This window comes from Cetorhinus maximus, chromosome 13, assembly GCF_964194155.1.
Source record: "Cetorhinus maximus chromosome 13, sCetMax3.hap1.1, whole genome shotgun sequence".
In the NCBI taxonomy this organism is placed as follows: domain Eukaryota; kingdom Metazoa; phylum Chordata; class Chondrichthyes; order Lamniformes; family Cetorhinidae; genus Cetorhinus; species Cetorhinus maximus.
This window is the reverse complement of record NC_135891.1, coordinates 102,716,001-102,788,089: the sequence shown is the minus strand read 5'-3', so window position 1 is coordinate 102,788,089 and position 72,089 is coordinate 102,716,001. Positions and strand designations below refer to the sequence as shown.

Genomic DNA, 72,089 nt, shown 5'->3' with positions numbered 1-72,089 from the left:
GGGGACTGTGAGTGGAGGGTAGGGTTCAGAGGGAGAGGTCTGTGGAATGGATTGATGAACCTTGGGGGGCAAAGCAATGAAATTAGCTGTTGGATAGAATTGTGACTGTTAAAAGGAGCAACGGTAAGCGGGAGGGTGGGAGGGTCCTGAGATGACGGGTGAAGGGGCGATTACGGATGTTGGGGGGACACAAAATAAAATATGGATATTTCGGGTGGGAAGGATGAGGGTGGGCATTTCCACGGTGACTGGGGTGGGCTCTTTGGGGAGGGAGGGGACCTGGGCGGTGACTGTGATGGGCCAAGCATAATGGCGGGGGTGGGCTCAGGGGTAACTGTGGGGAGGTTGACTGAGACATCGGAGGTGAGGGGTGGGTCAACGGTGATGGGGGTGGGTTTGGATGACGGCTGGAGGGTAGAAGCTATTGCAGCAAGTCTCAATGGACACGCGCATCATGGCTGCTGCAAACCTACCCAGTGCCTCAAGTCCAGATATCGAAATGCTGGATGGGAGTTTGGTCATCGGGTGGGCGGAGTTGCAGGTCAGCTCAACTGGGCAAATGAAGGGGAACCCCAGCATGGAGTTCTGAATATGCAAAGCACAAAGGACCAGTGTGCATGGGAGGCTTCTCACACACGGCTCACAAGGACCCTGGCAAAGATCGATGCCTCCCTGCACTCATATGATTCTGGGGGACATAGACCCAGCCTGAGTTGTCCCCTTGAGTATAGGATGTATGCACGGGCTTTAAAACTAGCAGATGCAATAAAAGCACATCACACCTCCTTAAAGTGCAAGTGTACATATATTAACAACTGAACATCAACAATGAATAATGAGAGTGCACCCCTGCTACCATAGCGATATCAGAACTTCTTAATTTTTCATTGCTTGCCACTCCGTCCAGGTGCTCCCCCAACATCCACAGCAGGGGTGGAGGCTGCATGCTAACCACAATGCCCTGTTGTCCACGATGACTTTGGCAGGTGTCCTCTGGATCCTCGAGGTCTGGAGGGCCCTGGCTTACTTTGGGTCTCCTGCTCTGGGGGCAGGTGCAACCTCCGCGGTCCCAGAGGCCAAAGCTGATGGGGTGACAGACAAAGGAGATTCGGAAGGGCTGGCCACCTTCAAAGAGTCCTGAGTGGAGATCCCAGGGGTGTCCTCCTCCCTTTGGGTGCTGGAAGGCCCCGCTCTGACTCTGTGAGGAGAAGGGTCACCTGGATGGAGGTTGAGGTGCCTTGCCCCCCTCTCGTATAGTCACTGCAAAAGCTCACCCGTGGCTACAGTGATGGAGTGCAGGCCTGTGCGCATCCCCAGCAGAAACTGGGCATTCTGCTGGACCAGGTTTTCCATGGCGTCCACCATCCTTTCCATGGGGACCTCAGTGCGAGCAGGCGGACAGACTCCTCTGCCTCACGTGCCACCCTGTTGGGGGCCTCCGACATTTCTCCCTGATCTTCCCCCACCTCTCGCTGCATCTCCAGCATCTTTTCTCGGACTGCTTCCTGACGCTCGTCATTTGGCTCAGATTTCACAGAGGCCTGCTCCCCATCAGTCCTCCGAGTGCCGGTGACCTTGGCTGTGCCTGTCTCCTCCTGCTGCAGACACGTGTCCATGAGGTGACCACCAGGATGTGAGACAATGCCTGAACTACATCTTGTAGCCACCGAGCTGTGTGTCTCTGGGCTGGTGGAGGGTGCAGGCAGCTGCTGTGATGGCTCAATGGGTGTAATATCATCATTGTTGTCATCCTCCTCGCTCCTCTGTGGGCTGGAGCTGGGGCTAGACTGGAGTTTGGGGCCTGGCCTAACCCTCTTCTTGCTGACACCTGTAATAGAAAGAGAAAATGAGTGACTGCATGTCCTGCCTCCAGCATAGCACTGAACATAACCCTTAGGTTTCTGCGTGAAGACATTAAGCATGATTCCTCACCACCTCCACATTCGCGGTCTCAATTCTCCCCAGCCAGCTCAGTCACACTCTTCAAATGGTGTGAAGTGGCAGAGATTGGGCATGCCCCCTCCTGTCTTCTCTCTCTCGTGCCTGTCCTGCGCAAGGAGAAAAGATACTTTGAGAGCAATTGGGATATAAGTGGCATTCACATGCTATCAATCTTCACCATCAACCCACTGGCAAATGTGTGCCATGTGAAAGATGCAGTGCAGCTAATCCACAAGGGTTCTGCGGCAGCACCCTCCAGAGCGGTGAGCTCCTACAGCTAGAAGGACAAGGCCAACAGAGGCATGGCATCAGCAGCGAATGCTGTTGTTCTCTACGCCAACCACCCCCTCCCTGCTAAAATTTGAGCTCTCGGTGTGGCAGGGTCAGAGACCTGCAGTCGCCTCCCTACCTGAAGACTACATGGACTACATGGGACAATGATGCATCACCGCAGCACACTCAGACCCGCTTCTATGCATGGGCAGCGCAGATGGTGGCCTTGCCACCGAGGCCCATGTCAGTTCCTATTCAGTGAGGTGAGTACGGGGAATAGAGGGTTCACTTACCCTGGTGGTGAGGATGCGGTCATTCATCCCTTTCCTGCATTGCAGGGCGGTCCTTCTGTGAGGGGAATCACTCACCACCCTGGTGACTGCCTCCAATACAGGGGTGATAAGACAGGTAGGCCTCCTCCTCCCATCCCTCGGGTAAAGTACGTTCTCCTTTCCTCCACCCCATTCAACAGCGATCCATTGCTGAATCTGGGGTCTGTGCCCCTTGGCCTCCTGGTCCGTTGTAAAGAGCGACATAACAGTAGCTCGGATATGACGGTGGGGTGCACAACATCCTGCCCTGAGAAACGTTGGGAAACCCCTGGGTGCATAATCAATGAGCTCAGCATTGTGCGATTCAGCACGATTTCCCACTGGGTAAACACTTTTGTTTCCCGCCCTGACCACGGAATTCAGGCCCAGAGCGAATGATTCTGCCCTAAGTGTTTATTGACTCTTAGGACTATTTACAAATATACAGTAAAGGGTACAAACTAGGAGCTGTCTCCATGCTTGCTGGTACACATGGCTCTGTCCAACCACTAGGCTGGCCCTGGGTGTGGGTCATGTGCTCTCTTACATCACTGTTTTTTTTTATTCATTCACGGATGTGGACTTAGCTGGCTGGGCCAGCATTTATTGCCCATCCCTAATTGCCCTTGGGAAGGTGGTGGTGAGCTGCCTTCTTGAACCGCTGCAATCCATGTGGTGTAGGTACACCCACAGTGCTGGTAGGGAGGGTGTTCCAGGATTTTGACCCAGCGACAGTGAAGGAACAGCGATAATTTCCAAGTCAGGATAGTGAGTGACTTGGAGGGGAACTTCCAGGTGGTGATGTTCCCATCTATCTGCTGCCCTTGTCATTCTAGATGGCAGTGGTCATGAGTTTGGAAGGTGCTGTTTGAGGACCCTAGGTGAATTCCTGCAGTGCATCTTGTAGATGGTACACACTGTTGCTACTGTGTGTCGGTGACGGAGGGAGTGAATGTTAAGTGGATGTGGTGCCAATCAAGTGGGCTGCTTTGTCCTGGATGGTGTCAAGCTTCTTGAGTATTGTGGGAGCTGCACTCATCCAGGCAAGTGGGGTGTATTCCATCACACTCCTGACTTGTGCCTTATAGATAGTGGACAGGCTTTGGGGAGTCAGGAGGTGAGTTACTCATCACAGGATTCTTAGCCACTGACCTGTCCTTGTAGCCACAGTATTTATATGGCTAGTCCAGTTCGGTTTCTGGTTAATGGTAACCCCCAGGATGTTGATAGTGGGGGATTCAGTGATGGTACTGCTATTGAACATCGAGGGGCAATGGTTGGATTCTCTCTTATTGGAGATGGTCATTGCCTGGCACTTGTATGGCACGAATGTTACTTGCCAATTGTCAGCCCAAGCCTGGATATTGTCCAGGTCTTGCTGCATTTGGACACGGGCTGTTTCAGTATCTGAGGAATCGCGAATGGTGCTGAACATTGTGTTGTCATCAGTGAATATCCCCATTTCTGACTTTATTGATGGAAGGAAGGTCATTGATGAAGCAGCTGAAAATGATTGGGCCCAGGACACTACCCTGAGGAACTCCTGCAGTGATGTCCTGGAGCTGAGATGGGTGAAACCGTACTCAGTTCCATTTTCCCCCCAAATGTCCCTAAAGGCATCAAGGGGTATGGGGTTAAAGCACTTACAACATCTTCAGCCAGAAGTGCCAAGTGGATTATCTTTTTCAGCCTCCTTCAGGGGTCCACAACATCATGATGTCAGTCTTGTTAATCCAAGTGGCATTAAGAAATCATTGAGTGCACCAGACACAGTTTGCATTTCAGCAGGTCCACTCAGCTCCACACCTCATTATTGCCTTGGTCCAAACAGCAACACAAGACCTGAACTTCAGAGTTGAGGTGAAAGTGACTCTCCTCGACATCAAAGCAGCTATTCACTCAGTGTTCCACCAACAGATTTGATGGAAAATGTCCAGTTATAGGCAAACGGCTGCATGTGGGTACAAATATGGGGGTAGGTCCTCAATACTACCTGGATGTAAAACTGGCATTGTGGACTGGCCGCTCCTAACATAGAAGGTTGTTAGAGTATGGATTGAGAAAAAAATATCCAAACTTTCCAAATAAATATAAAAACTCCAACATGTGGATCTAAGGAGTCAACTCTTACAGGCCGGACCAGCCAAACCATCATACTCAGAAAATATGTGAAAACTGTGTCGAGGAGGAAGAGATGGCATCACCAATCTAGTGTGGCCCAGCTTGCAGAGATTTTAGGCGAAATGAGGCTTTTTAATTGCATGCAGCCCAAAAAACTTAAGAAGGTGTTCCCTAGAAAATGCAGTGCAGCAAATCAGGGTGGGTCTGTACCCCCAATTCTATGACAAGTCCAAACAGTGAGCAGAGCTTCACAAAATGTGCCCTCACACCTTTGCCAATTTAATGTTGTGATTGATTTTTCACTCAGATCAAGGTAATGTGAGATGAATAATTTTGTTTTCATCCTTTTAATGGAAAATAAGATAAAATATGCCTGACACAAAGTTAAGCCCTGTGTAATTTCATACCCTCAAATCCAGGCACACAAGGGGATCATAATGAATTTTCTTTGACTCACAGTTGACTGCTAAGACTCTAAGATAATAGAGCTACTAACAGGCTGTTCAGTGTCTCATGGGATTATTTCCTCTACAGCAACTAATAAACAGCACTCAGAAACTAATTCCCTTGGTACAGTAAAGCTTTTTGAGTATCTGTATTAGATGTCGCTATTATATTTTTATAATCCCTGACCTTTCCTTCACATTAAGTCCCGAAACTAGCCTAACAATGTTAATAGGTCCATTTGAAACAAGAAAACAAGTAAATTACATACATTATCCACACTTTGTGAATGGGTTCTGAACTGTGCGTATAATAAATATGGGCTTTCGACTTTCACCATTGAAAAAATGTCACAATGCACATGGAGTGAATTATTGAGGCAATTCTAGGATATATACTTCCAGTGGGTGGGTATTGCTTTGCATCAGGAGAGCATGGTTGGAAAATTTAGGTAAAGATGTTCATTTTGGAGCTTGAGCTGTTGAGGGAAATATATACGACAATGTACACTGTTTCCAGTTCTTACATTCTATGTTGGACACCATTTAGTGGAAGGTAAAATCATTTATATGGACAGCTGTACTCTTTCTCTTCTTTCCAATAAATCAGTTGCAGTCATGTTAAAGTTTCCAGTTTAGGTTACCTTGCTAGATAGAACTGAGCAATGAAAGGTCCACATTTTGTAGATGACTATAGAAGTTTATTTATTTATAAAATCCTCGAATTCTTAGCAAATTTTCAAAATTCTCCATAACTTGTCACACATGGAAAATGACAGAATACTATCAAAAATTGCCTGCAATTGTGTACCATGGAGAAATAACCTGCAGCTTCATGCCCATGACTCTACAGTGGGTTCCCAATCTCAGCCAGGCTGAGCTCAACGTTATCCATGCCCAGCAGGGAGAAAGTGTAATTCAGGGAGTAGGTCAACCCAAGTCGGTAGTGAGCACTTCCTGGTCACTGGAGATCGATTATTGTTAGTATAGGCTCAAGCAGGTCATCAATCCAACTCTCTCAGCTGTAAATTTTGAATGATACAATGGTAGCCAATTTGGGAGAGCAAAACATACGTGTAGGGAGACGAGGGAACATTTACAAAGAGTTATGCAGCAACACTGCCTGCTACTGTTACTATTTGTTCCTTAATTTTATACTCCTGCAGTAAAGACCATCTTAGGCCACTTTCCATGCTGTTTGATCCCGTGGTGTTGGCCTCTACTAAGAAGCACTCTCCATCAATTGCAAGGGTTTGGAAAATATCACTCTATGCTCAGCTTAGTGTTCCTGCTTTCCGAATAGCCATTTCAGTCTATTGCAGTGATGCACTTCTCTATTGTACTGCACCATTTCTAGTGACTTGAGTAAAACCTAGCAAAACTCCCCCACTGAGGGAATCAGGATTGAACAGAAGCCACAAAAAGGATTTAAACTCAGGGCTTCTGAGTGGAGCTTTAGTAATCTGCTGCTGCAGCTTTCAGCACGACTGGACAAATTATTTCTAAGAGAAAATGGCCTTTAAGTGGAGCAATCTATAATTGAAAACTGCCCACACAGCTGAAAATGAGTTCCACAGGATGTGTTATTGTAACATTTGATTAACCCTTTGAATGGTGAATATTTTAGAATGAGCACATTTTTACCTGCAAGATCTGCAAGCAATTGTTTATCTAAACTTTAATGTTAAAAGGCAAAATGACCCAGAGACCCAAATAACTTTAACATAAATTGTACATTTTCCTTCTTTTTAAATTTGCTTTTCTCTTCATGCTGAACCAGGCCACTCACGACCCTGGTTATATTTGACCCCCAAGGTTAGCTTCCTACCACATGTCCGTACTGTCACTAAGACTGTCTTATTATTGCAACACACTCCTGGTTGTCCTCCTAAGCTCTCTAGGTTCTACCAATCACAAACTTGAGGTCATTCAAAACTCTGGTGCCCATGTCCTAACTCGCACCAAGTCCTGCTCATCCACCTCCCTGGTGCTCGCTGATCTCCTTTGGCTCCTGGTCAAGCAATGCCTCGATTTTAAGTTCTCATCCTTATTTTCAAATCGCTCCAGAGCCTGGCTCCTCCATACCTCTGTAATCCTTCTCAGACCTACGATCCCCCTGGGTCTCTGCGCTCTGCTAACTCTAGCCTCTTGAATATTCCTAGGCCTGAAATTTTCGCTCAATGGGCAGGTGGGCACACACCCGACCCGCCTGAGCATGAAATGACGCACGTTGATGTCAGCCGAACGTGCTGATGTCAACGCGCAGTCGCGCGATAGCTTGGTCGGTGGGCGCACGCCAGAGTCGGTATGTGCCCGCCGACCATTAAAAGGCCTGTTAAGGCCATTAAATAATCAATTAACTGAAATTTTTCACTGCCCGTTCAACCTAAAGGTTGGCGGACAGGTGAAAAGGCCAAGTTGCCTTAGCATTTTTTTGGAAACCTCATCCACAGGCGGGATGAGGTTTCCATAGAAACATAGAAAATAGGAGCAGGAGTGGGCCATTCGGCCCTTTGAGCCTGCTCCGCCATTCATTATGATCATGGCTGATCATCCAACTCAATAGGCTGCTTCCACTTTCTCCCCATATCCTTTGATCCCTTTCGCCCCAAGGACTATATCTAACTCTTTCTTGAAAACATACAATGTTTTGGCCTCTACTAATTTCTGTGGTAGCGAATTCCACAGGCTCACCACTCTCTGGATGAAGAAATTTCTCCTCATCTCAGGCCTAAATGGCCTACCCCATATCCTCAGACTGTGAACCCTGGTTCTGGACTCCCCCACCATCGGGAACATCCTTCCTGCATCTATCCTGTCTAGTCCTGTTAGAATTTTATAGGTTTCTATGAGATCCCCCCTTATTCTTCTGAACTCCAGCGAATATAATCCTAACCGACTCAATGTCTCCTCATATGTCAGTCCCACCATCCCAGGAATCAGTCTGGTAAACCTTTGCTGCACTCCCTCTATAGCAAGAACATCCTTCCTCAGATAAGGAGACCAAAACTGCACACAATATTCCAGGTGTGGTCTCACCAAGGCCCTGTACAATTGCAACAAGACATCCCTGTTCCTGTACTCGAATCCTCTGGCTTTGAAGGCCAACATACCATTTGCCTTCTTTACCGTCTACTGTACCTGCATGCTTACCTTCAGCGACTGGTGTACGAGAACACCCAGGTCTCGTTGCACATTCCCCCCTCTCAATATATATCCATTCAGATAATAATCTGCCTTCCTGTTTTTGCTACCAAAGTGGATAAACTCACATTTATCCACACTATACTGCATCTGCCATGCATTTGCCCACTTACTCAGCCTGTCCAAAATTTTGCTCAGCTTGCTTCCAAAAGCAAATAAAAATAAAATAAAAGTTTTAAAATTGACTCAATAACATGTCCCTACTCATGTGACAGAGTCACATCGGTCGGCTTCCCAACCGCCCCCACCTGCCTCCGCCGAGCCCGGCAGCCAAAGGCAAAATTCTGCCCCTAATTTTAGTTGTTCCACCATTGGTGGCCATGCCTTAAGCTGCCTGGGCCCTACACTTCTCTGCCTCTCAACGTCTCTTTAAGGCACTCTTAAAATCCTACCTCTTTGACCATGCATTTGGTCATTTGGCTCCGACAATTTTTTTCATGTGGTTCAGTATTAAATTTTATTCCATAATGCTCCAGTAAAGTGCCTTGGGACTGTTATTATGTAAGTGGCACTATGTACATTCAAGTTATTAGATCAGCTTCTTGTCCAGTTAAAAAGGCAAACAGGAAATGTTTCTCCCAAGCTTTCTCTATTGTTTCACTCGAGTTAATAGCGATGAGCAAGGTTTCTAATTTTGCTTCTCTCTCCAGAATCACAAAATTGAATCAGAATTTTAAAGCACAATCTGTGACATTTGGCCCATCGCTCCTGCGCTGGTTCTGTGAAGAGCTATCCACGTCTCAGTGCCGTTTTTGTTATTTATCCACTTCACGTTTAGGTGGTATTGTGAGCTCTGCTTCCACTTCCTGTTATGGTAAGGCATTCCATGTCCTCAAAACTTCCATGTAAAAAATGTTTTTCCTAAACTCTCCCTTTATTCTTTTAGTGATAATTTTAAATTCATGCTCTCAAATTTTTGAACATTTGGAAATACGGCACTGGATTTGACAGGGTGCCTCCATTCCTGCACCTCCACTGAAAGGAGGGGAGTCTGCCCACGTTCTCAACAGCTACCGTGCAGCAATTTGAAGTTGGGAGCAGCCTTAATTCCTTTAAGGCGGGAATACCACCCTTTGTAGGGAGGAACTCCCACCTTAGAGAGCTGCCAACCAATCGGATAGCCGGCAACTTTATAGACCCAGCAGTGCTAGCCCAGAGCAGTGGGCACTGCTGGAACTACTGGTAGTCTCACCTCACCGAGCAGCCCAAGTAAGTCCGGGTCAGAGATCTCGGCGAGGGAGATGAGGGGAATTAGAGGCCAGGTTCAAGAGGCCAGAGTGGGAGGCTTAAAGGGGGGGCATGGGGTGTGGGTGAGCTGGGGCAGGTCTATCAAGGGAACCCTCAAAGGAGGTTCCCCATCCTCCCTTGCCCGACACCAGGACTCACAGCTAAAGCTGCTGGGCATCCTGCATGGAGTGGGCCTTCCCTTCTCACAGGTAAAGTACTGACAGAGGCCTCGCCCCAACCCCATGTCCTCATAAAATTTCAGAAAAGTTGGGGCGGGTGTGTAGGTGGCAGGAAAGTCACCTGCTGGATTTTGTGTGCCCCCATATCTTCAAATCCGCTGTTGGGACAATGTAGAATCCAGCCCATAGGAACAAGAATAGGCTATTCAGCCCCTTGAGCCTGCTCTGTCATCCAATAAGATCATGGCCAACCTGTATCCTAAATCCATTATCTAACTTGGCTCCTTTGCTTCAATACCCTTGGCCTGCAAAAATCCATCAATCTCAGATTTAAAATGAGTTAGCATCTACAGCTTTTTGTGGGAGAGTTTGTTTGTGTGAAGATGTGCTTCCTAACTTCTCTCCTGAATGACCTAGCTCTGATTTTGAGTGTATGGCCCCTTGTCCTCGGTTCCCCCACCAGTGGAAAAAGTTTCTCTTTGTCTACCTTATCAATTCCTTTCAAAATCCTAAAATCCTCATTCAAATCACCCCTTGATCTATATTGCAGGGAATATATACGTAGATCATGTAATTTTTCCTCATAATTTAATCCATGGAGCTTTAGCATTCTGAGAATCTGCGCTACACTCCTTCCAAGGTGAGATGTTCAGCACCGTACACAGTGCTACAAATGTGGTCTAACCAGGGCTTTCCATAATTGTAGCAAAACCTTCTCCCCTTTATATTCCAGATATCTAGTTATAGGCTCATATTCCATTACCATTTTTGATTATCTTTTTGTACCTGACCACAACAAGTTATTGATCTGTGTACATGTACCCTAAGTCCCTATGGAGCTCCATTGTTCCTCGCTCTTCACTATTTTCAGTGAAATCGCAGATGATCCGAAACTCTGGTTATGTTGACGTTGTCAGCCATTCCCTCTGGCAGAATAGCAAATGCCGTAGAACGATGCCTGTGAATAATACTCGGATCCATCTTTTTTGGTCCAAAATGGATGGCCTCACACTTATCTATGCTGAAATCCATCTGCTGGTTTGGCCTACTCACTTAGTCTACCAACGTCTCTCTGTAATGTTGCTGCCATCTGCACTACTTACCAAACCAACAACCTTTGTGTTATCAGCAAACTTGGATGCATGGCTCTCGATTGTGTTATGTAAGTCATTAATAATTACTGTATAGTGAAAATTTGAGACCCTAGTACAAATCCTAGTGGGTCACTTCCTTCTAATTTGAGTACTTTACCCATTATCCCTCCTCTGTCTCCAACTGCCAAACGACTCTCCTAACCAGGTGTTATGGCGTGGTGGATGATATGTGCCAGGCAGACCAAATCGATGAGGGAAACATGGTCGCACTATCACAATTGCAATTTGTATTTATTACGAGATGTGTGCACTGAATTCAGAAGTAATAAGTCCACCAAGACTTTTAGAGATTTTAAAAATTAAATTAAAATATTTATTAACAAAATAAAAGATTTCAAGCACATACCTAAGACTACAATTACTACTATAATAACTCCTAAAATTCCCAATTAACCTGATCCCCAGTTACACTCCCTTTAAGGCAACAGTCCAAAAATAGATTTTATATTTAAAACAAACTCAGCAAGTTAATACAATACCCTGGACAGTGGAATTCCAAATAGCTTTTCCCCAAGTTCAGCTCCATTATATAGCAGACTTTTACAAAAATGCTGGAGGCTTCATTAAGAATATTTCACACACTCCTATTAGATCTTACATGGCCTTCTGACACATAACATTTCATCCTCCTTTATATTTGTTTCCCTCTTTTTAATATGGAGATTCTATTGTTCCATATGTCTTTTAAACTGTATCTTCCTCATAATATAAAAGCTTTCATGTTACCACTATGGGCAGGTTTTTCTGGTCGGCGAGCGGGGGCGGGGTATGCTCGCCAACGCGTAAAATGACGCAGGGATACGTCAGGCGTGTGTCCTTATGTCACCCCGCGTCATTTAGATTTTCAATTCGGCCTATTAAGGCCATTAAAAAACTAATTAACCTGATTGATAGACCTGCCCGTCCAACCTTAAGGCGGGATGAGGTTTCATGAGGGTATTTAAATTTTTATTAAATATTTAAATAAAAGCTATGGACATGTCCCATATCATGTCACATGAGGGGACATGGCAGGGAAATTTTTTAATCACCTTTATTGAAAGTTTTAAATCAGTGCCGATCTCCCTGAGGCAGCACTTTGCCTCAGGGGTATCTGTGTGCTCTTTCGCGGGAGCTTACTGAATACCTTTTGGAAGATCATATAAACCACATCAGCTCTTCAATAACTTCCCTTGTTCCAAGAAAACAAGCTCCAGTTTCTCTAGTCAATACACATAATTAAAGCCTTCCATATCTGGTAACATTTGTGGGGAAAAGCTATGTCTTTACTCATCCATAATCTAGCTAACAGCAGCTCTGAGTTGCAACATTCAAGATACGGAAAAGCACAGACATGAATCTAGGGTCATCTGATCCATGGTGGAGTATGTTGATGCAACAACTATTTCTGGTGCAGTACTTTGTCATGTACGGTAATTCACTCTCAATTCATGATAAAACAGAGGCAAATTTTGTTATATTTTTGAAATTTGGAGCTGAAATCCTACTACAGTTTGCAACAGTTAATGCAGCAATTTGCAAAATAAGAAAAATTTGGTCATTTCCCTCATTGTGCACAGTTATATTATCAAGAAGACAAGAAATTATAATATTTTTCCTCTGTTAATAACGCTGTCATATTTCTTATGTACTGGAAGACGGGCTGTCGGAGGTGTAAAGACGGTAATTGGATTAAGAGCTAGGGTGACTACAAGTGTCTAAAGCCAACAGTAAGAAGTGATTTTGATATGTTCATGAACCAAGAGGAACTTCAGTCAGGGCTTTACATAAAGCAATAACAGGAGTGTTTTTGAATTGAGTTGTTTTAGTTCAAAGGGGGATATATGCAGGTTGTAAAAGGTGTAAGTAAGGTAAAGCTAGAGTAAGTTTGTTTTTACAAGTCTAAGAGCTAGGGTAATGAAATGAGTTTAATCAATTCTGGGAAGAAAGCATTTCTGAAGAGACTGGTTGAGACAATAGAGAGATCAAAGGGAAGGAATACATTTAAGAACATACTGAAGCCTAGGTGGGGGTAGCTGCTTAGATATCCCAGAAGACAGCGGGATAGCTCATCAGAACTCCCAGAAGGCAGTGTGAACAAGGCCAGACCAGGAGAACCAGGTGCTGTCAGCCTCAGAGGACACCCAAGGAAAAAAGGCAGTATGTGGTAAAATTACTGGAATTCTATAGATTTTGAAATCTATAAGGATAGTTGCTGAAAAGAAAAGGGGACGGTTAGCTCTGATGTTATTAAATTAAGATCTTGTGGAACTGTTTTAAAGTTATGTTTAGCGCGTGAAACCATTCTCGTGTTTAAGTGTAATTGTGCTTTTTTTCCTATTTTCTTTTAATAAACATTTACTCGACTATAAAATCATCACAAGTAGTTGGGGACGTCATTTCCTGATTTCAGAACCTCTCCTCACACTATACAAATTGCAAAACCCGTTTTTGCAGCTGTTTCAAGGTTCCCTCTGATATTTGGGCAGCTCAGCATTTACCGTCAGTCATGTCATAACAATATCTTCATCATATATTATTCCATCACAGAATGAAGCAACTATTTTATTTAATCTCACATATAATACATTATTACAAAAAAAAGTCTGGCCAACAGCTTTAGCTGAGAAACTTCCCATATCCTATCTACATTTTGCAGTGATGCTGATCTTTATTCAGTAAAATGTTTATCATTTCAAATTTAGATGTGCAATATTGGAAATTATTTCTGAGAAGTGCACAAGTTTAATGCTGGCAAGCAAATTAGGATTATTAAAATCTGGTGTTGCATGCAGGTTATCTTAGTGGTGTTGAGGAAAGCCCTACATTTGTTACCTACATTTAAACTAAAAGTAATCCTTTATTATGTTGACCTAATACAAAAGAAAATATCACACATATTATATAACAGATTTAATGTAAATATTCAACAGAGATACATTATAAATTCTTTTGGAATCACATAAATTTTAGTCACTTGATGATGATCCCTAGTGCGTGATTCCTAAATCTTAATTCACATAAACCTATCAGGTTAGTCCAGGAAAATACATCAAACATTGTGATAAAAGGATTAGTCTCAGATAAAGTTCTAGAACAGCCCTATTCCAGATTGTTAGTGTTAGCACTGTAGAGGCTGCTCACCAACTCCATGCATATCTCATTGGGTTGGGGAATGAACCAGTGTTTGGTAAATGACATTTAATTTAGAAAAGTGTATTGTTATACCTGTGGGCAGGTCAAATGCTAAATATATATATATTCTGCAAGGATTGATGGTGAAAGAAATAGATCTGGATGTTATAGTGCATCATTCCCTAAAGGTTCAAGACCTTGTCTCTCCCCATGCAGGTAACTAAACTTCGAAAAGTACTTCATTGGTTGTTCAGCGCTTTGGGGTGTTCTGAGGTTATGAAAGATGCTATATATGTGCAAATATTGCTTCATTTCCATAACTACTCCAAACCTCTTAATATTGTGATGACACTGTTTCCCAGAAGCTTTCCCACTGAAATTTTCCTAGGAATAGATCCAGCACTGATCCCTTCCTTGTTGGACTGGAAACAAACTGATCAAGAACGTTCTCCTATATACTTTTTCAGAAATTCCTCCTCCTTGTATTTTATAGCTTTTTTCCCAGCCAGGCAATGGCAGAAATTTGCCGGGCAATGAGACTATACTTGGCCTTATGGCCGGTACTGCAACTAATCAGATCTGTTCAGGGTCTGATAAATGACATGGGTTGTATAACCCTAATGCCATATCAGAATAAATGGGAAAGATTAGTCATATTAGAATGCTTGTTTTTCCTGGAACAGGTCACTAGCCTGTCACCAGAGGCTGTGGCTCGAGGAGCGCCACTCCACGTCAAGCATGGCTGACCAGGAGAATGTCTCACCATAGGCATACTGAGAGTTTACAGATTGATAATCAACCCCTTGGCCACATTATGAGCACACCTTCAATGGCCATCAAGTCCTGAAGTGGGACTTGAAGTTAGAGCTTCTGGCTCTGAGGCAGGGACATTATCCACTATGCCACAAAACCTCCATGTGGTTATGAGCCTTCTATAATTGCAGTCAGATTTCCTTTTTAATTGATCATAATTTATTTTCATATAGTTCAATGTCATTTTCATAATTTCATTTCCCTACAATTAAAACTAATCTTTGTGGTCAGGGCCAAAACCAGGGAAATCTTTAAGGGAGACTTTCTTTGAGTTGGGGAAGCTAACATTTTTATTTTCACAAAAGATTGGACAGTGGTTAAAGTGTATTCCAGAATACCATAGGCTAACCATGTAGATTATCGGTCAATAGGTGTAGATTCAGAGATCTATTGCACACTGCTGGGAATTTATTTTAAATATTGGTTAAAGGACAGGTAGACAATAATTACAAATGTGTTTCCCACTTTGAACCACCATATATAAGTAAAACCAATTATACTTTTATTACATTATGAGTGTTTGGTTTGGATACCAAAGAAAATGCAAATGAAGCAAAGATGAAGCAAACCAAACCAAACTTCCCTTGTGGAGTTAAAGCCACCTTAAGGTATGTGACTTGCTTGGTCCTTAAGTGATGAGAAGGAAAAGAACGATTGGGAAAAAAAACCAGGGGCTATTACTTTTTCTCTCATTGGCTTCAACCCAAAGTTGGATTTTGTCACAGTGCATTTTTCTCTGTGAATCATAGAATTATACAAAAAAACACAGGGTTTTCATAGTGTCATGTTATCACCTAACACGCAAAAAAGGCGCACGGTTGGCAACCGCGTGGGAACGTTTTTCTGGCCGATACACGATGGGCCGCAATTTTTCTGTTAGAAAGAAGCCATTCGGCCCATTGCGCCTGTGCTGGCTCTTTGACAGCTGTGCAAATTTGTCCCACCCTCCTGCCCATTTCCCTGGAACCCTGCCAATGTTTCCCCTTCAAGTAATTGTCCAGTTTCCTTTTAAGCATCTTCAAAACAGAAGAGGAAAAATAATTTATATCTCAGAAAAACGTCACGAATCGAAAATGTTCACCCTCCTCAACTTAATGCGTGGGAATAAAGTTTTATCCCACTGTGATCTGTGCTTTGGCACGTATGAAATGTACACATATAGGGACGTTGGAGTTCTGAACTAGGGAAAGAAAGTTCTGGAAATATTCAGCAGAGCTGCGACCAGAGACATCTTCAAAACATTGGCTCTTCTTCTTCTTCGTCTCCCTGGCCAACCGCCCCGCACCCCCACCATCTCCTGCTGAAACGCATGCGCGGGAAGGCCGCCTGCCGCGCAGCATTCTGGGGGTTGTCGTTCCAGCCATGAAATAAAACGAGCTGAACGGCGTGTCCCGACATGCTGCGCGCGTTGCGCATGCGCGGCGCGCCGGGTCTCGTGAGCTTGCGGCCCGCCGGAAGGAAATTGGCACCTGGGCTCCGCTCACTTTGAACGGCTAACGGTTTGTGAGGTGAGTGAGTAAATAAATAAAACACCCGCGCGGCGGTGCGGTGCGGTGCGTGCGCTGGGTGTTTTAATTGCTGCGTCTGAATTTTACACACAAAAAAAAATACCCAGTCATGTTTATCTTTGTGTATTTGACTTGAATGTAAATGATGTAATGATGTGGTGATGATGGAAACCCTCTCCCTCCCATTTCCATGTCAAAGCTTTGCCCAGGTACTGCGGACAGCGTCGGGCGTCTTCTGCTCTTACTCCATTGGCAATGGCTGTGGAAGGGTTGGGAGTGGGGTTGTTGAGTGGACTGCACACCCAGTGTGTGTGTGTGTGTGTGTGAGCAGTAAGTGTGGCGGGGGAATTGTTCCTTTAGAAAGCAGACTGGTTCGCCAGTGTCTCTCCTTTAGGGAAAGAAGCTTGTATGTGACTCCCGACCTATACATCTGGTTCGCTCTTAACTGCCCTCTGACACGGCCTAACAAGCCACTCAGTTGCATTTAAGAAAGTGGCTCACTATCACCTCGAGGGCCGTTAGCGATGGGCAATAAACGCTGTCCTTGATAGTGATGCCCACACATGAACACAAGAAATAAGAGCAGGGGGGTAGAGCATATGGCCTGTCGAGCCTGATCTGCCATTCAATGCAATCATGGCCCTACTATCCCGCCTGCTCCCCATGCTTTATTTTCTGATATAAATATTTTCTGAATATTTATGAATATTCTGATTCAATGATGGAGCATCCACAACCCTCTTAAGTAGAGAATTCCATGTTCTATGAGTTTTTAAAAAAATTATCATTGGCATATATGAATTAGGAGCAGCAGTAGGCCAAGTGGCCCCTTGAGCCAGCTCTGCCATTCAGTAAGAGCCTAGCTGAACTTCAACATTAACTCCACTCATGGGACTTGACCCAAGATTTTTAGATATTGTTAGATATTAGATAAAGGCATGGAGTGACAGCACCATGCCTTTGATAGCTCTATGCCTTTAAACTTGACTGTTCCACCTGACATTTGTGTGCATCCAAAACTGTGTTGCTTGTATCTCATTCATCTATTAGACCTGTGCTTGCTGACCTTCACTGGTTCCCTGTCAGACAACACCTGAGTTTCAAAATTCTCATCCTTGTTTTCAAATCTCTCCATGGTCTTGCTTCTCTAGCACCAAAAAGCCTTAAATCTCTCTGCTCTTTCAGTCCTGACCTCTTCATTCTTAATTTTAATCAATCTATCATTTGCCTTTGTTTCAGTAGCCTTGGAAGGCTAAGCTCTGGAATTCCTCCCCTAAAGCTATCTGCCTCTCCATCTGTACTCTTATAATTTTCTCCTTAAAACTACCTCTTTGATCAAGCTTTTGGTCATTTGCCCTGATTTTTTCTTCTTTGACTTGATGTTAAAAACTTTTGGAGTCATAGAGGTCTACAGCACAGAAAAAGGCCCTTTGGTCCATCGAGTCTGCACCGGTCAAACAAGTACCCAACTATTCTAATCCCATTTTCCAGCACTAGGCCCATGGCCTTGTATGCTATGGCATTGCAAGTGCACATCCAAATACTTCTTAAATGTTGTGAGGGTTTCTGCCTCTACCACCCTTTCAGGCAGAGCGTTCCAGATTCTCACCACCCTCTGGGTGAAAAAATCTTCCTCACATCCCCTCTAAACCTCCTGCCCCTTACATTAAATCTATACCCCCTGGTTATTGATCCCTCTACCAAGGGGAAAAGTTCCTTCCTGTCTACACTATGCCCCTCAATTTTATACACCTCAATCATGTCCCCCCTCAATCTCCTCTGCTCCAGGGAAAATAACCCCAGTCTATCCAATCTCTCCTCATAACTAAAACTCTCCAGCCTAGGCAACATCCTGGTAAATCTCCTCTGCACTCTCTCTCTAGTGCAGTCACATCCTTCCTATAATGCGGATTCCAGAACTGCACGCAATACTCTAGCGGTGGCCTAACCAGCGTTTTTATACAGTTCCAGCATAACCTCCCAGCTCTTATGTTCTATGCCTCGGCTAATAAAGGCAAGTATCCCATATGCCTTCTTAACCACCTTTTCTACCTGCCCCTATTCTATTGATATTACTCTTGTTAAGCACTTTGGGAATTTTTACTGTGTTAAATGCCCTATATAAATGTAAGTTGTTGATGGACACTTGAGCATTGTTGTCATTCGTTAGCCCCTAGTGGCACATAGTTTGGATGACAGCAGTCGCTGAAGACTACCGCCAACAACTTGCATTTATATAGCGCCTTTAGAGTAAAAATGCCCCCAGTTGCTTCATAGCAGCATTATTGAGCAAGATTTGACACAATTTAAGTTCATATCCTGTACTATGAGGATCAAACTGAAATACATTCATGATATTGTGTGTATGTGGGCCCTGTAGCAGCCAGTGTTGGCTAGATCCTACCTCCAATTATACTTGGGTCTCTTCAGAAGACTGAATCACAGAATCACAGAATCTCACAGTGCAGAAGAGGTCCTTCGGCCCATCGAGTCTGCACCGACACGTGAGACACCTGACCTACCTACCTAATCCCATTTACCAGCCCATAGCCTTGAATGTTATGACGTGCCAAGTGAATCTGCTAAGCTCTTTTGTTGAACGTTCCTGTTGTTGGGAAATAGAAATAGCTTAAGTTATACTTGTAGCTGTGGTTGTTAGGAATGAGTTTTAGCTTTAAAGTTTTAAGTTTAATTTGTATTTCAGTATCTGTGTTAAGAAAGGTCAAATGGCGTTTTAGTTTCACTTTAAAAGGCTGCTTGCATTTCTAATGAGACGCTTATGACCTCTGTAAAGTAAAAATGAATGCACAAGTTGGAGGAACAGTGCTATTGCCTAGCAACAGGGGGGCCAAATAGGCAGGTTCCTCCCACAGACAGACAGACACACACACACACACACACACACACACACACACACAAGAAGAAAGACAGAAGTTTGTTTTGGAAGCTGTTTGAGTTCAGTTGGTTTGAAGGCAGCTGTGAAGCAGAAGCAGCCTAAAAGGGGACAGATAGCAAGTCCCAAGCTAAGAAAACCCTAAAAGTCCAGGGGAGTGGAAGAAAAAAGTCCAAAGATGACCCCCTGGTTAAAGGAAGGACAGGAACCTGGACAAAGGTCCTGTTAAGTGAAGTTAAGAGTGAGGGGCAGAGGGAAAGGCTCCAAGCTTCAGATTTGAAGTGAGAACAGCTTGCAAGAATTGAGATGGTTCAAAGAGACAACTGAAGGTCTGTAATTCTTTGCTATGGGCGTGTGAAGCAGTGATGCACTGTTTTGGCTGAGTTGGTGAGAGAGAGTGCATGGAAGACAGCTTGAGTGCATGTGGTGACCCAGGGAAGAGGAACGTCAGAAGGAGAATTCAAAACCCTGGAGTTGAACCCTTGTGGAAGGTGTCTGAGCGAAAACGTCAGTTTGGGAGAAGATTCCAAGGTGAGGTCCTGGAGAATGGAGATTGGAAATCCTCATGTAAAGGACACAGTTCAGTGAGACCGGTTGGCTCACAGTGTGACAAGCGCCTGGGGGGAGTTGAGAGATCCGTAGCATTTGTTTGAGGTGGCAACTGTCACTTAGTTTGAGTGAGGTGTGTCTGACCACAGGGTGCCATAGGTTTACATGGACTATGTACTTATTGTGAATATTAGAGTATAAGATAGCTTTTGTAACTTGTTTTATCCTTACAGGTCTGTATACATCTGTAAATGTATAGTTGTGGGTGAAGGAATATTGTAATATAGTTCATCTTTTCTTGTTGAATAAATGTTTTTTTTTGTTAAAAGTTCATCAGCTGACTCCTATGCCTCTGTTTAGTAGCTACTCTCCATGTATCTAAACAAGCAGAAATAAAAATTAGGATTTTTCAAGCTGGGTTCCACTCTGGGATCAGGCTTGTCCAGGGGTAACCTCAGCTATGGATCATAACACTGTTTTAAACTGTAAATCTAGAGCCCCACTTCAGTTGGTTACTTTCTTGTCTTGGCATGGTACTGCTCACGAGTGAAAGATGTCCACTACAAATTTTCCATTTTCTCATAAACAGACCTAATTTTTTTTGCTGTCCCCTGGGGAATTGATATCTATTTGCTAACCGATTAAAATAGGCTAACATTTGTTTACAGTGAGCAAATTACCTTTTTAAGATCACATTCTAGTTCCTTTAATGTTTTATATGACTTTACCCAGTCATTCTATGTTTAAAGTCCTATTCAAAGCATTCTAGGAGGCCTTTCAGGACTCCATTTCAAACTTGGAAGATTAAAATGCTGGCATTTTATGATGACAAGCCCTGTTTCTATGATCTGGGTGCTCTCAAAATGCAAATGACAGTTTTTTGTAAGCTATGAACCTGCACCTCTTATAGGTAAAATGAGTGAGATAGCATGCTACGGGACTAATATACCAACAGCACGTGGCACTGGGGAAATGTGGTATTTCCACCATGTCCACTCCGAAAGCTGGTAAAATCAAATGGTTTCATTTAGATTAGAGCTACCTGGGTGATTTGTTTACAAGTTAGGCAGTTGCATAGAAGGGGAAGGTTGCTTAATACATAACCTGTTTCTGAATGGGTGTATGAAATCTTAGCTGCCCCTGAGTGAATCTCTGGAAAGAGGTGTAGGAGTAAGTTTGTGTGAAGACCGTAGGGCTGATGCTCAGTTATGTTTCAATAATTGAGTACTGTAGATAAATTGCACAGTGCTCTTACTGGTCATCTGTGTACTTTTGACACCAAGTCCTCTGTGGAAAAAATTGCCTTGCTTTTACAGGATTTTAAAAAAATACTCTGGTCTGATTGTGTAAATTTTAAACTGTAGCAATGCTCACTCATCTCCTTCACGGACAATTAACAGGGCCAAGTTAATCTATAGGTTAAATACTTGTAATTTGCAAAAGCTGGCTCCTATCTCTCTTTTGAAGTGTATTAGAGAAGGGCAACTTCCCACTTGATTTCTAGTTATTTTTGAAGTTTACTTAGCCTTCATATCTAGGATAAGCCTTTTAAAATGTTATCTCTGTCTTACCATCCCTCCCCTAAAGACCTGTCCATTTCCATACGAACAGTATCAACCACTCCTTCAATTTCAGGTTTAATGCATCTTACTTTCAATGTTTCAATCTCCTATGTTCTGGCAAGTTCAGCTGGATAGTCTGCTAAGAAATCATCAAAAGAAAAACTAATCCTGTGCAACTATGTTCATTGATCAGTTAATGTTTTTTCCTGTGTCTTTCTGCAGTAGTAACAGCTGTAAGAAATTGACTATCTCAGTACTCTCTCACTCTACAATGGCTGTGGACTTGATTATTAGACTCTCTGGAATCCCATCACATCCATATTTTGCATTTGGCTTCTGCATAGGTTGAGAGTATAGAACACTAACAGCCAACTCCAAAATAGCAATTTGTCAGTTTGGCTGTTGTACACACAAAAGGTCCATCAGAATCCTGAAAGTATAACAATTTTTACTGTGGGTCGTGTTGTGCAAAGTAAACATAAAGACACCACCACACATGATTCCCTAAATCCATGAGCAATATTCAGCAACAAGCTTTTCTTTCATTACGTGAAGTTTGATATTTGCAACCTGTTTGGGATGTAGTGATTGTGCTGCCATCATACTATATATTCTGCATCTACTGTAATGCTATTAATTATTAATGTTTTATTTACTCTGCCCTTTCCCTGTTGCTTCAATACTTTGATTCAGGGTAAAGTATAAAGGGCATTTTAACAATTACATGACAGCTCAACTTTTATTGAAATTGTCAGAACTATGTGCTGTGTGTTATATTTGACACAAAATATGGGCTGTAGAAGAGAAGAAAATCATTTTGGAGTCACAATGTTTTATACTATCAAAGCTTGTTGGGATAGATTGCAACTGTGGGTGATAAATGTTTAAATCACCAGCTTTATCTTTTTTAAAACGAGAACTGATATCTGATAACTAACTTAAAATATACCCAGCACAAACAGATGACAGACACAGAACCATGTAGCAAAGTCTGGATAAATAGCTGCAATATGATACAGAATAAGAGGATGCATTAACATTGGGATGCGTTCACTGATCCATTAAGTTTAACCACAGACCAATACTTGCTGGTCTTTGGCTAGGAGACCAACTTCAAGTTTAAAGCTCTGCACCTGCCCAGATGGATGACAATGTCAGCAGCTTGCATTTATATAGTACTATTTACAGAGAAAAACATCTCAAGGCACTTCAGAGGCAAAATCAGACCAAGATGGACACTGAGCCAAAGAAGATACAGATCTGGATTTTGTAGTCCAGTGTTTGGTGCCATAACTGTAAAATTGACAGCAATTCTGGTGTTTTTATATGCACGTTAAATGTGGAAATCTGGAAGTTACTTTCAGTGATTACCCCTTTCTCCACAGGGGGTGCTATTAACATCCACACAGATGGAATTCTTTAGGAATCACTTGAACTAGTGTGAACTTCCACTCAATCACTTTAAAAACTATTGATAAAGTTATGCCTTATGGAACGAGGTGTATCTGGATTTTTGATAGCGTACTGAATTCATAATTACTGCTGAACAACTTCACTGCTCCTGAAAAAACTAATTTTGTATATGTAGAATGTCAAATTTCTCTATTATGATTAAAAAATTGTTAAAACACCCTGGATTTTTAAAAAAAATTGTTCGATATTTCAGCTTTGACATTAATTTCACACGTACGGCCCCAATCTCCGTTTTCCTTTCTGTGAAATGGTTAAAAACAGAAAGATAATTAATGCATTTTATTTCCTGGTTTGTTATCCAGCCAATTTTTATCAAGGCTGTTTAATCTGCTTGATGATATCATTGTCAGATGCCAGAGGTCATCTTGTGCGGATGCCAGAATGAACGTAATGTTGGGAAAGATTAAATCACACTCGATATTTGTGGGTAGCTTTCTTCACTCTCAGCGGCGAATGCCATCACTTTGTTGCTGACTGCAAAATCTGGGCCATGAGGGGAGGTGGCCAAAGGTTTGATCACAGTGCTATGTTGTAAGAAGTGTGAGGTGGGGAAATGGCAGGGTTTATGGAGGACCAAAGGAGGTTACAGTGTTAAGGGAGCAAAGCCATAAAGGGATTTAAATACAATAGGGTGCTGTGAATTGGTGATACAAATGATAAAGCCATTTAAGTTTTTTAAAATGTTTGTTTTAGATCATAAAATTGTACTTATTACTCCTTTACAATATCTGGAGAAAATTGTATCTACAGCGTAAAATTTGTTTACTGGTATTTTGATAAATCTAAAACTTGAAATGAAAATGATTTTCCTGGATGGGGGTTGTTTGCTGACAGAAATAGCTTTTCAGTTTGTATCATATAGTGTATATGTATAATTTTTATTTTAAATGTTGCTGTCAATCAAGCACCATTAGTCAGGATACCGTAGTACTGATAAAGGCAATGGCTCCTGTAGGGAGCCTAATGTTACCGTGCCAACAAACAACACTAAGTTGACATCCCAGGATTTTACCGGAACCTGTGGCTATTAAAGCATAAGAGGTGATAATTAATTAAAATTAATAACGTTTTAAATAGGGTATTGAACTGTTAGGCTAGTATTACCAGCCAAGATGGGGAAAGGGTGTCATTACCAACACCCCTTGGAATGTTGCAAAGTGATCCATCAGGTAACCCAAGCTGGTCTCATGATTAAGAGACTGCATGTGGTGGTTTCTTAAGCTGGTTTTAAATGTTCAACAATGTAAATACTTAACTGCTGGTACAGGGAGGTGGACTGTGGGGACATTTTGATCTCTTTCTCACTGGCCCACCCATTTCCCCAGCCTTTTTTGGTGGGGGGGTGATTCCTTTTTAATTCTATTCTTTGTGTGCTTAAAAGTCGTAATTTTGTTTTAACTTGAGTTTTGATAGTGAAGTGTAAACTCTGCCATTGGGATGACCACTATGGATCTAGACATGAAGTGAAAATCTGGGCCAATTTGCAGCGTATTTCTGATGATTTGTCAGATGACTGCGTTATCCTGCTCCCTCTTGAGTTCCAAATATTAGTCAAAAACTTCAAAATTTCAATTTGGTACTCATATTTTGGAAATTAAAGTAACAGAGGTTGCTTGAGTTATCTGCGCAAAGCTGTTCTGCAATTTGAAGTGGATATGTTGAAATAAATTGAACAGCTTTCACTGTTGTACTTATTTGGCCCTCTCTATCACAGTTTGGTATTGCAGCAGAATAGAGCTAATGAAGGACTTATTGGGCTGTAGTGAAAGCGATTCTCATCACTTAAAGTTTTTTCTTTAGAAAATTATGGGAATTATGGGTCACGACTTTAGAACTTTCTTCTGTCATAATGTCATTATCCTGCAGTTTTAGGTAAACGTACCCCTATGGTTGAATTGTTAATCAAAGTGTAGCCATTTAATTGTAAAAGTTACAATAGTGTGCAAAATTCTAGTATAGCAGCTTGTAACATTACATAAAAGACATAATTTTTAAATGGTGTGGATTTGATCTTGCTGTGGATTGTGACCAATACTCCAAACTAAAGGCATTTTTGACATGGTATTTGGCATTGTCTTGCTAACTACTGTCATCCATCTTTGAGATGAAACTTTAAACCTTCTGCACTGTCAGAGGTGCCATCTTTCAAATAAGATAAACTGAGCCCCAGTCTGCCCTTTTGGCTGAATGTAAAATATCCCATGGCAGTATTTCAAAGAGCAGGGAATTTATCCCAATGTTTTGGCTAAGCTTTGTGCCTCAATCAACATCACAGAAACAGATCATGTCAAGTTGCAGTTTGTGGGGACTTGCTGTGTACAAATTGATGCATTTCCTACATTACAAAAATGACTGCACTTCAAAATTACTTCATTGGCTGAAAGCACTTTGAGATGTCCTATGGTCATGAAAAGTGCTATATAAATGCTCTGGAAAAGTAGCATGAAAGGAGAACAAATGGTTATCTTACTGAGTTACATGCCTGTAGATACCCCTCTGATTGTAGCAAATTGCAAAAAGCACATATACTTAATTTAAATTAATTTTGCAATTACTTAAAAATACTTAGGATGAAAAATTATCCACTCTTAAGCATATGTATAGTGTCAACATTTGTATTTCACTGAGTGTTCTCCCTCATTTGGGTTTCTGTCTGTGAGCACTGTCTGCACTTGACATGTATAATGCAGGAGTAATCAGTGTGTTGGAAATTTGGCAAGAAATAATTTAATTGTGTGAATAGTACTTGCCAATTTACTTTGAATATTGGCATGCTTCTGCCATATTGTGTGCCAGTTTGCTGATCTGATTCCTCGTGCACAGAAGCACCATGAGACATTTGAAAACCGAGAACTTCATTTTAAGATTCATAATTTTTCAATAAATATTGTGAATATAGCGAATATATTGTGTATGAATAAATAGACATATGCTTTGATAAGTATTAACTGATTCAACTTTATGAAGTAAATAACATTTAAGCAAATATTTTCATTTTAATCAAAGAAATATCACCAGATTCCTCATGCAGTGTTATGACTTATTTTGTAAATAAGATCATAAGACATAAGAGCAACAGTAGGCCATTTGACCCGCCAAGCCTGCTCCATCATTCAATAAGATCATGGCTGATCTGAGAGTGGCCTTTACTCCACTTTTCAGCCTGCTTTCCCCCACCACTGCGTAACCCTTGACTCCCTTTTTGATCAGAAGTCTGTCCAACTCGGCCTTGAATATTTTCAATGATTCAACCTTCACTGTGGAAGAGAATTCCAAAGAGTAACAACCCTCTGAGAGAAGAAATTCCTCCTCATCTTAGTCTTAAATGGGAGACCCCTTGTTTTGAAACTCTATCCCTAGTTCTAGATTCCCCCAGGAGGGGAAACACCCTTTCAGCATCTACCCTGTCAAGCCCCTGCAGAATGTTATATGTTTCAATAAACCTTTGAGATCGCTGTCTCCATTTCATCCATTAGGGGTCAGACTGAAATAACATTAGAACTACTCAGTTTCTCCACTTTTTCCACCTCCCAGATGGCCTAACTTAAATCAGGAGCTTTTTCATGTCTAAGCCCTTTAGCATGATATGTTATAACGCCAACTCACTGTCATTGAGGTACCATTGTAAATATATATTTAAATAATTTGTGAATTTGTATATTCAGATAATTTGAAAATAAAACCTAATTTGTTTTACTTATACTTTCCAAATATTGTTTTCTGTTCTTCAGAACTGACAAAGCAGTAGCTAAGACCAACTGAAGACCATGACTGGTAGGTTCTGTTGACTTTCTAGCACTTGTGATATGATAAATAATAAAAATCTTCTTGAAACACTTGCATAGGTTAATAAAGGAGAATATACTGTAGATAACTTTGTGGTGGCCGTCAGATGGAAGGTTTCTAATTGTGTTGAGTTATAGAGAGGACTAACCTAACAGAGGTCATAATGATCTGTCTGTTAGAATGATGGAACAATAACATCCTTCCTCATGCACTCGGATCTTTTTGCCAAAAGCAGCCTGGGCACAGCCATTTGTCTGTCCTCTTCACTGAGTGGTTCGAAGATGCAAGAGTGTTAGGAGGAACGAAGAAACAGCTGGAAGAAATATCTGGTTTTTAATTTTAAAAAGCATAGTTCAAAGAGGAGCAAGCTTTTTCTTTCTTTTCCTCCTTCACCCTCACTGCATTTATTACCCTGGATACAACACATTGTCTTGCTAGGCCACATCAAGGGGCAACTGAGAGTGAGCCACATTGTTGTGGAACATGCATCACATCATAAACTAGACAGAAGATTGTCAGGTTTTTTTTCTATAAAGGATATCAACAAACCAGTGAGTTTTTACAATGATCTGATAGCTTCATGGTCACTTATTTTAAAGGCACCATTTTATTAACTAAATTCAAATTTTCAAACTTCCAAGATGGAATTTGAACTCCATGTATTTGATAGAAGTAATTAAAATCATTTAAGGGATGGGAACGATCAGATTAAAGGAGTTTCCAGTGGTTGAAGAATCTAGAGTTAGGAGGCATGGATAGTGGATATAAGAAATGTAAGAGATTTAGGAGACACAGCAGAAGAAAGTTTTTTTTTTTAACACTGAAAATTAGGACACTGTGGATTGAGTGTCCTAATTTTCTGCAGGGGTCCGTGCCAATATTTAAGAGTTTGATAAGTGGTTGAAGGAAAAGGGGTATAGAAACAGGATGGGAATGTGGATTAAGTGTATTGCTCTTATGGAAGATTAACACTCTCATGAATTGATCTATTTTCATGTTGTAATTTCTATGTAGTTCTGAGATCATGCTGTTTAGTTTGAAGCTGTGTCTGTGATGGCAAAGTTTATACGTGAAATCTGATATTGATGAGCATTCACTATACTCCTAGCTTGCCAACTGCCAGCCAAAATCAGCCGCAAAGTCCAGATAGGGGGTATTAATCATAAGCATCCTTTGCTTTGCAATCCACACTGAGGAGTATTCCAGGGAACTTTCACAAATAAATAATTGCCATGGTTCAAAGGTCTTTGGGTTCTACCTGAACTACCTGAAATATGTTTATACCTGTGGAACAGGTAATTCTGATAGTGATCGCCTTCCAATGGTAGACTGAATCTCACTGCCAATGACAGTTGCCTGTAGAACTCATTTAGAGGTGACTCATTCTCTCTGAAGTGGTGGCTGTATGTGAGCCAGGAAGTATATATTTTGCCTGATGGAGATGCACTCTTGAGCTTCCTGAAAGCAGACATTTTAAAATTAACACAATGCTACTATTCTAGGAATTCCTAGAACACACGCTATCTTATAGGGAACAATGTGAGTGGCCTGCACTATACCTTCCAGATTGCTGTGCAGCTGCACGTGTGCACAGTTCAGCAGGAGCATTACTGCTGAGTATTTGCTGCACTTTCCTGTCATTTTTTTCAGATCTCCAGCATCTGCAGTATTTTGCTTTTGCTCGTGTTTGCTCCTGTTTTCTGTGACACAGAGCATGGTCTAATGCTTGATGATAAATAACAAAAGAAGGTAAATGCACTTGTAACTGTCATGTTATCAAATCTGTTTTTTTAGAAAAAGCAAACAATTTCCCCCCACTTCCAAAGTTTATTCCTTTGAAGCCTTGCTTCTATCAAAATTTTGAAGAAGAGATCCCACCAGATCACTCTCATCTTGTAAAGCGAATCTACCATTTGTGGATCTGTAAGTTGAGCTATTTTGTTTTCAAACTGTATGATATTTTTCTAGGGTGGCATGTGTAATTAATGCAGCGAATATACTCTTTTTTTGCTAGGTAGGCTCCTTTTCATATATGCTTCCTATCTACAGTCATTCTCAATAGCAGGGTTTATTAATTATTCTTAGCTTCAACCTTGCTAATTAGATGTTTACTAGCAATAAAACAGAGGGGAGGGTAAAGAAAAGTGTCTATTATATTATCAGCACTGTTCTCTTTCTGGTTGATGTGTCTCCTGATTGGGGTCCAGACCAGTTATGTGTGACAACCCATGGGATTCCTTGCTTGCCTCCACCAGACTTATTTTTAGTACCAGGGAGTAGTCCCTTGCAGAGGAGGGAGATAAGAATTGGCATATAAACTTGCATTTCTTTAGTGCCTTTTAAAGCAGTAAAGTGTCCTAAGGTGCTTCACAGGAGCATTGCTAAACAAAGCTTGTCAACAAACCACATAAGATAACGGGAGAGATGACCAAGGCTTGGACAAAGTGGCAGGTTTTGATGAACTTCTTAAAAGTAGCAAGGTGGAGAGCTTTAGGAAAGGAATAAGACCATAAGACATAGGAGCAGAAATTAGGTGATTTGGCCCATCGGGTCTGCTCCGCCATTCAGTCATGGCTGATAAGTTTCTCAACCCCATTCTCCCGCCTTCTCCCCGTAACCTTTCATCCCCTTACCAATCAAGAACCCATCTATCTCGGCCTTAAACACTCAATGACCTGGCCTCCACAGCCTTCTGTGGCAATGAATTCCATAGGTTCACCACTCTCTGGCTAAAGAAGTTTCTCCTCATCTCTGTTCTAAAAGGTCTTCCCTTTACTCTGAGGCTGTGCCCTCGGGTCCTAGTCTCTCCTACTAATGGAAACATCTTCCCCACGTCCACTCTATCCAGGCCTTTCAGTATTCTGTAAGTTTCAATCAGATCCCCCCTGATCCTTCTAAACTCCATTGAGTATAGACCCAGAGTCCTCAAAGTTCCTCATATGTTAAGCCTTTCATTCCTGGGATCGTTCTCGTGAACCTCCTCTGGACCCTCTCCAGGGCCAGCACATCCTTCCTGGGATACGGGGCCCAAAATTGCTCTCAATATTCTAAATGTGGTCTGACCAGAGCCTTGTAAAGCCTCAGCAGCACATCCCTGCTTTTATATTCTAGTCCTCTCGAAATAAATGCCAACATTACATTTGCCTTCCTAACTACCGACTCAACCTGCAAGTTAACCTTAAGAGAATCCTGGACTAGGACTCCCAAGTCCTTTTGCACTCCAGATTTCTGAATTCTCTCCCCATTTAGAAAATAGTCTATGCCTCTATTCTTCCTACCAAAGTGCATGACCTCACACTTGCCCACATTGTATTCCATCTGCCACTTCTTTGCCCATTCTCCTAACCTGTCCAAATCCTTCTGCAGCCTCCCCGCCTCCTCAATACCACCTGTCCCTCCACCTATCTTTGTATCATATGCAAACTTAGCCAGGATGCCCTCAGTTCCTTCATCTAGATCATTAATGTATAAAGTGAAAAGTTGTGGTCCCAACACTGACCCCTGCGGAACTCCACTCGTCACCGGCCGCCATCCCGAGAAGGACCCCCTTATCCCCACTCTCTGCCTCCTGCAAGATAGCCAATCTTCTATCCATGCTAGCACCTTGCCTCTAACACTATGGGCTCTTATCTTACTGAGCAGCCTCCTGGAGCATGGGGCCTAGACAGCTGACAGCACAGCCACCAATGGTGGAACAACTAAAATAGAGGATGTGCAAGAGGCCTGAATTGGCAGAATGCAAAAAGCTTAGAAAATTGTAGGGCTGGAAGAGGTTACAGCGATGGGCAGAGGTGATGCCATGCATAGATTTTAAAACAAGGATGAGAATTTTCAGTATTGTAACACAATTAATTTTGAGCCCAACAGACCATTTCAGGTCCCCTCCCTCCCCAGAGAGTTATCTTTACTGATGATATGAATTCATTTGAGAACACCTCTTAAAACCCCATCTGGATGCTGATTAGTGGATACCTGAGCTATGTAAATGGCCGTGCAGGTTAAATGTTATGGAAGTTTTCAAATTTATTGGAGCCTCAATTGTCTTTTTCTATTTTATTGGATAAATATCTGTTTAGAGAATGGATTGAAAGTTTTGCCTGTGGTAGGTTGTTCACTTTTGGATATATTGAAGGTAAACTTTTGAAAGACCTGTGCCATTCTTCCCCTTTCCAAACTTTTTAAAGAAAAGGGAAATGATTGTTCAAAACACACCATTCCATTTTTATGGAAGAAAATATTAACATTTGAGTTTTGCGCTTTGGTAAAACATCAATTTTGCTCTTGGTGTGGAGATGCTAGAGAATGGATTCCCTCCCCTGCTCTGGTAATGTTGCTGACAGGAATTGATCCTGTCCAACCTTATTTGAAACAGGATTGGGAAAGTGTAATTCCAATTGGATGAAATTTGCATGCCCATTATAGCATGATTTTTGAGGTCTGACGGCTTCAGAGTAACTGTTCAGACATTTCGAATTTGCACACTTTCTCCCCTTTCTACTATGAATTGTCCCTGGGTGCATGAAGATCCTTTCCTGCCCTTATTAAAGTCACTGGAGTGGTTTGCGCAAAGAGAACCTCAGAGGGAATAAAGTATTTTTTAGTATTGCTGAAAGAAGAGACATGCTGTTGAAGCTTTTCAACTTGCGCTCATCAGGACAGATTTGCAAGAATACCAATTGTAAAGGGAACAACAATTTATGCTGCATGGGAGGAGAGTGGACTCTAATTGGTAGAGGAGAATTGCCATGGAGAATGCCCCAGGAAATGGTTGTTCCAAGCTTTTGTTTAGTTGAAAAAGGCACAATGTGTGGACCTGCTCTTTCTATCTGCAAAGGACAGGGCCTTGTGTGTGCATGTATATAGCTTCTAGCACACGTGAGTGAGCCACACTTGTGAGCCCAACTGATGATCTTAAATTGGTTGTCAGTGTAATTCCTAGCACTTAACAATCCTGATTCTGCTGTACAGTCGTGGAATCACATCTAATCTTGGTCATTATGTTTTGAGTTTTGAAAGCGTGGGCTGGTTGGGTACAGTCAGTACTTTGCATGTTGCGAACAGTGGGAAGGACATGCTATTTGATATGATCCACCTGCCATTGGGATGTACAGCCTGCATACCAAGCATCACACCAGCACTGAAATTTATATACCATGTTACTCAATTGTGTGATGGGCAGAACATCTTTTTGGCTTGACGGTAGCATCCTGTTAGTGCAGAATACCACTTTTGTTGCCACTGCATAGTAGCAGTGTGAAATGGCCAGCTTCACCTTATGCTCAAATTTTTGAGACACCTTATCGTTCCAGGATAATCTGAGACTGGGCATCTTTCAGGACCAAAAGCCTTAAGTCCTTTTCTGAGGTTGCGCAATATAGAGCGAGCAATGATCTGATCAGTGTAGCCATTATCTCGCAGGATGGCCCTATTTCAGCATCAAACTTGCACGGTGAGCAAATGGCTCGGGTCCTATTTACAATGTTGCCGATGAGGCCAATCTTAGGATGTGGAATGAGGGAATCCTAAAGTGTATATTGACCAGTGAAGGTAGGCTTGCGGTAGATAGTAATAGAGAACCCATTGGCAAATTTCTCAACTAGCATGACGAGGAAAGGAAACTTGTTTGACAGCTCCATTTCAAAGGCTAATTTGTGCTCAGGATGGAGCCCATCAAGGCGTGTAAGGAAATTCCTATATGCAACCCAGTTTGAATGTGATATAATGTGGCCAGCTGAATTCTGGCTGACAGCATGTAAGTAGTGTGCAATGTGCCTGACGTGGGATGTGTAGTAACACGCAGTTGAGTATGAACCAGATTAGTGTATGGTGAGCAAGTCCAAATGGGAGCGCTGTATTCTGCAAGTGAATGGCAGAGTGCAAGTGCAGATTAATATAAAGTGGAGGTGTTTGCTTCCTAGGCAAAGCCTGCAAGTTTGGTTATTAGGTTATTTTCAGTTTTGACTTTCTCAACCATTTTCACTAGATTTTTTTTGTATGTTATAAAACACATTGATTACTGATCACAGTGATATCCTAACTGAGCTTTTCTTTGTGTTCAGTTTACAGCATTACCCTAGCAGTGAATTTAATAGGCTGCTTAGCTTGGCTGATAGCAGGAGGTGGCGCTATCAACTTTGGCCTGGCAATACTTTGGCTAGTTCTTTTCAGCCCCTGTTCATACGTCTGCTGGCTTCGTCCAATTTATAAAGCATTTAGGTAAATACTTGTGATGAAAGACATAAAAGATGTTGAGCAACCTAATGCAGACCCCTTTTCAAGCTTGTAATTGTTGCATTTTTTTTTCTCCAACAGATCTGATAGCTCTTTTAATTTCATGGCGTTTTTCTTCGTTTTTGCTGCCCAAGTTGTTTTGGCAGCTTTACAAGCAATTGGATTCAAAGGATGGGGAGCCTGGTGAGTCCTACCACAATGGAGGAAGCATAATTAGAAACCTTTCCCAATTTATATAGCACTTTGCTTTACCCTTTTCCACCTGGGCCCTTTGGTATTGTATGGTCTGGCCCAATGTGTACCACTTGAGCTGTGTTAATGCAGTACTTCATACCTATCACAAGATGGCAACAAATATCTTTTTGTTTATCCTTAACAATAATTTTTAATATAGCTTTCACCTACAGTTTGTTGTGAAGTCTTCACTTCAGCCTTCACCTGTCAAAGGCTGAAAATAACTATTGTTTGATCTGTTTACATGGAGTAATATTATAGTTAGAAAAGAATGTTTAAAGATCACCAAATATAAAGCTGTATGAAGAAATGGATAATGACATGTGTAAACAGATTAGCAAAATATCTACGAGAAGCCATTAAAAGGGATTGTAAGGACATTTAAAGAATTATAGAAAATTAACTAAACTAATATATAATCAAAGCCTCAAAAACATACTGATACTAGATAGTACTGCAGTAAAGTGTCACAGGGTACTGTAGAAACATACTGAAGGACAAAGGAATATTGATATTTATTTAAAAATAGTTAAATGGCATAATATTTAAATTAGTGTCAGCCTGGGCTCACTGAATCAGCAGGTTGCATTTTTGAGCTCTACTCCAGGGACTTGAGTGTATAATTTAAGCTGACATTTCAATGCAGAACTGTTTTGGAGGTGCGTCTTTCAGATCAGACAAACTGAGGGCCTGTCTAGGATGTTAGAAGTCCCATGTGCTATCCAAGGCAGAGCAGGGAGCTGTACTGTTGTCCTTGTCAATATTCATCCCTCTGCGGACCACTATAACATGATCTGGTTTAATTGCTGTTTGTTTGACCTTTTGTGTAAATTAGTTGTTGCCTTTTCACATGTTACAACAGTGACTATGCTTCAAAAGTACTTCATTGGCTGTGTAGTGATCTGGGATTCTTGAGCTGAAAGTCTGAATGCAAAGTCATTTATTCAATGAACTATTAGGAAGCGAAATCTCTTTCTCTGAAGTTTATTTAAGATTTTCCCTCCGTTTCTGGCATTAACAATAAAAACAAAAAAATCTTGAAAGAAGTGGGTTTTTAAATCGGCGGTGAGTACTGGACAAACATTAAAAATCATTATGTATAACATGTTAACCATATTACTTGTTTTTTTATTTCAGTGGATGGATAGCTGCCATAGGTTTCTTCTCAGTTAATGTTGGTGCTGGAGTGGTAATGCTGTTCCCTGCGATCATGTTCACAGCAGTTGCAATCCTGAGTGCACTTGTTCTTTTCCGTGTAAGTTTAGCTCCCTCTCCCCTTCTCTGAAAGTGTTCTTTAAAGTGCATTTTTCTATTTGAATCACAAGTGGCCTTCAGTGATAGGTATCTGGAGGTGCCACCAGGATAATACAGCCCACACTATGAACAGATTATTCAGTAAACTGATGAGCAGCTCAATATACTACTTGCAGGTACTGTAAGCATTCTGCAGGACGTTCCTAGAGATGATGATCGATTCTATTGAGTTGCAAAGTTAATCGCTTAGAAGAAATATTTGATTATGAACCTGGACATCTCTCTGCAAGTAAACTGGGATTCATCCAAGATGAATATTAACTTGCACTCTTCAGGTTCCTTTTCAAGAAAATGGGTTGCAACGTTAAGAACTCGGGCAAAACAAGTTTCAGGACATGGAATTAGGAGCAGGAGTAGGCCACTTAGCCCTTAGAGCCTGCACCACCATTCAGTAAGATCATGGCTGATCTGATTGTAACCTCACTCCACATTCTTGCCTACCCCCAAAATCATTCATCCCCTTGCTTATCAAGACTCTATCTACCTCTGCCTTAAAATATTCAAAGATTCTGCTTCCACCACCTTTAGAGGTAGAGAATTCCAAGGACTCTGAACCCTCTGAGAAAAAAATTTTCACCTTATTTTTAAACAGTGGCCCCTAGTACTAGATTCTCCCACAAGAGGAAACATCTCTCCACATTGACCCTGCCAAGACTCCTCAAGATCTTAAATGTTTCAATCAAGTTGCCTCTTACTCTTCTAAACTCCAGCGGATACAAGTCTAGCCTGTCTAACCTTTCCTCATAAGGCAACCTGCCCAATCTAGGTGTTAGTTTAGTAAACCTTCTCTGAACTGCTTTCAATGCATTTACACCCTTCCTTTAAATAAGGACACCAATACTGAACATTGTACTCCAGACCTGTTCCCACCAATGCCCTGTATAATTGAAGCATAACCTCTCTACTTTTGTATTCAATTACCCTTGCAGTAAATGATAACATTCTATTAGCTTTCCTTATTACTTGCTTTACCTACATACTAACCTGTGAGATTCATGCACTAGGACATCTAAATTTCTCTGCAGCTCAGAGCTTGGTATTCTCTTACCATTTAGATAATATGTAGCTTTTTTTAATTTTCCTGCCAAAATGGACAATTTCACACTTTCCCATATTAAGCTCCATTTGCCAGGTCTTATAGCCTATCTATATCCCTTTGTAGCCTCTTTATGTCCTCCTTCACATCTTACTATCCTACCTATCTTTATATCATCAAATTTAGCAACCATACCTTTGGTCCCTTCATCCAAGTCATTTATATAAATTGTAAAAAGTTGAGGCCTCAGCACTGATCTCTGTAGCACACCACTCATTACATCTTGCCAACCAGAAAAAGACCCATTGATGCCTACTGTGTCCTGTTAACTAACCAATCTTCTATCCATGCCAATATGTTACCCCCTATGCCATGAGCTTTTATTTTTTGCAGTAACCTTTGATGTGGCTTCTGTAAATCTAAATGCAGCACATCCACCAGTTCCCCTTTATCAACAGCATATGTTACTACTTCAAAGAACTCCAATAAATTGATTAAACATGATTTCTCTTTCACAAAACCTATTGACTCTGCCTGATTACCTTGATTTTTTTCAAGGGCCCTGCTAAAACATATTTAATAACTTCTAGCATTTTCCCAATGACAGTTGTTAAGCTAACTGGCCTGTAGTTTCCTGCTTCTGTCTCAGTCTCTTTTTGAATAAAAGAGTTACATTCACTATTTTCCAATCTAATGGAACCTTTCCCAAATCTAGGGAATTTTGGAAAGTTAAAATCAATGCATCAACTATCTCACTAGCCACTTCTTTTAAGACCCTATGATGAAGTCCTTCAGGACCAGGCACTTGTCAGTCTGCAGTTCCAACAGTTTTCTCAGTACCACTTCCCTGGTGATTTATAATTTTCCTGAGTTCCTAACTCCCTTCCATTTCCTGATTTATAGCTATTTCTATGATGTTACTGTATCCTGTATAGTGAAGACCAATGCAAAATACAGGTTCAATTCATCTGCCATTTCCTTATTTTCCATTATTAATTCCCAAACTCACTTTCTATAGGACCAACACTCACTTTAAGTTTTCTTTTTTAAATATCTGCAGAAACTCTTACTATCTGTCTTTATATTTCTAGCTAGCTTTCCCTTGTACTCTAATTTTTCCTTCCTTATCAATCTTATCATTCTTTGCTGTTCTTAATACTCTGTCTAACCTCCTGACCTGCCACCCATTTTTGCGCTATTATATGCTTTTTCTTTAAGTTTGATACTATCTTTTTTTTTAGTTAACTACAGATGGTGGCTCCTCCCCTTGGAATTTTTTCTTTCTCATTGGAATGTATCTATTCTGCGTATTCTAAAATATCCCCTTAAATGTCTGCCACTGCAAACTATTGACCTTCCCTTAACCTAATTTTCCAGTTCACTTTTAGCTCGCATAATTATGCCCTCATAATTGCTCTTGTTTAAGTTTAAAATAGCCTTGGACCCACTCTTCTCGCCCTCAATCGGATTGTAATATTCAATCATATTTTTATCTCTGCTACCTAGGGGTGCCTTCACTGAGGTTATTAATTAATACTATCTCTTTGCACAATACTAGGTCTAGTATAGCCTGCTCTCTGGTGTCAGAACTTGCTGTTCTAAGAAACTATCCCAAAAACATTCTATGAATTCTTCATCTAGGCTATCTTTGCCCATCTGATTTTCCAGTCTAAATGCAGATTAAAATCCCCCATGATTTGTGCCTTAACTTTTTGACGAGCTCACATTATTTCTTCCTTTATAACCTGTCCTACTGTATGGTTACTGTTAGGGGGCTTGTACACCACTCCCACAAGTGACTACTTGCCTTTACCATTTCTCATCTCTACCGAACCTGTTTCTACATCCTAGTTTCCTGAACTCAGGTCATCCTTCTCTATTATGCTAATACCATCATTAATTACCAGCCACCTCTCCACCTTTTCCTAGCTTTGTGTGCTTCTTAAATGTCATGTACCCTTCAATATTCAAGTTCCAATCTATGTCATCCTGCAGCCATGTCTCTGTAGTGGCTATCAGATCGTTCTTATTTGTTTCTATTTGCGCTTTCAGTTCATCTGTTTAGTTTTGAATGCTGCGTGCACTTGTATACAGAGCCTTTAGTTTTGCCCTTTTTATTATTTTTGTAACCCCTAGCCTTATCTGTTGATTTACTCTTAGATTTGTACTCCCTATATTCTCTGTCTCTTTCTGTCACTGTCTGTTTATCATTCCACACATTAATGCCTTTCTCTACTCTGATTTACCACATCTTCCCAAGTTCCTTACGCGCTTAGTTAATTTAAACCCCCTCTACTTCCCTAGTTATGCAGTTTGCTAGAACACTGGTCCCAGCACAATTCAGGTGCATTCCGTCCCAACGGTACAGCCCCTACTTTCCCCAAGAACCAGAACCCATTTATCCCACACCAGTCTTTCAGCCACATATTCATCTCTCTAATTTTATGTACCCTATGCCATGTTACACATGGCTCAGGTAATAATCGAGAGATTATTATCTTTGAGGTTCTGCTTTTTAATTGAATGTCTAGCTCCTCATACTCTGAATGCAGAACCTCCTTTCTGAGTTCTACCTATGTCATTGGTACCTACATGGAGTATGACAAGTGGATTCTGCCCCTCCCACAGCAAGTTCCCCATCAGCCATGAGCAGATGTCCTGAACCCTGGCATTGGATGGGCAACACATCCGCCTTGACTCTTGCTCTTTGCTGCAGAGAACTTTGTCAATCCTCCTCACTATACTGTCCCCTACTACCATTGCATTCCTTTGTGCTTCCCCAATTTGAGTGGCTTCCTGTAACATGGTGCCATGGTCAGTTGCTCATCCACCCTGCAGCCCCCACTCTCATCCAAACAAGCTGAGAGAACCTCAGACCTATTGGACAATTGCAAAGGCTGGGGCTCCTGTACTCCTGCCCCCTGAGTTCCCTTATCTACCTCACTCACAGTCATACCCTCCTGTCCCTGACCACTGACCAAATCAGAAGACGTTACCCTAAGTGGTGTGACTGCCTCCTGGTACAAAGCATCCAGGTAACTTTCCCCCTCCCTGATGTGTCACCATGTACACAGCTGAGCCATCAGCTCAATGATTCTGAGCCAAAACTCCTCGAGCTGCAAACACTTAACTGCAGATGTGTTTGCCCTGGATCACATTGGCACTCAGGAGCTCCCACGTGCTGCAGCTTTGACACATCACCTGTCCTGCCATCACTAATGTGTTTTAATTATTTATATTATTCATTATTTTCTTTTTTTAATATATTTTATTAACTTTACCACCAGCTCGTATACTATTTTAACCCTTAGGACCTTAAACCTAGACCTCATCCACTTACCAGATACTCACCAAACAAATAAGGTGCTTTTTAATGTTTAAGTCCCTTGCCCTTTTTTTGTATCCTCTCTTATCTCGAAGGCAAATGTATTTTCATTATCACTGTTCATAGCCTAGTAGAGGGACTGCACCACCATGATGCAGTTTCTACCAAATTTACCAAGAATCTTCTCCAGTGTGATGTATTGTAGAGTCAGTAAACACCTCTATTTAAGTTGAACTGTTTGGTATTTATACTTGTCTTCATGAAGTTGTCAGTTTTAGTTTGGGTACTTGCCACTATCATGTGTTCCTAGGTTGGCACAGTATGGCTAAGTATAGAGTAAAGCCCCCTCTACTTTGCTAAGAAATGTGCTGCAACCCTAACCTCAACACTTTTTTATTTTACTTTTTACATAACATTCACTTTGAATAATCCCTTTTGAGGTTTGCTAATGTATGCAAGTTGTGTTCAGAGCTTATGCTGAATTGGAAGATGGTGCAGACTGCCCAAACTCAATAGAGTAGTGGCAAAAATAAGCACCACTATTGAGTAGAAGAGAATGGGTTTCCATCTGCTTCATTTTGTTGAATTTCAAGTCACAGTCATGGAGAAGCTTTGAATAATGACCGAATTACCTCATGAACAGGTAGTTACTTCAATTGTTCCTGTTCAGTATTGGAAATTTGTTTGTAGGTGGCTCGCTTAATGTCTCTATTCCAGTAGTGTGTGATGCACACAAAAGTGGAGAGATAGAAAATACAATTTATTTTTCTTTTATAAGAGGACTTTTCACCAAGGCATTTGACTTGGGACCCCTAGAGCCAACTAACAGGAAATTTATATGTCATTGGCCTGAGACTAATCAAAGCCTGTAATCTAAAAGGTTGGGAACATTATTCTAGTTCATCCATCCCTTGCTCCCTCCCTGTTTCTCCTGCTTTCCTCCCTACTCCTCATTCTGCCTTTTGCTTTTCCTCCTTCAATCTTCTACCTTCTTTCTCTTTCCTCTGTTTAATCATCCATCTCCAACCTTGCTTCAGCCTATCTGTTAAAATCGTTTGTGCTTTTATGAACTGCCAGGAAAATTCCAATTCTCTCCTGGCTGGCCTCTTATCTTCCACCCTCCATATAATTCAGCTCACCCAAAACTCTGCTGCACATGTTTCAATGCAACGTGTCATAGCTTGGTAGGAAATAGGTTTCAGCCTTTGACTCCCTGCAGAGCTCTTGATCTGAAGTATTGGATGATTTTTAGTTTTGTCAATTTTCAAGACAGTTAGTAAGTAGAATTCTTCAATGAATATTTGACCTCACATTAAACATGGTTGCATATTAAACGTGATTGGTGGAAACCTTGTAGAGTTTGCAAATCTTTTCAGACATTGTAAAATATGAAAAGCTAAGGGCAGGTTTAGAAAACAGATTTAAAATGTGTTTTATATTTACTATTATAATTTAATCTAACAGGTGCACAGAATCTATCGGGGTGGTGGTGGAAGCTTTCAGAAGGCTCAAGAAGAATGGAGTGCTGGCACGTGGCAAAATCCCCCACCAAAGCAATTAGCATTTCAGACTGTTGCTGGTAATACTCTACCACAATATCCCACAGTGCCAAGATACCCTTGTGATGATGAGTGGTCTTAGGATGTGAACTTTCAAAAAAAAAAAAGTACTTTACATAGTTTTTGTGATGCAAATTTACATTAAATCACAAATCAACATTTCTTAATAGAAAATGTAAATGCTACATACTGAAAAGGTTAAAGCATCTTTAATTGGAGCTATATTACAAAGGCCTCAAATCATGAGTAGTAGCATCGGAAAGGGATTTTTTGCCTAATTTTCTTATGTATTATGTGTACATCATATTTGCTTCTCGGACTAAGGTTTGTGATCAGTGCTAACTGCTGTGGAATCAGACTTCAAAAAGACCTCAGATTGGATGTGAATACTTCCCAAATTTAGTTTGTGACTTTTAAAAGTTGAAGTATATTGTGCTATTTTCATTCTGATCATGATCTAGAGTTAGACTACTTTTCCCCACTCTCTTCAGAATCACACCAAAATGTAGAGCAATTAGGCTATACCAGTCAAATACAGCAGTGTCATGGAAAATGCTGAAAATACTCAGGGTCAGGAAGCAACTGGGAAGAGAAACAGTTAATGTTTCAAGTTGATGATCTACTGTCTGATGAAAGATCATCAGCCTGAAGTGCTAACTCTCTCCACAAGTGCTGCCTCATCAATTGAGTATTTCCCGCATTTTGTTTTCATTTCAGATTTCCAGCACTGCAGTATTTTGCTTTTCGTATTTGATGTCATTTCCCAAAAATCTACTAAATATTGTTTAAGCTTTGATTTAGATCACAATTTCTTCAGTTTGTGTTTTTCCCCCCCACTTTAAAGACATAAGGTTTATGGGCCATACATGGTCTGCTTTGCCGTTTGCCATCAAAAAGAAAGGTAAAAGCTATCCTCACTGAATCCATTATTCAACTTGTTGCGCAGGAGTAATTTTGGAACAGTGTTCTGAACTGTCATTAGGACTTCTCCCATTTAATCACTGCTAGTTATCAGTGTTCTTTACTGCAATAGAACTTTATTTGCAGATTACCTCATTAATTGGTAAAGTTCCTGTGCATTGATTTTAATATGTGCAAGTTCCACAAAAAAGGTTGCTACCATTGCTTGAACGACATAACAGAATTATACAAGTTTACATTAGTTAAGCAAACATAGCCTGAATATGCTTATGTTCAGGAGAGGTGCCATGAGAGGCAACATGCATTTAGCCAGGATTATGAACCATTTGTAAGCTGATTTATGAATCAATTTAATTTTTAAAGTAAGGGGCATACTGGTAAAAACTAGGCTAACATAGTCCGTAGTTTTTTGGGGGATGGAAGTGGTTAGTAAACTTTGGTTCATACTCAACTTTTCATCAAATCAAAACTATCTTTGGAAGAAAATGTTTTGGATATTGACGATAATGGCAACAATTATTTGAAAATTGAAATTGAAACAGTGTTGGGGGAGAGACACTGTTGCAAATATGGTGGCTCCTTGAAGCATTGCATCACACCAATTATGGAGCCGCTTTTGTGGTATAAATCATTAGCGTTACAGTTTGTATAAGTTCTAAGACAACGCTGTTTACCAAGCCTTTATTTCTGTGAAGTTTACTTCCCAATTTTATTTTTCTTCAATGCAATAGTTACTCGATGTATATTTGGCCTTAAAATGTGATTTAGGTAACAGCATCTGAAACTGAGAAACTGTTAGTGCATTTGAAAAATACAGTTTTTGCCTGTGTTTGGAAAATCTCTCTATCTCCTTAAATATTTATAATGGCAGGCATACTAAATGACAGGTGACTTGATACTGGATGATAGATCAATATAAACTACAGACATCTGAAAAATCTTGAAATGTTACCATTGATTTTCATTGTTTGACGTTCTAGATATTACCCAATGTAAAAACTCACCCTATAACCCTCAAATTCTACTTAAGTTGAAGACTGCTGTTTTCATCAGTTAATTGGTATGAAGATTTTTCATAATACCTAATTCAAACATAAACTGTTCATGTAATACTAAACCCTAGTTCCATGTGTGAAACTTTTCTTGGCCTCAAAAGCAAAAACATTCCAGGATATTATTCAATGCTGTAATGTTGACTTGGAAGTGTGATCTGAAATTTGGTGATTGTCATTCAAAAAGAACATGAAGAGCCAGTTAAACTTTACATGCATTCCAAATGACTGCATAAATCAGAAACAAAATAAATTTTCTTCACTTAATTGTGAAAATATTTTAAATTAAGATATGTTTATTGCTTATCAGAAAATTATAAAGGTAGTGGTAAGCCTTAGAGTTCTGAAATTAGCTCGAATAATTTTTGAAGCTTTTCCATCCTATCTTTGGCTGCTTATTTCTGTCAACCTTTTGTGAAGGATTACCTTCATAAAATCAATGGGTTGTTTTAATGGTATTTAGTAGGCAATATGAAGAAACTGTGTTCCCAAAATGTCACTGGCTTCTCTGGCATTGACATCAGTGCTATTTCACAGAGCCAACAGCAGGCATGCTTCCTATGGAGGAAGATTATCCTTGCCAGTTAATCCAACTGGTCACATCTACTGTAGTTATATAAAGGAATAAAAAGGAGTTAATGGACCAATATGATGGCAGCTACCATTTCTAAGCTGTTACTCTTGCACATCTTTAGAGACCTACTTCCTTTCAACACTGTATAAAAGAAGGATGTATATTCTGTTTGCTTTCTTTGCAACTAGAAAACAATTTAGGGACCAACAAAATACTCAACAGTGATCATTCATATATTTTGAACTTTTTATTTAAATGTGTTGTAACCATTTTCCCAAGTGCATTTACCTATAGTGTCATTATGTTGTTGCTACCAAAGCCTGATAGGTGCAAGTGCCTTATAACAGTGTTTCTAACTAGAAATATGTTGCAAAATGAATAGTTTTCAACACTGGGGACAATGTGGTTTTGGAATAAGTTAGTGTCGCCTTGAACAACTTTATTTCCAGTTTTTGACTGAAATACCTCCCAAGTACAGGGTATAATTGGAACTTCTGTGTATTAAGCAGTGGGGGTCACTAAGACTCTTGAAAATTAGAGAAGAATTTGCCTCTGAATAGTTGTTTTCCAATTTATTTCAGTTGGGGGGAGGGGGCGTGGAAGAAGGTTTAAAAGAGGAACATTTTAAAATATATGCCCAAATAAATGTCATTATGTTGTAAGCTAGCTGTTCAAGGAATTGGACTTAAATGTTTACTTAGTCAACACAAACATATTTGTACCCTTGGACTGCTTTGATATATTGATGTAAACTTGCAGAGACTCTTAATGTTTGTGAACAGCTGGTTAATTGCAGAATTTGTTAGCTGAAGTGCCAGAAAATGACTGATGCATGAATAAGTGTTATTCATTAGGAATCTGAGAATTTAGCAAATTACACGTTTTCCCTTGGTTTATCAAAAATATTCTGTTTAAATATTAATTACTGTAGATGCATAATATCACAGGCTTGCTTTCTATGTTTAAATTCTTGTATGAACATCTGACATAGCTTTCATGGAAACAACTTTAATTGGGAATTAAAGGAGAAATGTATTTTGCCAATTGTCACATAAACCTAGGTGTTAAAATGGGAAGTAGCTGTAAAATTACTGGAGCTTGAATTTGTATTTTGTGTTTTGGCCTTGCTTGCCAAAGTCAGCTAGTGAGTAGATGTTTTATGTAAAATCTTGTCTGCAGTGATGCTGAGTAGTGGGGGAGAGAGAGAGCTGTGGGCGTACATTGATTTCATGGAGAAGGTATTTATCAGCTAAATAGTACATTGTCAAGGCTGCTTGTTTGAAATCTTAAAATGCAGCAACTAAGGAGAGTTGAAGGTCATCCAAATGTTTGCAGGCATCTCTCAACATTTTGGATTGTGTGGCAAATCAGTGCAATACCCCGCGTCTTTAACCTGCGCAAAACGCTTCCTTTCAATTAGTTGAAGTGTCATGATATTTATGAAAGATCTTACTCATTTTGTTGCTGTAAGCAACATGGACATTCTTTTCAGAAATTTTAATTGCATTTTTGAAAATTTTTAAAGACTGAGAATGATGACAAAAGTTTATTACGATATGACAAAATAATAGTTCTGGCTCCTTGTTTCTTACAGAAACCTTCATTTTGAAATAAAATATATGCATCCATGTAAATTGGCAAGCCTAATTCTTTAGCAGTAGGTTAAAATAACCCAAAAGCTAACCTCTTGAAATCCATTGGGAATGTATAGAATAACCATAACTTAATTTAGGAATATTCAGATTGTAATTGATTTGAAGTGGGTCATCAAATACAAGCAGATGTGAGGAAGAGCTGTGAACTCAATTTCTTACTATTTTTATGAGCAATATGCACAGTGCTATTTCATAAAGGGAAATGTAAAAAATGTCTTTGGTCAAGTATGCTAATGTAGTTTTCAATAATTGCCTTGCTGAATCGGCAGAGGTCTGGTTAGATAATGAGATCTAGACTTGAAGCTTGCTGTTTAACTTTGGCTGTTTATTTTATTTAAGGTATGATAGGATATATAACACTCAACATTCCATATTAAAGTAGAGCGCAATATGCATTAAGGTCATGCTTTTGGTTGAACTTTATTTATCAATTTTAAGTAACTACAGTAGTACCTTCAAAATTAAAATTTAACTAGTTGACTGGAGTTGTTTTTGACTTAGCATTTGAAGTCTATACCTTTTTTAATTAGTGGCCTGAACAGAGTGCACAAAAGTTTTAAGTTTTTGGTCTTTTTTGCTTTATGTCTGAAAATAGAAATGTTCACATCCAGGTTTTCCATGCAGGTTGACACATTTCGTTTTGTAATTCCCTATAGTCTGTTGTAGTAATTTTCAACATTTTTTTCTGTAGAAAACATTTATTCTAAAGGTGTTGATTTCTGAAAAAATCCAATATTTTGATTCTCAAGACATTTAAAATGAGTACTAAATTATATGTTTGTAGATCTGAGATTGGTTACATCTGTTGCAATCAGATGAAATGTTCATATGTAGTGTGTATAATCAGGCTCTTATGGAAAAAAATGAGCTGAGTGATCTTGCTACAGAGATTTGTTATACAGTAGTTACTATGTTTCATATCTGGTGTTGCTTTGGAAATACTTACAGGTATGTGTGTGTGTGTGTGTTGTTTACACAAACTTGCTCACTTTTTTTTAATGCTCACCAACTGCTATCCAAGCAGATACTCATTTTTCATTCAAATGGAAGAAAGTGCGCTAAGCTGTGACTTCTTCAGCTTTTAGCACACTGCTCCTGGTCTCTTAGTACTTCAAGCGCTATTCAAACTGTTCAATATTATGATTTTTTTATCATGGTGCTGCTTTTGCCATTGAATTGTGCAAGCCAGGACCCTTTGCGAGCAAGCCTTAAAAATCCTATTATATTTTTGAAATACCAAACATTGGGATTCCCTGCTCAATTAAAAGAAGTGATGCTCAATGTTCAGGGCTGCAAAAGTTCAATGACTGAACAACATGAAAACACTTTGCATCGGCATGCTTTTTAGCTTTTTGTAAGTCGAAGGAAGGAAATAAATCATTTTGACCAATCTATGTTGCAAAAATGCACTTTGTTAGTTGATTGAAAGACTACATTGCGCAACTAACAAGCATTTTAAGAAGCTGGGTGGGAATTAGATTAAAAACAATAAGCATTTTAATATATGTTGCATGGTTAAGGCCCATGCATGATGTACAGTGCAAAGTCTTTTAGGATATGTACTTTGGTTCTACATTAGCTAAAAAGTTTTTCTTGTATTAAATTCAAACTAATTTGTTTGGCATACCATACCTTTTGTTTGGAACTGTTTTTACGTCTGAAAAGTAAAACGATTATGATCTAGACTTTAAAGCATTCATTCTAGAAAAGTGTATCCATAAAATTTTCATTTGTATGTAAATATGTATGAAACTTCATCATTGAAGTTATATATTACGCTAATCCTTTTAAGATTTACCATGCAACTTTGCTATTTTCTGCTTTTGTATTTAAGACAGTGATGCACATTTATTCATGAACATCTTAGTACAGATTAGAGAGGAAAAAGTGTTGAATAACTCCAATTTTCAACCAATTTCTGTTTGAATGAGACAACCATTCAAAGTAAATTGCTAATATCTTGACTGGGTATCAGACATTTTGGTCGTGGCTCAATGTTTGATATTGTTTTCAGTTCGATTTCTACTGATAGACTCACTTTACATAAACAACTGGGATTGTTGTCAATTTTTGAGTCTTCAGAATGTTATTACTTGTAAAATATGCAGCTTTATTTGAAGTTAATACATGTAAATGAAATATGTATCCTGTGCTTTAGGTCCTTTTTCATCCACAACTAGTCAGTCTTTGACTGGATCAGTAATTTCATTCACTTGTAAAGATAAATACTTATATTTAAAATCAAGATCTTTTAAAGCAAACACTGGCTCTAACTCACTACTTTTAATACACCAGACATTCCTTCAGTGTTTGATTTTCATGCCAAATAATTGTGTAATTTCATCCACATGTTCTGAGTTAGATATTTAGAAAGGGGTTTTGTTAAATCTACAAAGTACGAGAAAGTAATTTAAATAAAACTTTCCATTGACTTTTGGCATTTATTTGTTTTAGTACTGTAATACACTATTTATCTTTTCAAAAAAAACTTAATTGATCATTCCCCTTTAAGGACACAACAGATTTTTATTTTATGGTTTTAGCTGCAACTTTTACATAAGTACTAGGTGCAAAACAAAAATAAAGATGTTGAATTCTGATACCTTCCCTTTGGCCATCTTAGACAGTTATTGCAGTAACTTGTTTAAACTCTGATTATCAGATTTAAAAGCAAAACTGTGGGAGATATTTGTCTTTGGAAAAACCAATTGAAATACTGTTTGGATTTTATATATCTTATTATTTTATACATCTTGTATACTTCTGATTTTAATGCACTTTCTGTTAAATGTTTCACACTCGGAGTGCAGTAATAGATTGAATAGTAACAAAAAATTCACCATCTCACCACAATCTGCAGAGGCAACTTTCATCTAGCCTCAGGCATTGCCACTTGGGAGCTTGATGTTGGGGAATGGGCTGTCTGGCGCTTTACCCCTTCCTCTCCCTTCATTGTTTCTGTTTAACACCTTTCTTGCCTTAATTTCACTGTGGGAGAATGTTAGACAAAAGGTGGCACAACAAATTGATAGGATAGCTTTGAATGGTCTAGATACTTTTGGAGTTGATGGATTATTTGCAAAGCAGGTTAATATGAATGCTTTACTACCAAAGTACTTAATTTAGTGTGCAGCTGCACGGAAGACAATTGATTGCTGTCAGTATATTCCAGATGGTTGATGGTCATTACCAATGTGGCCTTTTTAAAAATTCTTTATTTAAGTAATCTTGTCATCTGATTGTTGAAACTAAAAATAGATTAAATTTCCTTAGAGATTCTATTTTTCCTGTAACTGACAGTTTTATTCATTTGAATATATTTCAAAAAGTTCCTGTTATGGACATTACCTGTTTCAAGATTTTAATCTGTTGTGCATGAAATGTTAAATATAAAAAGTATTCTTTCCCATTTAAGGGAAAATATATTGTTTTATTTAAGAAAAAGCTAGTTATAGGCAAGACTGACAGTACTTTGTGGTCAGAATAATGCATATTTTATTGTAAAATTGTAAGCCTATAATCGCTAATAAACTGCCTTTGCTAACCAATATGAACTATTGTATTCAATCTATAATTTTAATATGCACCCACTTGTGATGGTCATCAAATTGAACCAGCTGGAAGCTGATAGAAAGCTCTTAAAACACAGCTGCTGATTCTGGTTGTAGAGGTATATGTATCTGTTGCTGACATCATCCATTTCTGCCTCTGCTTCCACTTATTTGCTAATGAAACCTCATCTATGATTTTGCTACCTTCAGACTCCACTATTCCCATGCTGTCCACAATTTTGAGCTCTTGAAATAGGCAAATGTTCCAAAATACTTCACAGGCATACAATCAGACAAAAATTGACACTGATCTCAAGGAGAAAGGACCGGTGACCAAAAGCTTTTTTTTTAAAGAGGGTCTTGAAGGAGATGGGAGAGACAGGTTTCAGAAGGTAATTCCAGAATTTGGGGCCTAGGTGGCTGATGACATGGTCATTAATGTTGTGATGAAAGATATTTGGAATGCAGAAGAGACCAGAGGTAAATGAATTTGGAATTCTTGGAGGGTTGTAAGAGTAGAGGAGGCCTTTGAGGGATTTGAACATAATTAAATTTTTAAAATCAAGGTGATGGACAGGATGCCAGTGCAGGTTATAGTGTGATGAGCAAGCAGGACTTAGTATGAATTAGAATACAGGCAGCAGAGGCTTGTGGAGCTAGAAAAGCAGTGCAATAGTTGAGTCTAGAGGAAATAAAAACATGGGTTTAATCGTGGATGAGCTAAAGCAGGGCCAGAGATGGGTGAAGGTGGAAGGAGGTGGCCTGTGTCATGGAGTGAATATGAGGTCGGAAGTTAAGCTTGGTTAAATACGACTAAGGTTGTGAGCAGTCTGATTCAGCATGAGATGAAGGGAGTGGGATGGAATTGATATTCCAGTGGTTGAGGGGTAGTAATGTATTCCATGCGTAGAAGGATGCAGTACATATTTCATGCTTTTCTGAAAGTTTTGCCATAATTTCAGTTTTTAAAAATTTTTTTTACAAATAATCCCAATACTAGTACTTTCCAATTTTTAGAATAGTGAACTGATGGCAAAATATTCATATTCTATGATGTGCTGTTTTATAAGCTATAGTGAGCTGTTGTAAGTCAGGTATTGAGAAAAATCATCAGAGCAAAGAGAAAGCTAGTGTCCATGGTTACCCAAAGGATGCTCTGTTGTTGACTGATATCTTCACTGGCCACCATCTTCAGAGCCTATGTTTATATTTGCAACTTTGACTTTCATCCCTATATCCACTGCCTTTGAATGCCTCCACTGTTCCTTCAGTTTTTATGTCATGCATATATACTGCTGTTGTGCGTGGCTACAATCCGCTCTTTAACAATTCAGCAGCTGGTGTAAATTTTTCAACTGAATCCTGCTTCAGAAATTGTGTGCGCATTTGGTAACCGTAACTAGCGTTCGGTCATGGTGGTATTTAATGTTCAGCATTGACTGACTGAAGTGCGAGAAATGTGTTTAGTGACTGTAATCGTACAGGATGGTTAACCGCTCAGACATATGTTATCGTAGTGATGACATCAACTCAATTTCCGCGATGGGAGCATCTGTGATTTCGTTTTGTAAAGGAATCGGGCATTGTTACATTGGAGCAGCAGTAGAATGCAGCCATTGCACACCCTCGTCTCTGGTTCTGCCCTTTGAAACTTCGACTTACCTTTTTTTAAAAAATATTTACCACTTTTTGGGGAAAGAGGGTAGATAGAGAAAGCATTAAGTGCGCAAAATAATTTTTACGAAAGCGTAGCTGGTTTTCAAATGGACAGTACGATGAGGAAACTTTAAAGGAAGTGTCCTTTTGAGGCTGAAGCATTTATGCAGCACAACCAAGAGAGCAGGGATTGGGAGGGGGAAATCATAACTTGCATTAAAATTACAAGGATAGACAATTGTCTGCTTTCACACTTGCACGAGAGCTGTGGAACTCGCCCTCTCTGCAAGTCTCAAAGCGCTTTTTGGAAAAAAATGGCTGTGGTACAGCAAAGCACTCTACCTGCTGTAAGGGGGGGGGGGGGGGTGGAGATGATAGAGTGGGTTCATCACTCAAATTAATTAGTAGCAAAAAAGCTGCGAGTTACAATCATTGCCGGAAGTGAAAATGAGTGTGTCCCTCAATTAATTGCGTAAAGGGAGAAGTTTGGGTTTTTTTTAATCATTTCACAAGACACACACACACAGACAGAGTTTCCCTTGGAAAACTCAGCCGGAAATTAAAGCGGGGCTGGCTCCATGAGAAGACCTGACGTCAGAGGCTGCGTGTTTTTACGCCACATTTTATATTTAAAACCTAACTTTCCAAGGATACTGTTCAGAAATTGTGTGCGCGCGCCCCCCACCCTTTTTTTTAAAAAAAACCAAAACAACAAAAGAAAGTAATCTCTCCGCCTCTGCCAATGCGGCGCTGACATTGAAGCCTCCGCCCGGCAACTACTTTCCCCTCAACTTTCCTCTGCCCGGTCAGTCGAGCTTGATCATTTTTTCCCCCGGGGGGGGGGGGGGGGGGGGGGGCGGAGGAAATCTGGATTGACGGGCCGGGTGTCCAATCGGAAGCGCCGTCGCCGCTAGCAACGTTCCAAATAGAAGGTCCCGTCCGCGGGAACCGGCCAATCGGCGCGGAGCACCTTCAGGCAGCCAGCAAGTTCGGTGGCGTGCTGGCGGCCGGCGGGTCGTGCGCAGGCGCGAAGGAGTTGCCCTGGTGCTGGATTGGAAATAGGCTTAAAAAAAAAAGCCCCAGCGGCGATCTAGAGATAGATATTAAAAATACCACAGGCAAAGGAGCAGAGAAAATGAGGGAAGAAGCTGCTGCAACCCCGACCTAGGAAAAAGGTACCGAGTGTTCCTCACCTCCGGGCCGAGAGCGGTAAAAGAGAGAGAGAGAGGCTGTTTTTTTTAATGGATCTCCGGGGGTTTGTGTATTTCTCTCCTAAGAATCACTTAGGGTTAGGCTCGGTTGTGTATGGCTAGGCCTCCATGGACTCTGCCGCTTTTAAAAATGGACTAAACCCTGTTCCCCCTGCCTCCACTGTGTTCTCCCTGCTTCAGAAAAAGCTTTCAGCTTGCTGCTTTTTGATGTGACCAGAAACCCTGACGTCCATGGCAGCTGTAACACTTTAAAACACTGCAAGAAGAGACTTTTCTTATATATTTAAACCGAATTTAATAGATTTCGCAAGTTGCTTTCTAGTCCATACCAACAGTAGTACAGTACGGTGTGTGTGTATATATATATATATATATATATGTGTGTGTGTGTGTGGATGTATGTATGTGTGTATATTTTATATATATATATATGTATGTGTATATTTTTATATATATATGTGTGTGTATATATATGTATATATATATATGTAATTCATTAGACGTGGGAGATTTGCACATCGAATTGCACAAGGTTCGAGCACTGTTTTGGGTGGTGGCTGTTTTTATTGGGTCAGGTTGTGAGGCTGTAACATTACCATGAAACCACCAGATGAATGAATTAGCTGCTCGATGCAGTTAAAGAGACGAGTTAGTGCTTGGGAAATTTTAAGTCTGGACCTATTAAATATTTAGTGTTTACCATTCATGCACCAGGGATGGAACAGCACGTATATGAGAGATTGAAGTGAGTCCTTGTGGACCAGAGGATGAAATACTCAACATTTTAGGACTTCTCATATTTGTGTGTATTCGTTTCCATTTTCCTTTCCACCGCCCCTCCGCAAGTTATTTCCAATCAAAAGCACATGATCCATTCACTAACAGAGAAATAATTATGATTCCTTATAGACAATGGCTAATTACCCACTCCCTTCCTTAGTACAGTGGCATGAAACCTTAATGGCTAATTTCATATTTAACCCAATACATTTAGAAGGCAGATCAAAGTTTGAGGTATGAAGTATACTTTAGGTTCAAAGTTACTGGTATTTAACACGTTAAGAGCATATGTGAATTTTTATGATCTCCATAGAGACCAATTACTTTTAAAAAGAAATCTGAACTTCCAGTTAATAGCTGAAAGGATGACATGACAAGATTTCACTTTTTTAGATTTTAACTGCAACAAAACACTAAAAGCACTATTGACTAAACACCATCTTTGTCGGCAACTTGTATGTTAAACCACAAAACCGAACATTCCCCTTTTTCTTTTAGCACAACTGAAAACCCATTTCACAGATATACTTTACTGTGCTTTAAGTAGACATTCAATTCTCCTGGAACCAGTCCAAGGTGATTCTTGGCACCTGAGTGAATTCAGTCATTTCAATCTGAACGTGAGCTTCTACCTGCATTCCTGCGAGCCACAGCATCTTGCTACCTGTAGCTCCTCTCCTGGATCCTGGCAAGCTAACCTTATTTGAGAGTTCTCGGGTATATTTTCGACGCTTCCCCCCTCTCAAAGCCCATCTGCATGACAGCGTGAACCACACGGGCCTTGTATCCAGGTAAAAATGCTGATTAGCTATCCTTGAGACCCAGGAGTAAATGGGCAGTTTAAAGTACAACCGTTTACAACCTGACATTCTCAGCATTTTCCTGTGACTTTGGAAGCTTGCGATCTATCTACTGTTAGCACACAGGCTGCTGTCATCCTCTTCAAGTGTAAACAGTTTGCACCTTCTTCCCAGTAAAACAATCTGGGCCCACTTTAATCTCTAACAATCAAATTTACCAAGGCTTGCATTCAGGCAGACTTCAGAACAGGTTATATGAGTCCTTTTTACCTTAAAGATACAGTTACTAAACATAATCTCACAAACTTCACAATTGTAGCAGAATGTAAATCAAATTAATTTTATAATTTACCAGGACTTCTATTCTGCAATAGGTAAACAGCCTAATGGGAGCTATGACTCCATACACATAAGCAGGTTTTTTCCCCCCCCCAGTCTTATCTAGTTCTGTGACATTTTACTATACAGCTCAAATTAAGTTTAGTGGAGGATGGTCTTGGAAAAACTGCCTACCCACATAAGGACCATTGTTGTCATTGTTCAAGAATTAACATTAATCGCCTTCCAGAATTTCTCACAGAAAGACCTTTTTTGAATTTTTAAAATTGTTTGCAGGATGGCAATTATCAGAGCAGACCTGTGTTTGGGCACTCATTTGGCTACTATATAGATATATTCAGTGATGTGCAATAGTTATGGCCCAAACATGGCAATAGTGAATAAAAAGTTACATTATATTTGCATTGCCTGACTAGCAACTTCATTTATTTAAATGCACTCAAATTGCATTACTTAATTTTTTTTAAGGTTAATGCATGTTTTGGAACCCAAATTGAATTACAGCTGTAGAGAAGGGCTGGTGCTATATCCTACAAAGCTATTTTTAATGCTACAGATGTAAGGGAAGATATTTGATACAAATGTATCCTATTATGTATGTAAATTAAAGTGAGAGGGTGAGGGAAGGAGAATATTGCCAAATACTATATAACTCTAGTAAGTATGTTTTACAATTGCCTTTGCTGCTCTGAAAAACTGAAATATTGTACTTCCATTTTAAAACATCAGTTTTCAGTATTGTAGTGAACTACTGAATTTCAGTTGAAACACAGCTTAAGTGTGATTTACCTCTGGGAATTTTTCTCAGCAAATGGAACTGTTGCCTTATGGGATCCTGGGCACTTTCAGTTACTATTATGCCCAAATGGTGATTGACATTTCAGTTGAACATCATATAGAAAGGATCAAGCCATGTGTATGGATTTGAACAATATTTACATTGTTTTTTCTGCTGTATGACCTTAGAATATTTAATGAATATTGTTCATAATGTATCTAAGCTGCAGAGTATCAGCACATCTCTAGTTTGGCTCTAGGAACTGGTTGTAGGGAGTCAAGTAGACTTTGAAGCCAACAGCAGTCCTTTGTGTAATTTATAAAAGTAGGTTCTACCTCTCTGAGGCCTTACCATTTTATGAATTTATCTCAGATGGCTGTCCTTTCCTTTGACCTTTTCTTCATCATCTTCTGTACAATTCTTAACTAGGTTGCTTGGTGATTCAGAAGTGTTGCAAGTTGACTGCTGTTCTCTTCCAACATCCCCCACTAAATGCGTACCTTGGTACATTTGGAGTACATTTCAACATAGGGCTATATCTTGGAACAGGTAGTCCAAACTCTGCCATGTTTGTTTGAATGCTAATGCAAAATTATGCTATGGCATGAATTCAGTTCGTAGTAACCTGAAATTTCTCACCTTTGACATGACGTGAATTGATGTACTTTAAGAACGTTTTTATGTATATTTCTTGTACATGGGCTTGTCATTCTATGTTTAAAAAAAACTGCCTCTTAGTGAATGGAAAAAGGCCCAGTGTCTTCATGCATTGAAACCAGAAAATGATAGGAGGCTTGGCACTTTTGTACAGAGCAGAAAGTAAAGCAGAAGAATGGTCACAGGCAACTATTTAGTTGTATGGAGATGAAACCCAAGAAGCTGCGATGCCTTTTTAATAAAGTAAATTTGTTGATTTACTTTTTGAGAAAGAATGAAGGCCTCTAAATCACTTTTTTTCATTTGTTCTTGAGATTTGAGGATCACCGGCAAGGCCAGCATTTGTTGCCCGCCCCTAATTGCCCTTGAGAGAGTGGTGGTGAGCCATCTTGGACTGCTGCTGTCTATGTGGTACTGTTAGGGAGGAAGTTCCAGGATTTTGACCGAATGAAGAAATAGTGTGAGACTTGGGGGTTAGCTTGGAGGTGGTGATATACCCAAGCGTCTGCTGCTCATGTCCTTCTAGGTGGTAAAAGTCACAGGTTTGTAAGGTGCTGTCGAAGGAGCCTTGGCAAGTTGCTGCAGCGCATCTTACATATGATGCACAGTGCTGCTACTGTGTGTATATTTTTCTTTTAATGTATATCTCCACAGTATTTCATCAAGCTTGTTTTTAATGGGTGGCATAAATATGCAAAAACAGTTTGGAAATATTGACTCATTGAGTATATGTGTTTTATGGCATGGTCTGGAATAATGTAGACCAAAAGGTCCATGGCTAGACTTGTGATATGTGCTGAATTAGTTGATCTTATCCAGGTAGTAGCGGAAAACCAAAAAGTTCCATGATCTTGGGCTTGGGGGAGAAAAGTCACCCAAGAATCCTGCATCTGTTTGTCGAGTGCCTCCTCCTGAAATGTGCTTGTGCCTAGATATTAATTGAGGGTAACATGCTGACTTTGGTTGATTAATCTGTCATTGGCATTGTTGAAGTTCATTTGGTGTTGGAGCGAAGCTTGCACTAATAGATTCCTATTTTCTCTCGGTAGAAATCGGGTAAAAACTGGAGCATTATGTAAAAGACCAAGCATGCACATGTTCAAGAATTCTGATGTTTTGAAAATACAACTGGGCTAAATGTTACTGGGAGAAATGTAAATTTGAAATTTTAATTAAAGTATTTTATACTTCCAAGAAAGTTTGCGTGCAGCTAAAATATTGGAAGAATAAAGTGCTTTGTGTTTCTTTATAACCAGCTCATTACACGTGTAGGAGTGTACCACCAAGCTTCTGCAGAAAAAAAAGATTTCCTGAACAAAACAATTTTCTACTGTACTAGTTCTGTTCAGTACAGAAACACCCAGAGATGTTTTTTTTGAGTAGCACAATTTACGATCTATACAAAGATCGATTGTGGGCAATGCCAATCATTTCCTATTACTTGCAACATACAAAGAAAGTTAAAAGTACCTATTGTGTACTCCAAGTAAATAAGTAGTATTAGTTTTTTTTTTGGTCTGCTTAATTTGGGACCTTTACTTAATTTTCATTTGAGATGCAATTACCATTCCTTTTAATGTGCCCATGTCCATTGAACACCGCCCAGCAACCAATTCACCGTACAGGCGATCTTTGAATACACAGCCGTCATCCATCTGATGAATGTGGCTAGGCCAGAGCAGACGTCGTAGGCTTAGCAATGAGTGTATGCTAATAGCATTAGCATGCTCCATGCCCTCTGAGTTGGCAACTTTGTTCTGCCGAGAGATGCTGAGGGTACGCCTAAGACAGCACTTGTTCAGTCTTTTCCCCTGCCTACTGTAGTCCAATTCTCACCCTATAGAGAAGTGCATTGAGGACCTCTTAACCATCTAATTCCAAGGAGAACAATTCTAATGTATTCAGTCTCTTCCTCATGCGTGGTAACATCTTGGTAAACCTCATGGACCCCTTCAAAGACCTTTATACAATCCCTGAAGCGTGGTGCTCACAATTGTCCACAGTTGAGTGATTTATCAAGTTCTAACAAGATCTCTTTATTTTTATATTCCGTTCCAATATTTTTAAACCAAAGTAAGCCATGTGCTTTGTTAAACACCCTGTCAACTTGCTTTGTCACCTTTTAAGGATTGATGTACATGGCCACCAATGTCTCCCTGCTCATCTGTACCTTTCAAAAACATGCAGTTTATGGTATATGATCTCTCTATATTGGTCCTCCCAAAGTGCATCATTTCATACTTCTGCACATGGGATTTCATCTGCCATGCTTCTGACCATTTCAACATCCTGAAGCCTATCACTATCTATTAATTTGCCAAGTTTTGTATTTGCAAACTTTATAATGCACCCTTTACCCGAGTCTAATTTGTTCAGAAAAATTGCAAAGAGTAATGGACCCAAAACTGATCTTTGGTGGGGGGATAAACCACTGTAAGACATCCCCCAATTTGCAAAACATACATCCACCACTCTCTGCTTCCTGTGACTGAGTCAATTTTGTGCCTATACCACCACTTTCCCCTTAATTCCTTGGGCTTCCAGCTTCATAATGAGTTTCCTGTGTGGCATTTGGACTCTTGCAAGGCATTTGTCAACATATACATCTACTGCATCACTTTGTGTTGCTTCATGTTCTGTGTTGCCTCATCAAAGAATTCAATAAAGTCAGCCAGACAGGATTTGCCTATGAACAACTCCATGCCTGCTCTCCTTGATTAAGCCATGCCTTTCCAAATGAAAATTTTATTTTGCCCCTGATAATTTTCTGTAACTTCCCCACCACAAATGCATGGCTGACTGGACTGTAGCCTCTGGCTTTACCCCTCTCCACTTTGAATAGTGGTATAACATTAGCACCAGGGGGCTGAATCACAGAATCCTAACGGCATAAAAGGAGGGCATTCGACCCAGCATGTCTGCACCAGCTCTCCAAATGACCTAGTGCCATTGCCCTGCTTTTTCCCCATACCCTTGCAGATTGTTTCATTCAAATAATCATCTAATGTCCTCTTGAATGTCTCGATTGAACCTGCCTCCACCACACTTCCAGACAGTGCATTCCAGACCTGAACCACTCATTGTGTGAAAAGGTTTTTTTTCTCAGTCACACTTGCTTCTTTTGCAAATCACTTTAAATCTGTGCCCTCTCGTTCTTGATCCTTTTGAGTGGGAACAGCTTCTCCCTATCTACTCTGTCTAGTCCCCTCATGATTTTGAACATCTCTATCAAATCTCCTCTCAGCTGCCTTCTCTCCAAGGAGAACAGTCCCAACCTGTCCAATCTATCCTCATAGCTGAAGTTTCTCTTCCCTGGAACCATTCTTGTAAACCTCTTCTGCACTCTCTCCATTGTGTTCAAATCCTTCCTATAATATGGTGCCCAGAACCGTAAACAATATTCCAGCTGAGGTCTAACGTGTGGTGTGTCTTATATAAATTCAGCATAACCTCCCTGCTCTTGTACTCTGTGCCCCTATTAATAAAACCCAGGATACCAAATGCTTTATTAACTGCTCTCTCCACCTGCCCAGCCACCTTCAATGATCTATGTACATATACACCCAAGTCTTTCTACTCCTGCACCCTTTTCAAAATTTCACCCCTTATTTTATATTGTCTGCCCATGTTCTACCTATCAAAATGCATCACCTCATGCATTGGAGGGTCATTACTCCTGTGGCAAATACTGATTAAAATTTTGTGCTATTTCTACCTTTTGCTCTTGCAACAACCTAGGATGCATTCCACTAGACCAGTTTAGATAGACAGGGTGACATATCTTTTAATATATTAAGAAGAAAATGAGCCATTTCATAAATAACCTTTCTATGTTCTAGTACCAAAATAATTCTGAACTAAAAATGAGGCTTGTAAAACCGACATGCTACTTGAATTACTGTTTCTGCACGTTAGAAAGAACACTTGAGCAAGTTTACATTTTATAAAAGAACCTATATTCTTTTCTTGATTTTAAATTGCATATTTGTGCAATTCAGGTTTCCCTTTCAATCACCATTTTATAGATGCTGCACTATTACTTCAGCAGTTTGCTTTATAAAATAAGCCTGTGTTAAGTGGAATTTTGCCATTGTGACTACAAAGGACGTTCATTTGTAACTGAACTGCCATGCCTTGTGAGCGAGGAGGACTGTGCCTGTTGTCTTATTTGTACTGAAAGGTAAGGAAGTTAATTTTTATTAAGGAATATCATGAATGTACAGAGCACTTGGTGACTATCTCCTAAAGCTTTTGTAATGCAGCTTTCTGTTCTCTAGAGTGGTCTTTCAGCTGCTCAGTTTAAATTCTGTAAATGGGCCTTTAGGCTGAAAAATATGGGCTAATACACCTCTGATAGAATGTTGAATTAGTCGCAAATTGGAAGAATATTTATAGCTGCGTGGCTGAATATTCTATTTTTTCAATTCACAACCTGAATTTCTGAGCATAAGAGTAATAATGCTTTCAATAATTTATTTAAAACATTTAATTTGTTCTGAAATTTTGACCTCTGGTTAACCAATGTTAGCATGTTTTGAATAGAAGTCGTTTGTAGACCAAAACTTCACCACTGAGCTCTATACCCTAGAATACAAATCTCATCTTTTGAGAATAATGAGCCTGAGGCAAAATGATGGGTTGTTAGATGGTTATTTTATTTTAGAGCGAGAGGCAATTAGGCTTTGATTTTGTTACCGTATTACTTATACAAGTAAGAAATAACAGTTCATTTCTGAGGACAGAAGCAGCAGTTGTAAAAGACTTCCTAACAGTTCAGATGATTCGAGTTTGAGCACCTTGTGTTGGAGAAAAAAAACAATTCAGCCCTATACGTTACACTACTTGTAATTTGTCACCAGCTAACATTAATATTTAAATTGAATGCATCTGCACATTGCATTTCCTTTATTTTCTCCTCTCACTACTGTGAGGACTTGCTATTAAAACTCAGCTTAACTTTGTTATAGACTTATAAACCGTATTTATTTCTATTCGATTCCCTCCTTTGTCTAAACAGCTGAGTTTTATTTTCAGATCTTCCTTCCTCCTCTTGCCCCACCCCCCCCAAACCCACTATCGAATTTCTTTTGGCCCCCTTATACTATTTATTCTCTTCCGTATACCCTGCCCTTCACATTTGGAATGGGGCAGTAGGGTGCAATTAGCCGGCTTTTGGTGGCTCAGTTGAGATTTGAACTGTATGGACAATTGTCCCATTTGTAATTGGAACTTTCAGAGTTAATCCGAACTGTAGCTTCTTTTATCACAATGCCATTATGTAGTGAACAGGATCGATTATCGATTGACAACCTGTACAAATTTACAAGATCAAAGGAGTCCATTGCAAAGTTATACATTATTTATGGACCATAATATGCTAATTTTCTTTCCAAAGGCAATCAACTGCATACTGACAACTTTTAGTCTGGAGACTGTTTTGTTTACTACATGTTTTACACCTCTGTTAGCTAGGCTGAGGTCGAGCCCAGCTAATGAAATGAAGGCCTCCTTTTTGGTAGTACAGATCATCAAGAACAGTTTCAGATCAAAGCCCTCCCCTAATGGATACAAAACTGTTATGACATATTTCTTACATGAAGTTTCTGGGGATAGCTGGTTTAGGAAATGGAAAAATACTGCAAATCTGTCAACTTCTGTAAGTTGCCCACCCTCCATCAGTGCTCCTGAACATTCAACATCTGTTTTCAGATGCTGACAGATCTGGTGTCTTTCTGGCCTTTATAGGTTTTGAAAATGTTATTAACAAATGAAACACAGGTACAGTAGAAACGCTGTTCTGAGTTGGAACTAAATAGGGAGCCCCTTGCACCTGATGTGTTCTGTACATGCCTTAGAAGTGTTTGGTACTGATGCTGAGTGTTTGAAGTGATAAAATGTTCAGTGCTGAAATCACTCATCTTGCTGAGTGGCAAATAAATAATGTTCAATGCTATCTTTGGTGTTTGTAATAATAATTGCCTGCAAAAAAACTAATTTCTGGTTTGCCAGGCGTTTTTGGAACCTTTCAATTTTGATCTGGGTTAGAAACACTTAGCTGTGACCGGAATTTGCAGTTTACCACCTGTTGGCCACAGTGATATCTAGCCAAAAACTTGCCAAATGCAGTCTATCAGAACAACTTGTGAAATTTTCTGCTGTCACTGAATTATTCATAAATGTAGATAAGGCTTGTCTTTGACTTTTTTTTAAAAAATGGAACATTGTTTAAAGTGATTTAAGTAAGGGTGATTAAAATTGCTGTAGGGTTTTATCAAGCAATTTGCAGGACCGAACAGCTTTAAAGTTGATAAATTGCGCTGCATTTTAATGAAGAGCTATTAAGACTTTTGAAATATTTAACAATTTTTAACTGACTAAAATTGAAATCTAACATTATATGGTAACTCCAGTGCAGAATTCCTTACATTCAGTGGCCCATGTGGGGCTTTAACATATAAATTCACTGTGTTGCTGAGTCATAGAAATCGGGAAGATGCAGAAGCAAAATAGTGCGGACGCTGGAAATTTGAAATAACTGAAAATGCTGGAAATACACAGCATCTGTGGAGAGAGGAACTGAGGTAACATTTAAGGTGAATCGGAGATGCACGTTCACTTCCTAATCATTCAGTTAGTGATCTCTGCTGTGGCAATAGTAGGCATACTTAAAGCTGAGCGTGGCATCTCTGTAGTGGGTAGGGGAAACATCCCGCAATGGCTGTGCGGGAACTCCTGCTGGAAGGAATGCATAACTAGATGGCGGGTGAGGAGACACCGGATTTAGCAATGGGGGTGCCCATGGCCTGTCGCCGCCCACTGCCCAGAGGCATACATACTCCTGGATGGGACACTGTTTCCAGCAGAGAAGGGAAGAAAATATTGAATACATTCAACTGGAAAGCTTTTATGCATTGTCAAATTCATAAACGTAATTAGCAAGAAGAATAGCAAAAGCCCTTAAATCAAATTTTCGTGAAATTGGTTCAGTATTAAAAGGCTGATAGGCAGCAAATACATGGAAATTATCCAGGAAATGGTTCTGATTATTTTCTGAGAGTGAACCTTAAACATGAGATTATCATCATGAAATCATCCAATATCAGTTTGTAAAAGTGATGTTTATCAGTCTTTCTTTGTTCTGTACCAGGGTTATCAATGTATCCCATGCCCTTGATATAAATGTATTTTATGTTTGTAATGCCATTGTTGTTGATCTGTTGATAAATAATGTGCTGTGATAATCTCAAATTTGGTTTCCATTGCATTTTAGTGCATTATGTAAAGCTTTAATTGCATGGAGTAAATTTGTGAAAATGTTACTGTTTTTTTGTATCTTCATTTGCTCAGCACTACAATTTGGCAAAATTTATTGTTCTTTCCTTAACCCTCCTTATACCATGCACATTTTCTGTCTGAAAGGGTTTAAGAGCGATCAACAGGCCTGGACCATTATCTTTCTTTATTTTACTGATCATATTTATATAATGCAATTGGTCCTGTGATTTTTATTTTCCTAATCTCTCCCTGTGGGACATATTTTGGCTTCACGTTTCTTTGCTTGATTGAGATCAGCTATTCGTCTTGTGTGGGGAAATCCTAGGCATGTATTTAGCATAGAATCGTACAGCACAAAAAGCTTATTGTGTGACTTTCTTTGGTAAAGCAATTAGCAGCATTGTTTCATATTTTGGGAAAGTATGGGCTAATAATGAAAGTTAGCATGGATATGTGAAAGGCAAATGCTGTTTGACTAACTTGATTGATGCCTCTGATGAAGTAACTGAGAGGGTTGATGAGGGTAGTGTGGTTGATGCAGAAGTTGACTTTCTAAAGGTGTTTCACAAAGTACCACATAATAGACATGCTAGAAGAAGTAATTGCTTAAAAGGGATAGTGGCACATCGATACAAAATTGTCCAGGGGACACAAAGCAGAGAGTAGTGGTGGACAATTGTTTTTTTCAGACTGGAGGGAAGTATATAGTAGTGTTCCCCCAGAGGTCAGTATTAGGATCACTGCTCTTTCTGACATACAATAATGAAATTATGCCTTGTGCACCCAGGTTAAAGTTTGTAGATGTCTTAAAACTTGGAAACAGTAAAAACAAAATGAGTATAGTAACGGACATCAGGAGGACAGAGACTGGTAAAATGGGCAGACACAAGGCAGATGAAATTTTAACACAGAAGTAAATTTTAATGGTGGTGCAGGAATTGTGGAACCTGCAGATGTATGTTTTGAAAATGGTTGGATAAGTTGAGAAGACTGTTAAAAGTCTCTTTTGTATTAACCATACTATCCCCATCAACCCTCTCCGTTACTTCACCAGAGGCATCAGTCAAGTTAGTCAAACAGGATTTACCTTTTGCAAATCCATGCTAACTTTCATTATTAGCCCATACTTTTCCAAAATGTGAAATAATTCTGCTTTATATTATTGTCTCTATAAGTTTCCCCACTACCAGGTTGACTGACCTATAGTTGCCAGGTTTATCCCCCTCTCCTTTTTTAAACGGGCATTAACATTTGCAATCCTCCAATCCTGTGACACCAGCCTGTAACCAAGGAGGACAGGAAGATTGTGACCAGAGGCCTCGCAATTTCCATCCTTGCTTCCTTCAGTAACATAATGCATTTCATCTGAAATAAGTGACTTTCCTACTCTTTGGATTGCCATTCTTTTAAGTACATCCTCTATTTTTATCCTATCCTTTATCACTGCTGCCTCCTCCTTTACTGTTGCATTGGCACATTCTCTTTACTGAAGACAAATGCACACTATTCATTTAGTATCTCATATGTGCCCTCTACCTCTGCAAGAAGGTTTGGCCCCCATTCGACCCCACCAAATATTTGCGTTTACAAAAGAACTTTGGATTCCTGCTTTTATATTGGCCACTAATCCATTCTTATAGTCTCTTTGCCCCTTTTATACCCAGTTTTAGATCTTCAATGTATTATTTTTAACACTGACCTGTAATGCCATTAAATTGCCAAGCTTTAAAACAAGCTTTTTTTCCCACTTGTTCACGTTGAGATTGGATTGCTTGCCTGAGTTAATACTAATATTTTAGTACAAAGTTGCTGATAACCAGTGTTTTGTACCATATTGCAGTTTGATTCCTTATATTCACTGGCAGTGCTAGAAAATACATGCTATTTCAGAAGTTTAAATGAACTGAATTGAGTGATCCTCATGTCACTTATGTCAGTGGGGTGACTAATATAAGGCTGCAGTTATATTGTAGCTGCTGATTTCAGACCAGTATCTGTGGTGTGTAGTGCTCATGTGTGCTCTTGCATGGTCCTGGATACTTATTGATAATATTGGGTCATGGGCAGAGTATTAATTATCCCCCACGATAATAACAATGGAAAATAAGTTTCCAAATTTCCCAAATGAAGTGATGTTCAGTCTGGGCTCTTCAGCTCCTGGTTGGAGTTACTGCATAAACTTAAAACCTATGACAAATGGCCTTATGGTGGGTATGCATAAAATGTGTATCTAAGCTTTTGGGCTGCAAAGGTGCCTGCCATGGAGTTTCAGGTGCCACAGAGATTTCAAATCTATGTTTTTTTTTTATTGTAAAAATATACTTTATTCATAAAAATCTTCAATCACATTCAAAACCATTTCAAAAACAACATTACAAGGGTACAATCCAGGTTAAACTTTTACAAAATGTATCACCAGGTGCATCAGTACAAACAATATTACAGTCATTTACAGCCTTTCATTTTGATCTGTACAGCCCGAGGGGCTCTAAACAGTTCCCAGTCTCTCGGTGCGCTGTGGTAGAAAGGTCTTAGACAGCGACCCTTCCCCATTGCGCCTTTGCGGCAGCTGCCCCAAGCTTTAGTGCGTCCCTCAGCACGTAGTCCTGGACTTTGGATTGTGCCAGTCCGCAACAATCGGTCGGGGACAACTCTTTGTGCTGGAAGACCAACAAGTTTCGGGCAGACCAAAGCGCGTCTTTCACCGAGTTGATGATCCTCCAGCTGCAGTTGATGTTTGTCTCGGTGTGTGTCCCTGGGAACAGCCCGTAGAGCACAGAGTCCTGTGTCACAGAACTGCTCGGGATGAACCTCGACAGCAACCACTGCATCTCTCTCCAGACTTTCTTTGCAAAGGCACAATCCACAAGGAGGTGAACAACGGTCTCTTCCCCACCACAGCCACCTCGAGGGCATCGTGCAGAGGGGGTGAGACTCCTGGCGTGTAGGAAGGATCTGACGGGGAGGGCCTTTCTCACCACCAGCCAAGCTACGTCTTGGTGCTTGTTGGAAAGTTCTGGCGATGAGGCATTCTGCCAAATGACTTTGACAGTCTGCTCGGGGAACCATCCCACAGGGTCCACCCTCTCCTTATCCCTCAGGGCCTCTAGGACGTTACGTGCTGACCACTGCCTGATGGACTTGTGGTCAAAGGTGTTTTTCTGCATAAATTTTTCCACCAGGGACAGGTGGTACGGCACGGTCCAACTACTTGGAGCGTTCCGCGGCAGCGTGGCCAGACCCATCCTTCGCAACACCGGGGACAGGTAGAACCTCAGCACGTAGTGACACTTGGTGTTTGCGTACTGAGGGTCTACGCACCGCTTGATGCAGCCGCACACAAAGGTGGCCATCAGTATGAGGGCGATGTTGGGCACGTTTTTTCCCCCTTTATCTAGAGGCTTGTACATCGCGTCCCTGCAGACACGATCCATTTTCGACCTCCAGATAAAGCGGAAGATGGCTCGAGTGATCGCCATCGCGCAGGAGTGTGGAATGGGCCAGACCTGCGCCACGTACAGCAACAGCGAGAGTACCTCACACCTGATGACCAGGTTCTTACCCGCAATGGAGAGGGAGCGTCGCTCCCACATGCCCAGTTTCCTTTTCACCATAGCCACTCGCTCCTTCCAGTTTCTAACGCATGCCCCGGTCCCTCCGAACCATATCCCCAGCACCTTCAGGCCGTCAGCCCTGACAGTGAAGGGGACAAAGGATCGGTCAGCCCAGTTCCCAAAGAACATGGCCTCGCTCTTCCCACGATTTACCTTGGCTCCCGAGGCCAGTTCGAACTGGTCGCAGACGTGCATCAGTCTGCGCACCGACAGCGGATCCGAGCAGAAGACGGCGACGTCGTCCATGTACAGGGTTCAAATCTATGTTGCAATCAATTTGCACTATTTTTAGATTCTAGACATATCTTGGTGTTCTGATTTATTACTTCTTTGTCAAAGTGGAAACACCATTTAAAATCACTTTCCAAACCTCCAGGCCCACAGAATTGAATTAGCATAAACCTACAAACAAGACAATATAAATCCAAATAGGGTCGAGTCACCTCAGTGGCTGGATTGCGAATATTCAGAAGCTGCCTGCGGGTCTGAGTGCATTTTAGACAGCTCCAGTGCATGAATGAAACATTACACTGGTACTGTAATAGGTGGGGCAGGGGCATTGTAGATGTTTGCTTGCTTTCTTTGAAGATTCATTTTAATTTTCTGAAAATCTTGTAGAATCCATACTATTGATAATGACATGCTATTGAAGCCAAGCAAAGCAATTTCCTATTTGTTTTCAGTGTGTATATATACATACGCAATAAGTTAAAATAGGATTCGTAACTCGCCCATATACTTCTCCCTTGAAATTATAAAGTAACATTTAACAAGGTAACATTTTGTTTGGGGGAGTCAGGATTGTGCTGTTTCTGGCATCAGAGCTGTAACTTTTACATTCACCAATATTGTGAGAGGTCAGTTGCCTGCTGTATTAGTTCAAAACAGTTGCACTGTACCCTTGTGTCCACTTGGACTGTCCTTAAAATTTCTGTGTTTGTTAAAATTGCTGTCTGTTCAGATGGTTCTCATTGTTAGTGGCAGAAATGATGAGGGTGATTTTTGAAAATGCTGAATAATGAATCATTTTCAGGTGCACTGTTTTCTTGTGTGTACTGTACCTGAGTTTTCTTGTGGCCTTGACAGTGAACAAGAGTTTTCACTTTACAGTTCTACGGATAAAGTGACCTACAGCAGTTGTTTAGAAATCAGTTGTACAATATTCGGACCAAGGACATCTATAATATATATAAATATTATGAATAGGTCATTGTAGATTAGCATTTATATTGTTAATACCTGAATCCATAAAACAACCTTTTGTTTCAATGTAATTAACAAATGAGTCTTCATGGGAAAGGCAACCTGGCTCCTAAACAAACATTGTTGACATTACATTTTTTGGGGAGCTTTCTGATTGGTTTTCTCTCTCTCACCTCTCTCCTTTCTACTTTTCTTCTTTTTCCCCCTTTTTCTCTCTCTCCTCCTGTCTCTAGCTTTTTCACTCTCTTTTTTTCTCTCACTCTCCTCCCTTTCTTGCGTGTGCTGCACCCACTCTCCCACCCCAGAAGTTGTGAATGGAATTGAATGCTGGAATTATCGGCGAGTGTTTCACTTTGATGGCATGCAGGGCAGCAGATGATAGTTGGTCTGAAGATGTGTGGCCCTAAGGAGCTCCTGCCATTCTGTCTGCATGACTGACATCTGACAACTACTGTCATCTTCCTTTACAGCAAGTATACCTGAGTGGGAGGGTTTTCCTTTTGCAGCCTAATAACTTCTTCTACTTTTCTTGATACTGTACTCATAGAATCATAAAATGGCTGCCTTCTGTGTTGCATCATTCAGCCCAGTGTGTCTGTGCCAGCTCTTTGGGAAAGCTATCCAATTATTTTTTTTCTCCATAGCCCTATAAATTTTCCCCCTTGAAATATTTATTAAATTTCCTTTTGAAAGTTATTGAGCCTACTTCCACCACCCTTTCAGGCAATGCGCTCCAGGTCGTAGCACTCTGCATTAAAAAAAATTCCCCTCACCACTCCCCTGCTTTTGTCAGTTATCTTGAATCTGTGTCCTCTAACCCTTCTGCCATTAGAGATGGTTTCTCCTCTTAACCCTTCACAATTTTGAACACCTCTATTAAATCTCCCTTTCATCTTTTGCATAATGTGGACAACCCCAGCTTCTATAGTATCTCTGTGTAACTGAGTGGCTTGCCCATTTCAGAGGGCATTTAAGAGTCAACCGCATTGCTGTGGGTTTGGAGTCACATGTAGACTGTGTAAGGATGGCAGGTTGCTTACCCTGAAGGTGATTATTAACCCAGCTAGGTTTTATTGACAATCCTAATCATTATTAATGAAAGTAGCATTTTATTCCAGATTTATTAATGAATTGAGGTCAAATTCCCTGAGCTGCTGTGGTGGGATTTGTACTCGCCTCCAGTACATTGGTCCTGGCCTCCAGATTACTAGTCTAGGAACATTACCACATTAGTCCAACATTGTGAAGATGCTGTGTAATTCTAAATGATGCATTGACCTGGGAGCTTCATCCGCATTTGCTCATCACCAGTGTCAGGCATAATTTGGGTGCAAACTAACTGGGTGTAAGTGAGTTAAGTACATAACTACAATATGCCAAGTCTTCTCAATTGATCCATTTAAGCAATCTCTGCTCACAAATCTGGCCAACGTCCACAATTCTCAAATGTGAGTATTCCCCTATTGCAGTTGTTCAGTCACACTTATTCAGGTGCAGCAGGAAAGAAAATCATTCCTCTGGTGTTCTAGTGCAATTTTTTGAGTATTTAAATAAAAAATAATCTCATTGAAATCTCTCTCTTCTGTCATCTTTGATTTTTTATGGAATAAATGTAGCTCACATTGGAAAAGCTTCCCTGATTTCAGGATTTTGAATCTGATGTATGAATTTCGGTTCAATGAGTTGAAACTTAAATTTTCATACTTAAAAGAAATAGATGATATAAGTTGGTGCTTTCCTTGAGCTCTGGTGGTGTCTGCTGAGTTTTGCCCATTTTACGTTTGACTGTTTTAATGAGATTGGCAATTTGACATTGGACACATTTTTGGGTTTACGTTCTGAGTTGCACAGAGGAAACTTGGCCTGTGAGTTGTTAAATCTTATCTCTCATCAGTGCACTTTACACTCCAGTTTTTATCCAGAAGTGATTATTGTGTTAAATATCCAAGACATAAAACAAACTTTGCTGAAGACATTCTCAGCTCCATTCCTCATTAGAGTCTGCAAACTTCAATCATCTGTGGTGCAATTACAGCTGGTCTGTGCAGAAGATATTGGTTCACATGCACAACAAACTATTGCACAGTTTAGAAGACTTTAATGATTCAAGAATTGGGAATGAGCAAAACCATGCACATACTGAAGTATTTGGGTGAGGGGAGAATATATCATCCTTTCTAGCCTTATATGCTCCTGCATCTTCTATTTTGTCACAAAAGACCAAAATTAGTGATTGATGGGGGCAACCACTTAAGCAGCAGGAATATTCCCTTCCTACCCAATTAGATACAGTTTTATTGCTTTAGCTTGTGAAGCTGCCTCGACCAAGGGAGGAGACCATTCCTCCTGTAAAGTTACAACATAGTGTAAATCAGTGACGTCTTAGGCTGATTTTTAAAAAAATCTCTATGTTGTCGAGATCATTGGTGTGCTTGGATTATTAATAGCTAATTTTATGTACAGTTTGACAAAAATATGGGCTAATGCTCAGTAAGTCTATCCTGTGCATAGCTGAACAATACAGATCAGAGAAGTTAAAAACAGAAAATGCTGGAAAAACTCAGCAGGCCTGGCAGCATCTGTGTAGAGAGAAACAGATCAATGTTTCAAGTCCATATGACTCGAGGTAGATTTTATACTGCTTAAGAGGGGATGGAGCAGGTGGAGCAAAATCAAAGGTCAGGGATAAGTAGGAGCTCAGGAGAGATTTGATAGACGCAAATCAAAGGGAGTGTTAATGGTAATGTTAAAGACTAAAGAATGTGCTGATAGTGGCATAAAGGTAAGATAGCAGAACGTTAATAGCAGAACAAGGGTCAATGCTCTACGAAAGTAAAACATAAGAGCAAGTGACAGAAGGCCCTGTGGGGGTTGGGAAAAAAAATGGATTAAAAAGGGGGTCAAGATGGAGGAGAGAGTTCATGGTCTTAAGTTGTTGAACTCAATGTTAAGTCCAGAAGGCTGTAAAGTGCCTAATCGGAACCTGAGGTGCTGTTCCTCCAGTTTTCGTTAGGTTTCACTGAAACATTGCAGCAGGCCAAGGACATGTGGGCATGAGAGCAGGATGGTGAGTTGAAATGGCAGGCGACAGGAAGGCCTGGGTCATGCTTGCAGACTGAGTGAAGGTGTTCTGAAAAGCGGTCACCCAGTCTGCATTTAGTCTGCACAATGTAGAGGAGGCTGCATTGGGAGCAGTGAATATAGTAGACCAAATTGAAAGAGGTGCAAGTGAAGCACTGCTTCATCTGAAAGGAGTGTTTGGGGCCTTGGATGGTGAGGAGGTAATGGGGCAGGTGTTGCACCACCTGTGATTGCATAGGAAGGTGCCGTGGGAAGGGGATGAGGATTTGGGGGCGATGGAGGAGTGGACCAGGGTATCTCGGAGGGATCGGTCCCTATGGAATGCTGATAGCTGGGGTATGGGGAAGATGTGTTTGGTGGTGGCATCACGCTGGAGTTGGCGGAAGTGGCGGAGATGATCTTTTGAATGCGGATGCTGGTGGAGTCAAAAGTGAGGACAAGGGGGAAGCCCCAGCCCCATCACCAGTTGTGCTAGATTAACCGATCTCAGCCATTATGGTCACTGAGCAACTATAATTTACCTTAACTAGTCTAGCTTGGAGGAAGGGAGGCAAGAAAGATACATGTCAAGGTTCTGACTTGACTACAACACTTCCAGCATGGTTGTGTAGGTGCAAATATTGGGTTGGCACAAGATCAATCTCTGCTGTTCTGCCACCCTAACAGCACTCAGTGCCAAAAATTACATGCGAATAATAGTGCCTGGATAATACACTGGAAGGTGACCAGCATCTATTGAAATGAACTCCAACAAGGGCAAAAAAATAAAGCTGTGATTCTACACCAAGTGAGGAGAAAAAGAAACTCAAATTGGGGTTACAAAATCAACCCCTTTAACACAGGGAGAATAAAAATGAAAAAAAGTGATATTTTTTTTCTTGCCTTACTACTTGAAAACATATTTGATTGAACTGGCTTAGTTAAATCGAAACTGATAACTGCTGAAGAAACCTGATGCACAATGTAATATTTTGATTTTTACCTTGTTCTCAATATAACTGCACACACTTCAATTACCTGAGCACCCCGCAATAAATCCAGCACTGTTGTCGATTAGCAACTACTGTGCTTCAGCAAACATATCTTTTGATCTGTTGGATGTATGGTGCATAATTGTCTGAATACCATCACCGAGTACTGTAGATGTGGTTTTTGTGTATTTGATAGATACAAACATCATAATGACATAATACATGCAATGAGAAAAGGTTATTTGGCTCATTAAGACTTCTAATGAACTGCTGTATCATAGATTCTGGTCTTGCTAAGTAACTTCTTCAGAGAAGATCTTCATAAATGTCCCTGAATCTCAAAAATTATTGGAGCAAAAGCTAGAATTTATCCATTTCCATTCTCCAATCTTGAATTTTGTTTAGAAAATTCCGTTGTGAGTTCACTCCCAACTACAAAGCAACGTTTGTGTCCCATGCAGTATTTTGTCTCATGTTTATGGTTATTTTTGCCACAGGTAGCCTAGATATTTTCTTAAAGTAATGATTCACGGTGGGCTAGTATTCTAAAGGATTTTGTAGCCATACTTTGCCCAAATGTAAGCCCTGGGAGACTTCAGTATTGAAGGGCGTTATGACTCATGTTGTTTCTGTCCATGCTTAATAATGTTCAGCAAAGTTGCTAGGTAATGATTGTGTGATAATCCTTTCTTATCAGTTTGTTAATTCCATAAACCTTTGCACTCTTTTTATAAGTCCTGTAATTCTGTATTAAATATTTTCTTAAATCCCAAATCCATGCTATAGTGATCATCCACTAATTTAGTTCCATCTCAAAGCACTGCAGTAGGTTCATCAGGAGTGACTATTACATCTGCTCCTTAGGGGCTCTGTTCTTTAGATGAATATTAGTTGTACCCCATTTGGTGGATTATCCCCATTTCTCTCTCTTTCTCTCTCTCTCCCCCCCCCCCCCCCCCCCCCCCCCCCTCTCCCCTCGCCCACCCCAATACAGATGTTGTAAGTACTTCATAGTTTCAAGGCCAGTATCTTGCTCTTCCCCTTAAATGCTAGGGTAAGGTTTAATTTTAATTCTTATAGAATAAGTATTTTTTGGGCAGGTAAGACTCAATGTTTGAATGGTGGTTTACTGTGGCATAAATTTCCATGATTTTATGAACTTAAAGGCCCTAAATCCTGTTTCCATTGGCATAATATCAGAATAGTACCTGAAAAGGGAATATATATTCCTGGATCTTTTATTACGGCCAATATATAATTCTCTTTGCAAAGGTCAATATAGTGTGATGTTCAGTTGATAAGTGATAACTGAACTTCAGTCTGTCGGTTGAAGGTAAGTACAGTATGAAGGCAGATAGTGAAATTGGCAGGTTTACCATCTTTTGATAACTAGAATGGGTTATACAATTGCAGTTTGACATAGGGTACCCATAGGGTTTTGGATGTACATTGATAACCAATTCATTCCCATGTTCATTTTTATATATTTAATACATTCAATTCTTGAATATTTAAAGTGGCCTTCTGATTCTATATTGTTTCACATGTCACTGGGTTTGTTTTGCAGTATTGTCTGCATGTAGAATTTGGCATTGAAGTTTAATTGTTTGCAAAAAGTACTGAGAATTATTTTTCATATGGCATCTATTTTAACTTTTGTTTTCATTTAACAAAGTCAGGAAATTTAACCAAATTGATCTTGGATCACAGGGGGGGAAAAA

At 40.3% G+C, this 72,089-nt stretch overlaps 2 protein-coding genes across 5 annotated transcripts in view; both read left to right on the top strand.

Annotated features, from left to right (window-relative positions):
• Positions 1-16,195: 16,195 nt before the first annotated feature.
• LOC144688898 (secretory carrier-associated membrane protein 4-like) lies at positions 16,196-41,141 on the top strand. Its single transcript, XM_078555920.1, has 7 exons — positions 16,196-16,288; positions 26,497-26,539; positions 28,346-28,474; positions 32,611-32,767; positions 32,864-32,965; positions 34,154-34,271; positions 40,156-41,141. Exons 2-7 carry the CDS (start codon positions 26,533-26,535, stop codon positions 40,330-40,332), a joined length of 690 nt encoding a protein of 229 aa, XP_078412046.1. The 5' UTR covers positions 16,196-16,288; positions 26,497-26,532; the 3' UTR covers positions 40,333-41,141.
• A 9,559-nt stretch (positions 41,142-50,700) lies between these two features.
• LOC144688897 (casein kinase I) overlaps positions 50,701-72,089 on the top strand; it is a 93,341-nt gene continuing 71,952 nt past the window's right edge. For 2 of the 4 annotated variants that reach the window (XM_078555918.1, XM_078555919.1), the window contains exon 1: positions 50,701-50,868. The gene's annotated coding sequence lies outside the window, so the exon portion shown is untranslated. Of the gene's footprint in view, positions 50,869-58,361; positions 58,405-72,089 lie in introns of those variants that run through there. The other 2 variants (XM_078555916.1, XM_078555917.1) reach the window with 2 other exon arrangements.

What these genes read in the sequence shown, in the direction of transcription:
- LOC144688898 (XM_078555920.1), top strand. An exon ending in AATCTACCATTTGTGGATCT is followed by an intron (nt 28,475 to 32,610) that starts GTAAGTTGAGCT and finishes CTTTGTGTTCAG; the next exon opens with TTTACAGCATTACCCTAGCA. An exon ending in GTGCACTTGTTCTTTTCCGT is followed by an intron (nt 34,272 to 40,155) that starts GTAAGTTTAGCT and finishes TTAATCTAACAG; the next exon opens with GTGCACAGAATCTATCGGGG.